Source organism: Cetorhinus maximus, chromosome 32 (genome assembly GCF_964194155.1).
Source record: "Cetorhinus maximus chromosome 32, sCetMax3.hap1.1, whole genome shotgun sequence".
In the NCBI taxonomy this organism is placed as follows: Eukaryota; Metazoa; Chordata; class Chondrichthyes; order Lamniformes; family Cetorhinidae; genus Cetorhinus; species Cetorhinus maximus.
The window spans coordinates 15,070,877-15,131,824 of NC_135910.1; the positions used below are offsets into that span (position 1 = coordinate 15,070,877).

The 60,948-nt window shown below is 48.8% G+C and overlaps 1 protein-coding gene across 3 annotated transcripts; it reads left to right on the forward strand.

The window, feature by feature from the left end:
* The first annotated feature begins 13,668 nt into the window (after positions 1 to 13,668).
* LOC144671433 (transcription factor p65-like) lies at positions 13,669 to 57,003 on the forward strand. Of its 3 annotated transcripts, XM_078533340.1 has the most exons (13): positions 13,726 to 13,830; positions 19,727 to 19,970; positions 24,668 to 24,703; positions 27,344 to 28,095; positions 33,076 to 33,227; positions 34,774 to 34,865; positions 40,239 to 40,364; positions 41,257 to 41,361; positions 42,696 to 42,911; positions 45,796 to 45,861; positions 47,975 to 48,034; positions 50,261 to 50,302; positions 53,037 to 57,003. In XM_078533340.1, the coding sequence occupies exons 4-13, from the start codon at positions 27,457 to 27,459 to the stop codon at positions 53,492 to 53,494; spliced, it is 1,956 nt and encodes a 651-aa protein (XP_078389466.1). In that variant the 5' UTR covers positions 13,726 to 13,830; positions 19,727 to 19,970; positions 24,668 to 24,703; positions 27,344 to 27,456; the 3' UTR covers positions 53,495 to 57,003. The 3 variants fall into 3 exon arrangements, with proteins under 3 accessions (XP_078389464.1, XP_078389465.1, XP_078389466.1); XM_078533338.1 differs by lacking the exon at positions 19,727 to 19,970 and having other exon boundaries at positions 13,669 to 13,830; XM_078533339.1 differs by lacking the exons at positions 19,727 to 19,970; positions 47,975 to 48,034 and having other exon boundaries at positions 13,669 to 13,830.
* Positions 57,004 to 60,948: the final 3,945 nt, after the last annotated feature.

Consider the following 60,948-nt stretch of genomic DNA (forward strand, 5'->3'; position numbering starts at 1 on the left):
TTTTAAAATCTCTAAAGGCCTTAGTGGACTAATTACTTCTGAATTCAGTGCACACATCTTCTCATAATAAATACAAATTGCAAAACCACTGGGATAGTGTGGCCAAGTTTCCCTTGTGGATTTGGTCCACCTGGCACACATCATCTGCCACGTCATAACACTTGACACCAACCAGGACAAAGCAGTCCGCTTGATTGGAACCCCATCCACAAACATTCACTCCCTCCATAACCGACGCACAGTGGCAGCAGTGTGTACCATCTAGAAGATGCACTGCAGGAACTCACCTCCTTAGACAGCACCTTCCACACCCACGATCACTACCACCTAGAAGGACAAGGGGAGCGGACATATGGGAACACCACCGCCTGGAAGTTCCCCTCCAAGTCACTCACCATCCTGACTTGGAAATATATCGGCCATTCCTTCACTGTCACTGGGTCAAAATCCTGGAACTCCCTCCCTAACAGCACTGGGGGTGTACCTACACCACACGGACTGCAGCGGTTCAAGAAGGCAGCTCACCACCACCTTCTCAAGGGGCAATTAGGGATGGGCAACAAATGCTGGCCTGGTCAGCGACGCCCACATCCCGCGAGTGATTAAAAAACACGATGGGGGAGCAAGATTTGGTGAGGGTCCAAAAAAATGAATTTGCCAACAAGTTTGGGATCTTGTTCTCCTGACTTTCATGGCAGGTTAAAGGTGGGTCGAGTGTCCTGCAGGGCTATGTGTCGGGAATCCCATTTGAATCATGCGAATGCTAATTAAAGGCCAGCATTCTGGAATCTAGTCCCTCCTCCAAATTGGAAAGCACCCAGCGCGCCAAGCGGGAATTTGGAATGTTCTGTTTCACGACTGCCCGAAAGTGGCGTCCAGTTGGCGCGGTCGGCTTCTTCCTGGATTTTGAGGGCTTTCGCCCTCCTTTCACTACCATCAATGAGAGACATTGTCCGCCTGTAGCACAGGCTGCGCCCAGGCTGGGCACAGGGGAGGGGGTGGTGAGACAGAGGCAGGGCTAGCCGGTGGTGGTGGGGGGAGGGGGAGGGGGGGAGGGGGAGGGGGGGAGGGGGAGGGTGCGAGGGAGTCAAGGGGCAGAATGGAAGAGTGAATGGCCGTCCGGGTGCCCTTTAAAGATGGCGCCTGGACGCTGGAGCCTATGAGGTAGCGAAGGGTCGGGCCACTTCCTGCCTGACCAGCCAAATGAGGTTCGACTCGCTCCTCGCGGGTGCCTAATTGATGAGCTGAACAGTGCAAGATCTCGCCTGTTCAGCCTCCCCCCTCTGCCACGCTCTCCAGGGGAAGTCACTCCGACTTCTACTCCCGCCATCGGACTTCGTCTCCAGAACGGAGGATTCCGCCCCAGTGCAACTAAGGATAGAATCTGAGTCTCGGCAGGGGGAGAGACTAGGACCCGAGGGCACAGCCTCAGAGTAAAGGGAAGACCTTTTAGAACAGAGATGAGGAGAAACTTCTTTAGCCAGAGAGCGGTGAATCTATGGAATTCATTGCCACAGAAGGCTGTGGAGGCCAGGTCATTGAGTGTATTTAAGAGCGAGATAGATAGGTTCTTGATTGGTAAGGGGGTCAAAGGTTACGGGGAGAAGGCGGGAGGATGGGGTTGAGAAACTTATCAGCCATGATTGAATGGCGGAGCAGACGCGATGGGCCGAATGGCCTAATTTCTGCTCCTATGTCTTATGGTCTTATGGGACGTGGGTTTAAGGTTTTGGGCAAGAGATGTGAGGTGTCCAACTCTTATGAAATAGTGAGAGCAAAATACCGCGGATGCTGGAAATCTGAAACAAAAATAAAAATAGCTGGAAAAGCTCAGCAGGTCTGACAGCATCTGCAGAGAGAGAGATACAGTTAACGTTTCGAGTCTGTTCATCAGAACTGAGGAAATATAGAAATGAGGTGAAATATAAGCTGGTTGAGGGGGTGGGGTGGGACAGGTAGAGCTGGATAGAGGGCCAGTGATAGGTGGAGGCGAAGAAGAGATTGCCAAAGGTGTCACAGACAAAAGGACAAAGGGGTGTACGCTGAGTTTTTCCAGGTATTTTTATTTCTTATGAAATAATATAAGGCACGCATCGACCTGCGGAGGGGGAGGTGTGGGGTGGGTTCTGCCAGGGCTGTGAGAGCTTGGGGTGGGGGGTGTGGGGGGGAAGGGGCTGGAGGAGGTGGGGGGGTGGGTTGGCAAGTTTTTGAGGGTGGGGGAGGGGTGCTGTCAGAGCACGCAGACAGGGGGTGTAGTGGGGTATAAATACTCCACACCAGGTCTTCGGTTCAACACTCAAGCTGTGTCTATTTGCATCAGGGGGAGAGACAGCCTTCTACTGGTCACGCCAGGAGTCTTCTCCAACGATACAGAGTTTCAAGCAGTTTATATGCTATTCTGATTGCATTACCATCACAGTGCCGCCTACAACAGAACTGATACTATTAAAAGGACTGGAATTTAGTAGATCAGAACAATGACGCAGGATAACCACCATCATGTAATCTCATTAAGAAATGGAAGAGGCCATTGTCACAACCAAATGGCCCCCAGACAGTGTCCATTCACCCCTGTCACAGAAGGAGAGAAATCTTTTCCATAAAGATCAGCTTTGGAGCCAGGGACGGCACACCTTGGTGGGATCCATTGTTTCCAGTTGTGGAAATAACATCAGCTCTGAGCAGGTCTGTCCAGGACAGACTTGCTGGGTCAAAGTGGGTGCTAAGCACCAATCACCCAACAAGATGTCCTCAGGAGATGTGTTTGTGATACTCTGTATAATTTAGTACCCGGGAACTATTTTAACCCCATAATTGCTGTAGAGTTTGAAAGCCCCACTTCAGGAAGGCAGCACATGCATGAGATTTAAAGGACCAGATTACAGGAACTCTGTGTCCCTGACCCAGAACATGGGATAGTGGCCTCAAAAACGGGACAAACCCATCTGGATGTGAGGAAGAACTTCTCTTACACAGCAAGTGGTAATGACTGTTGCAAGATACTGGGTGTAGTTTGGTCGGTCTTATTAAGGTGTACGTAATCTTAGATAATTCAGCAGTAAGTATTTATTAAGTACGAGAAATGATATACATAGGTACAATAAAGGTCCAAGCCAGGAGTTGTCTCAGTGCTTGCTTCTACACACGGCTCTGTCCAACACCGCATTGACCCCTAGGTGCGGGTCATGTATTCTCTTACATCACTGTGTGGACAGTACTGTACACAGCCCCACGTTAACCCTTTATGTGCCAGAACCTTGTACCACATCTCCCCTCCGTTCTTTATCCAACGTATTTACAAGTTCTCCCAGTTTACCCCAAGTTATTATATCATTAATACTACCCCATCTCCCCCCACCCCTCAAGTCTCTGAGTTCATAGGTTCAGGCATTTTGGAGGCCTTATAACCCTTCCAATATCTTGTTCTCACTCCTGTCGGAGTAGACTCTCTAGCTGCAGGTAAACTTTGTTGAACCAGAGGTTGTTTTGGCATCTGGGTGTCTTCCTCAGTTTCTCTCCACTGTGCAGTGGGAGGGGCCCCTCGAGGGATGAGGACGAGGCTCCTCCTGCTTCTCTCTGAGGTGCCAAACAGGTATGGCCGGGGACGGTCACCGTCTTTCCAGGTGATAGTGCCCTCTCGCTCACGAGGTCTTTAATCCAGACCTTGTCGTCCTTTTGCAGCTGTGGCAAGTGTCTGGTGTGGTACCTTCTGTTGTAGGCCAAAGCCTGCTTCTGCCTGTGGGACTGCTCTTTGTCTTGGACGTCCTGGTAATCCTCGGCTACCAGCTCTGATATTAGCTTCTTCAGCAGGATTGGGAGTTGTCTACAGAGTTTTCTGTCCATCAGGAGTTTGAATGGGACTAAGGCGCATTGTAGTGCGGTGGGCCTGTAGGTCAACAGTGCTGTTTCGAAGCCTTTGTTCTGTTTTAGGAGGGCTTTTATAGTGCAGACCCCTCTTTCCCCATTTGACTGGTGGGTATCTTGGGGAGCTGGTTATGGTGGTGGAAGCTGGATGGTAAATCGGGCAAAGTACTTGTTTGGAAACTGTGGGCCGTTTTCGGACACAATCTCGTCCGGGATGCTACGGCTTGTGCACACGTCTTTCAGCGCTTTAACTACTGTGGCTGTAGTTGTCACCTCTCCCATGTCCCACTGCTTCCCTTGGCCTGGAGTGACCCTGTTTCCGTGCTGCATCACTAATTGGACAGTGGGGTTTACTTTATACCACGGTTTGCTTTCTCCCCTTAATATGCTGCAAACGGATTTCAGATTGCCTGACAAGGGTTAGATCTTTCTTCGCTTGAAACATGTCTGAGAGTCGTCCGCCACTCCGACCTCTGATTAACTCAGATCTCAGGCCACCATAATCACAGCCTTCAGCCATTGTGCACAGCTCATTAATGAAGGACACAGGTTCTCCCGGCGGCTAGACACATATATTTAAGTTCAGCCCTTTCAAGGATTTTGTTACTTCAGAGGTTAAAACAAGGGTTGAATGATTTTAAAACATCATCAAATTTTTCAGATGATTCATTGATTCCTTGTCTAGCTATTACATCGTTAGCCATTGGGCCTACCGAATAAAGCAGTGTGTTAACTTGTTTGGCTTCTGTCTTTTTATCCGGGCCTGAAGCAATCATGTATATCAGGAATCTCTTCCCCCAAAGTCCCTAATGTTGTGATTGCTCTGGGCCTCGGATAAATCCAAATTGATCTGGAAGGGTGGATTTCTGATCCATGGTTAATTTTTTTTAAATTGCAGGTTCAGCTTTAAGAGGTTTCCAGGAATCTAAGATGGGTGCCGCTGTACGCTTCTGCACAAAGGGTTTTCCTGTGCGTGCCAGGCTCCCGCAGTAATGACGTTCGCAATCTCAGCATTTAAAGCTTTTCAAATATGGCTGCCTGAATCGAGTGGTTTAGCGCAATGTCCTCATTGGACAGGCACTCGAGGGAAATAAACTTGCAGGGCTACAGGGATAGGGCTGGGGAATGATTGGATTGATCTACAGAGAGCTGGCATGGGCTTAACGGGCCAAATGGCCTCCTTCCTGTATTCTAATGGCCCCTGTGATACCCACATCCCAAGAACTAAAAAAAAAGTTTCTTTCTTGTTTTTCTTAAACGCTTAAACGTGACCGACGCAAGATGGCCAGTCAATGGCGGGCGTGTCTGGGCGAGAGGGCTGGAAGGAAGAAGCTCATGTAATGAAGCCTCCAGGGGTCCCAGGTGCCAACCCTAGTGGGGTGGGCTTGTGTGGTGGAGCATTTAAGGGGGAAGGGACAAGCTCTGAGAATGTTCCTTGTGGGTGAGTCCAGGACCAGGGGGGCACTGTTTTAAAATGAGGGGTCGCCCTTTTAGGACAGAGATGAGGAGAATTTCCTTCTCTCAGAGGGCTGTGAAACTTTGGAACTCTCTGCCTCAGAAGGCAGTGGAGGCGGGGTCATTGAATACTTTTAAGGCGGAGGTAGGTAGATTCTTGTTAGGCAAGGGAATCAAAGGTTATCGGGAATGTGGAATTCGAAACACCAACAGATCAGCCCTTTCAAGGATTTTGTTACTTCAGAGGTTAAAGTAAGGGTTGAATGATTTTAAAACATCATCAAATTTTTCAGGTGATTCATTGATTCCTTGTCTAGCTATTACATCGTTAGCTATTGGGCCTACCGAATAAAGCAGTGTGTTAACTTGTTTGGCTTCTGTCTTTTTATCCGGGCCTGAAGCAATCATGTATATCAGGAATCTCTTCCCTCAAAGTACTGAATGGCGGAGCAGGCTCGAGGGGGCCGAATGGCCTACTCCTGCTACTATTTCATATGTCCGTCTGCTCCCAGAGCTCTCCGTGATCCCTGCCTAGAAAGAGCCATCAGCTGCAGTCTCCACTCAGTTGCATTCACTGTGTTCCTCGGAGCAATTTGGCTGCGACTGGAACAAAAGGTTGTGAATGTTAACCGCAATTTCCATTTGGCTCACCTTGGGTTTCCACGATCTTTGCCGCTCACTTTAAAAATCACCGCGCTGGAGACGGGATAAGCCCTACACCCCCTCCCCGTCAGTGTGAACTACCCACCACTGGGAGTTTCTGCTAATTACACCGCTTGGCCGGATGGCTTCAACAATTAAAAATCGGTTCTTTCGTGCACAACGGAACAACGAGGAGGTTTTAAAAGCTTTTAAAAGCTGCTTTAGTTTTAAGTTTCTAAAAAGCTGACTAAGTTAACCCAGTCTCACTAGAAAAGAGTTTTCCAGGCCTTTTAAAAGTGGATTTCGATAATTTAAAATATATGGAATGGGCTGGTGGGTGAAAATTGACAGAAACCAGTAGCTGTTGCCCTCCGGCAACGACAAAACACAAGGTAGACATTCCACACAAACTACCAAGACCATTTGTTACCAAGGCAGAGTCACAACAAGGTCCTGCAAGCAGAATTTATGGAGCTAGGAAACAGATTAAAAAACAGAGCCTCAAAGGTAGTAATCTCTGGATTACTTCCAGCGCCACGCGCTAGTGAGTATAGAAATAGGAGGTTAGTCCAGATGAATGCATGGCTGGAGAGATGGTGCAGGAGGGAGGGCTTTAGATTTCTGGGACATTAGGACCGTTTCTGGGGGCGGTGGGACCTGTACAAGGCGGACGGGTTGCACCTGAACCGGAATGGGACCAACATCCTTGCGGGGTGGTTTGCTAGTGCTGTTGGGGAGGGTTTAAATTAACTTGCCAAGGGGGATGGGATCCTAAGAGGAGGTTCAGCAGGGGGAGATACACAGCCAAAATTAGAAGAGAGAGCAAGTGAGTCTGGAAGGCTTAGAAATTATAGGCCAGTTAAGGCACAAGGGAGTTTGGCAAAGTTGGATGGTATTTATTTTAATGCAAGGAACCTGACAAATAAGACAGATGAGTTGAGGGCACAAATTAACACATGGAAGTATGATATCATTACTGTCACAGAGACATGGTTGAGAGAGGGGCAGGATTGGCAGCTCAATATTCCAGGATATAGGGTCTTCAGGCGAGACAGGGAAGGAGGTAAAAGAGGAGGGGGTGTCACAATATTGATCAAGGAATCAATTACAGCAGTAAGGAGAGATCACATCTTAGAAGGCTCCTCAAATGAAGCCATATGGGTAGAACTTAAAAACAGAAAAGGAGCAATCAGATTGCTGGGAGTGTACTATAGGCCCCCAAACAGTCAGAGAGAAATAGAAGAGCAGATATGTAGGCAAATTTCAGGGAAGTGTAAAAATAATAGGGTAGTAATAGTGGGGAATTTCAACTTCCCCAACATTAACTAGGTTAGTCATAGTGCGATAGGTTTAGAGGGAGTAGAATTCTTAAAATGCATCCAGGAGAGCTTTTTAAGCCAATACGTAGAAGATCCTACAAGAGAGGGGGTGGTCCTAGACTTAATTTTAAGGAATGAAGCCTGGCATGTGGTAGAGGTACCAGTGGGGGTGCATTTTGCAGATAGTGATCATAACTCCGTTAGATTCAAGGTTGTTATGGAAAAGGACAAGGATGGGCCAGAAATCAGAGTTCTAAATTGGGGGAAGGCCAATTTTAATAAGATCAGATATAATTTGGCCAGAGTGGACTGGGAGCAGCTACGTTTAGGCAAATCTGCGTCAGAGCAGTGGGACTCATTCAAGAAGGAAATAGGGAGAGTACAGGGCCAACATATTCCAGTAAAGACAAAGGGCTGGACCAACAAATCCAGGGAACCCTGGATGTCGAGGGATATATAGGATTGGATAAAGAGAAAAAGGGAGGCTTATGGCAGATACCGAGGGCTCAAAACAGCGGAAGCCCTAGAGGAATATAGAATGTGTAGGGGGGAACCTAAAAAGGAAATTAGGAGAGCAAAAAGGGGGCATGAAAAAACATTGGAAGGTGAAATAAAGGAAAATCCAAAGCTATTTTACAAGTACATTAACAGTAAGAGGATAACTAAGGAAAGATTAGGGACCATTAAGGACCATAGTGGCAATTTGTGTGTGGAGCCGGAAAATGTAAGTAGGGTTCTAAATTAATACTTTGTGTCGGTGTTCACAAGTGAGAGGGATGACGTGGGTATGGAAATCAGGCAGAAGGACTGTGATATAATTAAAGAAATTAGCATAGAAAGGGAGGAGGTTCTAAGTGGTCTGGCAGGCTTAGAAGTAGATAAATCTCCAGGCCCGGATGAAATGTATCCCAGGCTGTTGAGTGAGGCAAGGGAGGAGATAGCAGGGGCGTTGGCAATAATTTTCAATATCTCTCTGGCCACAGGAGAGGTGCCAGAGGACTGGAGGTAGTGTTATTCAAGAAGGGAAGAAGGGATAAACCAGGGAACTACAGGCCAGTCAGTCTAACCTCAGTGGTGGGGAAACTATTGGAAGCAATTCTGAGGGACTGAATTTATCTACACTTGGAGAGGCAGGGATTAACCAAGGACAGTCAGCATGGTTTTGTTAAAGGGAGGTCATGTCTGAGCAATTTGATTGAATTTTTCGAAGAGGTGACCAGGTGTCTGGATGAGGGCAATGTATTTGACGTAGTCTACTTGGACTTCAGCAAGGCTTTTGATAAGGTCCTGCATGGGAGACTGATAACAAAGGTAAGAGCCCATGGGATCCAAGGCAATTTGGCAAATTGGATCCAGAATTGGCTGAGTGGCAGGAAGCAGAGGGTGATGGTCGAGGGGTGTCTTTGTGACTGGATGCCTGTGTCCAGTGGGGTTCCACATGGACTGGTGTTGGGTCCCTTGCTGTTTGTGGTATATATAAACAATTTGGACTTGAATGTAGGAGAGTTGATCAGTAAGTTCGCGGATGACACAAAAATTGGTGGGGTGGTAAATAGTGAGGAAGATAGTCTTAGATTACAGGAGGATATAGATGGGCTGGTCAGATGGGCTGATCAGTGGCAAATGTAATTTAATCCGGATAAGTGTGAGGTGATGCACTTGGGCAGGACAAACAAGGCACGGGAATACACGAAGAATGGTAGGACCCTGGGAAGTACCGAGGATCAGAGGGACCTTGGTGTGCATGTCCACCACTCCCTTAAGGTAGCGGGACAGGTAGATAAGGTGGTTAAGAAGGCATATGGGATATTTGCCTTTATTAGCCGAGGCATAGAATATAAGAGCAGGGAGGTTATGCTGGAACTGTATAAAACACTGGTTAGGCCACAGCTAGAGTATTGCGGGCAGTTCTGGAATCCGCATTATAGAAAGGATGTGATTGCACTAGAGAGAGTGCAGAGGAGATTTACCAGGATGTTGCCTGGGCTGGAGAGTTTTAGTTAGGAGGAGAGATTGGATAGACTGGGGTTATTTTCCCTGGAGCAGAGGAGATTGAGGGGTGACGTGATTGAGGTGTATAAAATTATGAGGGGCATAGATAGGGTAGACAGGAAGGAACCTTTCCCCTTGGTGGAGGGATCAATAACCAGGGGGCATAGATTTAAGGTAAGGGGCAGGAGGTTTAGAGGGGATGTGAGGAAGAATTTTTTCACCCAGAGGGTGGTGGGAATCTGGAACTCACTACCTGAAAGGGTAGTAGAGGCAGAAACCCTCATAACATTTAAGAAGTATTTGGATGTGCACTTGCGATGCCATGGCATACAAGGCTATGGGCCTAGTGCTGGAAAATGGGATTAGAATAGTTGGGTACTTGTTTGACTGGCGCAGACACGATGGGCCTTTTTCTGTGCTGTAGACCTCGATGACTGCGATCTTTCTTCCCCAAAGGGGGTAGTCACAACTTGAAATCTTTAAGACCCATCTTTAGGTTATTTCTATTTATCCTCCTCCTCCAGATCCCGGGCCCTGAGAGGGCATTGGCAACCATGGACTTCCATTGGATTGGTCCATGATTATGCTTGGCACAGTACAGCAGTAGTTTGCCGTTGCCTTCGACAGTATGGCTGACCAGGAAGCGATCCTATCAGGCGTATTGGAAGGTATTTACAGGCTGATAATCCACCTGTTTGGCTGTGTTACACCTTCCATGTCCATCAAGTCCTGAAGTGGGACTTGACTGGAGCTTCTGGCCCAGAGGTAGGGACGCTACCCACTGCGCCACAAGACAGCCCTATTTCCATTTGTAAGTTTTCATTATCAGGACTACCATCTCAGGAGGTCATGACTGGTTTAGCTTGTGTTCTGTGTGGGATGTCTTGTGGTGCAGTGGTAGCTCCAACTCCAGGACTTGATGGTCAAAGGAGGTGCATTCATAACGCAGCCAAACAGGTTGAATATCAACCTGCAAATCCTTCCAACACAGGCCAATGGCGGGCGGTAAGAGTGGGAGCAAAGACAAAAAAATGCTGGAATAACTCAGCAGGCCTGACAGCATCTGCAGAGAGGAAGACAAGAGTTAACATTTCGAGTCCCTATGACTCTTCTTCAGACTCTTCTTTGAGTCATACGGAGTCGAAACATTAACTCTTGTCTTTCTCTCCACAGATGCTGTCAGACCTGCTGAGTGTTTCCAGCACTTTCTGTTTTTGTTTCAGATTTCCAGCATCTGCAGCATTTTGCCTTTATCTTAGGTGAGAGAGGGAGAGTCTCCTGATCAGCCAGAATCGTGCCGTAGTTGCAGTGCGAGAGCCCCTCCATGTTAAAAGACTCCACACGCATATTCTTGCCATTCTTGGGATGTACTCGATGGTGAGTGTCCTCCTCATTTCGAGAGAGAGAGAGAGAGAGAGATGGTGCTATCCATATAAATGATGGCGGAATGTGGATATTAATCTGTGAGGCCGACACAACTAAAGCAGAAGATGTCACATAGATATGCTATTTAAAACCGCTTGTTTTTTGAGATAAACTTATTTTCCTTTGTTTTAAACAAAACTCACCAAATTGCCACTTTGAAACATATGGAGGGAAATTCTGAAAGCCAAATTTAAGACAAAAAGTGTATATTTTAAGCTGCTGCCTGGTGGCAGTAAATAATGGCAGGGTTTGCATTTGGCGATTAGCACTGAGCATGAGGGGAAACTCAGGGAGACAAAGCACTTTTCAAAATGGGAGAAATGTTTGGTGCAAATTGTACCGAAAGCGGAAAACATACCTCAGCAGAGACGGGAGATAAAGAGCTTTGAACAACAGTAACAGTTGACCAGAAACGTAACTGGACCAGCCACATAAACACTGTGACCACTAGGGCAGGTCAGAGGCTGAGAATTCTGCAGAGAGTAACTCACCTCCTGACTCCCCAAAGCCTGTCCATCATCTACAAGGCACAAGGCAGGAGTGTGATGGAATACTCTCCACTTGCCTGGGTGAGTGCAGCTCCCAACAGCACTCAAGAAGCTCGACACCATCCAGGACGAAGCAGCCCTGCTTGATCGGCACCCCCTCCAACACCGACACACAGTGGCAGCAGTGTGCACCGCCTGCAAGGTATACCTCCTAAACAGAATCAGAGAACTGTTGCAGCACAGAAGGCAGCCATTTGGCCCGTTGTGTCTGTGCTGGCTCTCCAAAGGAGCAATCCTAGTGCCATTCCTCCATTTCCCCCCATAACCCTGTACATTCTTCCTTTTCAGATAACAGTCTAATTCCCTCTTGAAAGCATCGATTGAACCTGCCTCCACCACACTCTCAGGCAGCGTTTTCCAGATCCTAACCACTCGCTGCGTGAAAAAGTTTCTCCTCCTGTCGCCACTGCTTTTTTCGCCAATTACCTTAAACCTGTGTCTACTCTGACCAGACCCCTCCTGATTTTAAACACCTCTATCAAATCTCCTCTCAACCTTCTCTCCTCCAAGGAAAACAGTTCCAACCTCTCCTGTGACCTCCACCAGCTAGAACGACAAGGGCAGCAGATGCATGGGAACACCACCACCTGCAAGTTCCACACACCCTCCTGACTTGAACTATATCGCTGTTCCTTCACTGTCACTGGGTCAAAATCCTGGAACTCCCTGACTAACCACACTGCAGGTCCCAGAGAGCTATAGATGAGTAAAAATGAAAGATGATCAGTTGCATATACATAACCATCCCTCTGTCAAGGGGGTCTTTTCATCCTACAAACTGTATAACACAGCAATGGAGAGAATCCCTAATGCGTCACTTTTAGTTGTGATATTATTCATCATTTCACAGAGAGTACTGTTGTTTGAGAGAGGGAACCGATACCGAAGCCTGGTGGAGTTCTGGGTTTCGGTTTGGTGTGATTGTTTTTTTTCCCCCGTGATGTGGATAGTTTTGCGCTGTCGGGGTCCAAGTAGGAACCTCCTGTCGACAGGCTTGGTCTGAGGCCCGCTACCTGTTCCTGAACAGCGGTGGAACCAGGCTGACAGGGGGCAGCTGATGGGGCAGCCTGACAATCCATCGGGAAGGACTGTGGTAGCTTCACGTGCATTTATTTAGTGCCTTTCACAATCTCAGAACGTCCTGAGGCGCTTTACAGTCAATCTTTGAAGTGCAGTCGGTGTTGCAATGTATGAATCATGGCTGCCAATTTGCACACAGCAAGCTGTTACATTGATGACATTTATAAGATTATTATATTTTGCTCTGTCGATTTAAATTGGGGGTAAATGAAGGGGGTCATATGACCTATTCTGCCATCTGCCTAGCAGTCAGCCTGGTTGTGAGAGATCAAAGGAAGGATTAGATTGTTTTTCTTAGAAGAAGGTGCAAGGTATTTAGGCTCGGAGTCAATGGCAGCAGCCTCTGAGTTTACAATGAGTAGACTGAGTCCACCAAAGTCCCAGAAAAGTGTTGTAGGTACTGGGCTGTAAACAGTTGTGCTGTAAATAGTCCATTTACTCTACGATGGAAGAGAGTTGGAGTCAGGGATAGCTAATTATCATTTCTACTTGGATGCAAGGGTAATGGGTTTCATATTGCCGTGGGGAAGAGGGCAGAGGAAGCCATTTTTGAGATCAGGTTACAGGCTTCCCTGCATATCAGTGAATATCACAGGCAGGTAGCAGTTCTGTGTCGTCATCAGGGAGAAGAGGCTGCTTGGCTTTGCAATTCACCACAGCCAGATGTGGGAGGGAGGCAGTTCTAGTTAAAGGGGTGCATCCGGCAACCATCAAAGGATTTGTCCTGGCAAGGCCAGGGGGGGGAAGGAGAACCAAATGTGCAACGCTTTACAGACTGTGGTGGATTTAAGAAACTCTCTGCAAACTGAGGAATGCAAATTGAGGAGACGATCACTCAAAGTCACTACTCAGCGAAACAGGGACACGGGAACCCACTGGAAGTTGGGAGCAACTGTGGATTGTTGGCTATAAGGACTGTAATTCTGTGGAGAGTGCCATGGGTGATGAGTATAAAAGGGAGATGTTCCTCTTTGTAGTTTAAAATATAGGTTGCCTACAACAAAAGTTATTCAGTAGTGTTTTTTTTTTAGGCATTTGTTACAGTGCGACGGGCGTGGGCCAGTCTGATTAACCCTTTCGCCGCCGCAGCCACAGCTTGTGGCTGGGGGTGGATCCGGATCTTGGCTCCTGATCCACTCCGGGCTTTTGCTTTTGCTTCGATCCGCCTCCTGAGTGAGGATCCAGCCCCGGCTTCTGCAGCGGGCTCATGGCCGGAGCTCTCTCGCGCGGTCGCGTCACTCGGGCCGCGTCACGTGCTCGGCCCCGCGCTGAAGCTGGTGCTGGTGCCGGGAGGGGGTTCCCCTCCCTCCCCACGGCGCGCGCGCGGGCGCTGCGGCCCAATCAGAGCGCGAGCTCCGCCTGGGAATTTCCAGAGAAGTAACAAAAAAAAAGAGAAACTGAAATAAACAGAGAGGCGCGGCGGACGGAGCCACAGACACCAGCACAGGCAGCAGCAATGAAGGGCAAAGAGCAGGAGCAGTTCCCGGGGCGACAAGGCTCCACAGGTGGGTGTCCCCCCCCCCCCCCAACCCCATCCTGTTTATCGGTCACTGTCTTTCTCACCCTGTCTGTCTGCCTGTGCCCCACCCTGTGTCAGTCTGCAACTCCCCCACCCCCCCACTGTGTGTCTGTCTGTCACTCCCCCCCCCCCCCCCACTGTGTGTCTGTCTGTCACTCCCCCCCGCCCCCCCCCACTGTGTGTCTGTCACTCCCCCACCCCCCTTGGCTGTCTGTCACTCCCCCCCCCCCCCGTGTGTCTGTCTGTCACTCCCCCCCCCCCCCTGTGTGTCTGTCTGTCACTTCCCCCCCCCCACCGTGTGTCTGTCTGTCACTCCCCCACCCCCACCCTGTGTCAGTCTGCACCTCTCCCACCCCCCCCACTGTGGGTCTGTCTGTCACTCCCCCCCGCCCCCCCCCCCTCCCCCCCCCGTGTGTCTGTCTGTCACTCCCCCCCCCCCCCACTGTGTGTCTGTCTGTCACTCCCCCCCGCCCCCCCCCCCACTGTGTGTCTGTCTGTCACTCCCCCCCACCCCCCCCTGTGTGTCTGTCTGTCACTCCCCACCCCCCGTGTGTCTGTCTGTCACTCCCCCACCCCCCCCCCCCCCCCCGTGTGTCTGTCTGTCACTCCACCACCCCCCTTGGCTGTCTGTCACTTCCCCCACCCCCCCCGTGTGTCTGTCTGTCACTTCCCCCCCCCCCCCCCGTGTGTCTGTCTGTCACTCCCCCACCCCCCCCCCCGTGTGTCAGTCTGCAACTCCCCCACCCCCCACCGTGTCTGTCTGTCACTCCCCCCCCCTCCCCCTGCCGTGTGTCAGTCTGCAACTCCCCCACCCCCCCCTGTGTGTCTGTCTGTCACTCCCCCACCCCCCCGTGTGTCAGTCTGCAACACTCCCCCACCCCCTGTGTGTCAGTCTGCAAGTCCCCCCACCGTGTGTCTGTCTGTCACTCCCCCCCACCCCCTGTGTGTCTGTCTGTCACTCCACCACCCCCCTGTGTGTCTGTCTGTCACTCCACCACCCCCCTGTGTGTCTGTCTGTCACTCCACCACCCCCCTGTGTGTCTGTCTGTCACGGTCCCCCAGCCCCCTGTGTGTCTGCCTGTCACGGTCCCCCAGCCCCCTGTGTGTCTGCCTGTCACGGTCCCCCAGCCCCCTGTGTGTCTGCCTGTCACGGTCCCCCAGCCCCCTGTGTGTCTGCCTGTCACGGTCCCCCAGCCCCCTGTGTGTCTGCCTGTCACGGTCCCCCAGCCCCCTGTGTGTCTGCCTGTCACGGTCCCCCAGCCCCGTGTGTGTCTGCCTGTCACGGTCCCCCAGCCCCCTGTGTGTCTGCCTGTCACGGTCCCCCAGCCCCCTGTGTGTCTGCCTGTCACGGTCCCCCAGCCCCCTGTGTGTCTGCCTGTCACGGTCCCCCAGCCCCCTGTGTGTCTGCCTGTCACGGTCCCCCAGCCCCCTGTGTGTCTGCCTGTCACGGTCCCCCAGCCCCCTGTGTGTCTGCCTGTCACGGTCCCCCAGCCCCCTCCCCAGGCCCCTGTGTGTCTGCCTGTCACGGTCCCCCAGCCCCCTCCCCAGGCCCCTGTGTGTCTGCCTGTCACGGTCCCCCAGCCCCCTCCCCAGGCCCCTGTGTGTCTGCCTGTCACGGTCCCCCAGCCCCCTCCCCAGGCCCCTGTGTGTCTGCCTGTCACGGTCCCCCAGCCCCCTCCCCAGGCCCCTGTGTGTCTGCCTGTCACGGTCCCCCAGCCCCCTCCCCAGGCCCCTGTGTGTCTGCCTGTCACGGTCCCCCAGCCCCCTCCCCAGGCCCCTGTGTGTCTGCCTGTCACGGTCCCCCAGCCCCCTCCCCAGGCCCCTGTGTGTCTGCCTGTCACGGTCCCCCAGCCCCCTCCCCAGGCCCCTGTGTGTCTGCCTGTCACGGTCCCCCAGCCCCCTCCCCAGGCCCCTGTGTGTCTGCCTGTCACGGTCCCCCAGCCCCCTCCCCAGGCCCCTGTGTGTCTGCCTGTCACGGTCCCCCAGCCCCCTCCCCAGGCCCCTGTGTGTCTGCCTGTCACAGTCCCCCAGCCCCCTCCCCAGGCCCCTGTGTGTCTCTTCCCTCCCACTACATGTTGGCTGAGTTTGATGTTTGTTACTGACTGATCTGCCCTCTGGTATTGGTCCTTTCCAGGTGGATCTCTTCTCTTTCCCAACCCTCCCTTGCTCATCCCATTCCCCCCTCACCCATCCTGTAGCAACGAGACAGGGGCTGGAATTCCACAGAAGGGATGAGTCCTGGGATGGTCAGTGGAGACTGGGTGTTGTGTGTGTCAGGAGGGAGATTTACAAACAGACAGTAGTGCAGCCTGCAAGCTACTTAAAAGACAGAAGGCTGTAGTTTGCATGTGTTTTGAAATTGAGGCACCGATGTAAGGGAGTGGAGCACTGACACTGTACGAAAGATCAACCTGAGGTCACCGTCCCTAGAATATAAGATCATCACTGATATTAATTCAGGAGAAACCTCTTTTACCCAGAGAGTGGTGAGAATGTGGAACTTGCTCCCGTGTGGAGTGTTTGAGGCTTATCGTGTAGACGCGTTTATGGGAAGCTAGAGAAGCACACGAGCGAGAAAGAACTAACAGGATATGCTGTTGACGTGAGATGAATAGTGGGAGGAGGCCCCATGTGTGACATAAACAACAGCATGGAGCGATTGTGCAGAATGGCCTGTTTCTGTGCTGTAAATGCAACAGAAATGGGTGACAATTGGCTTTTGCTGTTGAAGGCATCGCTTTTACTAGGTAAATGTGAACTGCTATTACCTGCAAAACTGCTGAAGTCAGTCAGAGGGCAGCTGTAACAATTTTGGGGCGAGGGCTTGCTCTCTGACAGAAAAACTCTTCTGAGTAGCAGCAAAATAGGACACGTAGAAAGTCGGTATCTGGGCTGGTGACGTCTGACGTGTGGTTCCTGGACATGTGCCGAACACAAGAATTTTATTTATACGTCGATAGACCTCCCGTGATGTCTCACTCGTGGGCGAACTTGAGCCTGCTGAACGGCTGTGCTTTGATGCTGCCAGGTTGGCATGTGCCTTTTAGAGCCTTTGCTCTGAGGGGCAGAACCAGCCCAGGGATGAGCACAGAATCGTTGCAGCGCTTGAGGAGGCCATTCAGCCCATGTCTGCGCCCGCTCTCCGCAGGAGCAATTCACTCTAATGCCATTTTCCTGCAAGTCCTGCATGTTTTTCCTTTTCGGATGATAATCCAATTCTCCCCCCCCCTCTCCGATGCCCTGCTCGAATCTGCCTCCACCACCCTTTCGGGGAGCCCCGCATTCCAGATCCCAACCGCTCGCTGCGTGATAAAAGTTTCTCCTCCTGTCCCTGTTGCTTTTTTTTCTTTTTGCCAATTATCTTAAATCGGTGCCCTCTCTCTTTTCTCTGTCCTTCCACCGATGGGGAACGGTTTCTCCCTATCTACCCTGTCCGGGCTCCTCCTGATTCCACCAAATCTCCTCTCAAACTTCTCTGCGCCAAGGAGAACAGTCCCAACTTCTACCCATCTGCCAAAGTAACAACGGAGAGCGGGAATGTATCCTGGAAGTGATTTTTTTTTTCCCCCCTCCCTCCCTCTGGTTTCCTGTTCACCCTCTCTGCGCAAAGCATTGAAGTTTTTGTTTTGAATGGCGAGGGCGACAGTGGGATCAGAGTTTTCATGTTTCAACGGGGCGGTTATTTTTCCCCTGCTTGCCAGTGTGGCGCTCAGAGGCCCGTTCAAGAGATTGTAAAAGGCAGAGCGCAGAATATCGGGATAACGTCAGAGGTGGGATGATGGGCGAACGTAGCGCTCAGAGACGCTGCGTCAGTCTTGACCGATTCACTGTGGGGCAAGCACCGATTTAAAGGGGAGACGCACGTCTGCTTGGAGTTGCCGAAGTTTTCTGAAGCATTATCGCGCCGTGGAGAAATTTTATAGTATAAGCTGCTCCTTCGCGTTCTGGTCAACCTTTTAAATGGTTTCTGGAGGTGGCTCGGCAAAGCTGCTGGACCCTTGGCGATGTTTCACTGTTTGGGAACAAACGTGTTTGTCATCTTTGCCCGATTGATTTCTTGATTCCTTTGCGGTCGATGTACTAACTTAATCGGGTCTCTCTCTCTCTCTCAAAAGCCGAAGTGAGTCACAGGATGGTGAGACCCGCCTCCTGCTGTTATTTTTAGACCAGGGAGAGCCTTTAGAGCAAGCCACCTCAACTACTGAAAGCTGAGAGAAAAGATGACAGCATCTTGGCCTATTAGTCAAACCTGATCGAAATCTCTCTCGGTCCAACCTCTTGTCTAACGTAGGAAGTAGGTGCAGGAGAAGGCCATTCAGCCCTTCGGAGCCTGCTCTGCCATTCGGTAAGGTCATGGCTGATATGACTGTGGCCTCAGTTCCTCTTTCCTGACTGTCCCCCCCCCATAACCCCTTGACTCCCTTATCAATCAAAAACCTGCCTAACTCAGCCTTGAATATATTTAATGACCCAGCCTCCCACTGCTCTCTGGAGGACAGAATTCCACAGACTAACAACCCTCTGAGAGAAGAAATTCCTCCTCATCTCCATCTTACATGTAAGATCCCTTAATTTGAGACTGTGCTGCCCAGTTCTAGATTCCCCCACGAGGGGAAAGATCCTCTCAGCATCTACTCTATCAAGCCCCCTCAGAATCTTGTACGTTTCAATAATTGATTTTTTCTCTTGCAGATCTTTTTTTGTCCGCACTGTCATGATCCTATTCCTCCTTTGCAAATCCACTGATCTTTGGGTGACTGTGTTTCTCTCCACGCACCTCCTCTCCTCTTACCCTAGCAGTACTGACTCCTTGCTTTAGCCTGGTTCCACAGACTGCCACCACTGTTCTACTAGGGGGTCCACCTTGGCGTCCTGGTCAATACTGATCAAAACCACGCCAAGCTCCATTCACACACCACCCCCCTGTGCTTGCTGACCTACACTAACTCCTGATCTGGCAATGCTTTGCTTTTTAAAATTCTCATCCTCGCTCTCAGATCCATCCATGGCCCCTTCCCCTCTGTACTGCTGTAATCTTCTCCGGCCCTACAAACTTGACCGAATCTCTGCGCTCCTCTAATTCTGGCTCCTTCAGCATCCTAGCTATCAGTGCTCCACCACTGGAGGCCGTACCTTCGGCAGCCTGGGCCCTAAGTGTGGGAATTCCATCCCCTAAGCCTTTCGGCCCGTCTCCCTCTCTCTGTCCCTTCTCCTTTAAGACACTCCTTAAAGCCCATCTCTTTGAGCCAAGCTTTTGGTCATCTGTCCTAACATCTCCTTACGTGGCTCAGTATCAAATTTTGTCTGCTAATGCTCCTGAGGGACACTTTCTATGTTAAAGGCGCCATATAAATGTGAATAGTTATTAACCAATCATTCTCCTTTTTCATGCTTATGTGCAAAATGGCTCCTCTGCCCCTTAATGCTGATCACACTCAACCAGCCCATTCTTGAAAACCCGGAACAAAATGTCTACTGTTAGATGTGATTCTGCGATTGGGCAGCACTTGCTGAACAATCCTGAGTGTGCTAATAGCTACACTAACAACCAATTAAATATAATCAGTCAAGTTCATAACATGGCTCATTTACACTTGCTAGAAGGGACATACACTCATATGCAGGGACCCATTCTCTGCAAACAAAAGGAATATGTTCAAGCCTTGCACCTTTTTTGAATTACCCGGGAGCCTGGGGAGCCTATCATTCCCTGTTGCTTTCTCCATGGCAACACCGTGGCCAACTGGAATTGACTTGCCAACCAATCAGCACCCTTCTCTCCTATAGTTTAAGTTGCTGCGATTGTTTGAAATTTTGCATTCTTGCGTTTGTCCTGGTGAGTGCAAGATGAAAAACTATAGCAACGTGTCTCTCTTTTTCAGCAAGATTCAAGTTCTGCACTTAAGTTGAAACATTCCGACTCTTGCACTTCTGTTAAGGTTGCCAACCCTCCAGGATTATGCTGGAGCCTCCAGGAATGAAAGATTAATCTCCTCGGAAACTAAGCTCTGGTTAGGCCACAACTAGAGAACTGCATCCAGTTCTGATCGTCACGCTTTAGGAGGGATCCGAGGGTCCCTGAGTGGGTGCAGAATGGTCCCGAGGATGAGGGATTTTACCTACAAGGTTAGGCAGGAGAAGCTGAGGGTTGTACTCACTGAGATTTGAGAGAGGTGTACAAGGTGATGAGAGGTCTGGAAAAGGTAGACAAACTGTTCCTGTTCACTGGTGGTACGAGGATGAGGGGGCTGCAGCTTTAAGGTTTTGGGCAAGAGGTACAGGCTGGAGGGAGAGAGGGAGGGGTGGCGGGGGTGGGTTGGGTGAAGAAGGAACTTTTTTATGCAATGCTTGGTAATGGCCTGGAACTCTCTGCCCACGAGGGTGCTGGAAGCAGAGACATTGAATGATTTCAAAAGGAAATTGGATGGACCCTTGAAGGGAATGAACTTCCAGAGCTAAGGGGAACAGGGCAAGGGAATGGGGTTGATTGGGGTTGCTCTACAGAGAGCCGGCATGGACTCGATGGGCTGACAGTACTCATTCTACGTCCTTATGACTATGCTGCCAACGATTCGGGAGAAAAACCACAGGACCGTTTACAGAAAAATAAGAGCTTTTTTTCTCTCATTGAACGCTTTTTTGTTTATTAGCTATAAAAACTAAGAGGAAGAGGGGGGCGGCAGTGTTGCTTGTGTGGTATTTGGAGGTGATTGGTCATATGACGAAACCTTTGTGAGTTTGTCTAAAAACACTTGGCAGCTTCAGGTACTTAGTTAAGTTACTTGCTGGTCCAATTAGCAGCCACTCGTTCCTTTTTGTTCTCCCTCCCGCAAGGGATAGGAGCTGGAGTAGGCCATTTGGCCCCTTGAAAATGCTCTGCTATATATTCAATAGGATTGATCTTCTGAAATTTTTGCCTCTTGTCAGCTGTGCTCTCAATCAATATTTACCCCTCCCTCAACGTCACTTGGACGATAAGCAAAGGTCTGCAGAGGAAAGTAGAGGCCGTGGATTATGAGGAACCTGCTTAAAATTCCATGTGCAGACAATGAGACAAATGAAGGGGTGCTTGAAATAGCAAGTGCAGAAAGAACTCTTTTTTTTTCAAAAAGAAAAGTGACATCCAGAAAAGGAAACGTCAGTATTTCAGCCATTTGATCAGAGGTGTAAAGCTGAAGAGATCTCTTGTGGAGGGCAGCGGGAAGAGGGGTCGACTTAGGCGTAGTTGGATGACGGAGGTCACAGGGAGGTCGCAGACGAGCTACAGTGGGTGTGTGTGAGAGGACGGCGTAGGACGGATGAGCGAGACCCGCCCTGACGGCGGCCCTCTCGCTGGGAGTAGCTACAGGCAGCCGCAACGTTGCTAAGGAATGACGAATTGGGTCATTTACCGCCTTGTCGTTTGTAGGAGCTGCCTGTGCGCAAATTGGCTGCTGCCTTAACAGCGGCTCTGCTTCAATGATTGGATGGCAGGCAGCCTTCCAAATCCTGATTGGATAACGCTGTCCACGAGTCAAACAGCCTTTGTAATCCTATCTTAAATCCAACCATTTTATAATTAATAAGTCTTCAAAGAAAATGGGGGGAAATAATTACAGGGTTTTTTTTAACCACCCTATGAGTATGTTGTTGTTCTCTCTCTCCTGGGCTGTGCTAGCATCTTGGAAAATCACTTTTTAATTCCTGAAGAGTTCTGGTCAATACTGGAGGGTTGGTAACTTCATTGGACAGTGATCGTGGTGAGAGTCCCTTCCTACCCTTCTCTTCCCTAATGCCAATTCTACCATCTGGGGAGACGGTGGCGTAGAGGGAATGTCACTGGGCCAGTAATCCAGAGGCCCAGGCGAATGCCCTGGGGATACGGGTTCAAATCCCACCACGGCAGCTGCTAGAATTTAACTTCAGTGAATAGAATCTGGAATTGGAAGCTAGCCTCAGTCATGGCGACCATCGTTGACTGGTGTAAAAACCCATCTGGTTCACTAGTGCCCTTTAGGGAAGGAAATCTGCCGTCCTTACCCGGTCGGGCTTACATGTGACTCCGGACCTGCAGCAATGTGGTTGAGTCTTAACTGCCCTCTGAAGAAGGGCCACTCAAGCCACTCAGTTCAAGGGCAATTAGGGATGGGCAACAAATGCTGGCCTTGCCAGCGACGCCCACATCCCATGAAAGAATAAAGAAAAACAAAGTTGCCTTGGAAGGAGGTTTACAAGCTTGAAGGGATTGCCTTACAAGGAAAGGTTGAGCAGGTTGGGCCTGTACCCATTGGAGTTTAGAAGAATGAGAGGTGATCTTATTGAAACATAAGATTCTGAGGGGGCTCGACAGGATAGCTGCTGAGAGGACATCTCCCCTCGTGGGAGAATCTAGAAGGAGGGGACAAAGTTTCAAAATAAGGGGTCTCCCATTTAAGACTGAGATGAGGAGGAATTTCTTCTCCCGGGGTCGTTGGAATTCTCTTCCCTAGAGAGCAGTGGAGGCTGGGTTATTGAGTTTTTTTTTCTCACGGCCGATTTCAACAGATTTTTGATCGACAAGGGAGTCAAGGGTTATTGGGGGGGGGGGGGGATAGGCAGGAGAGTGGAGTTGAGGCCACAATCCAATCAGCTGTGATCTTATTGAATGGTGGCGCAGGCTCGACGGGCTGAATGGCCTCCTCCTGCTCCGATTTCTTCTGATTCTTACGATCGAATTCGGCAGCAGGCAGGGTTTGATGTGGCTCTGAACGGTGCCCTTTTGCCATTGGGGAAAGTTGGAGACTACTCGGTAGCATGACTTGACGTTGCCCTACTCTTTCCCCTAACCCCCCCCCTCCAACCCCCCACCTTCTCTGCTGGAAGCCCCACTCAGCAGAGATTGTGGCTTCTTGACCTTCAAGTGGGTCCCGGCCCCTGCCCGATGACGTTGACATCGACGACTGACAAAGACCGTTCAAAGACGTCATGGTATCAGTTGCTTCTGACTCAGGAAGCCATTTGTACACCACTTCTCCCTGACTTTGTGACTTGGGGAGGAAGCTAGCCAGATGGTCCTGGCAGAAAATGTGTGTCGGAGCACTTCCTTTTTCTGAGGAAGCTTGCACACACCAGCTCGCCACCAAGAAGTGGTGGGGGGGCGGTGGGAGGGAGGTGGGGTCGGCCTGTGATGGAGGGTGGGGGTGAAAGAGGGGAATTATTGGCTCCAGTTTCTGCTAGCGGGGGGAATTACTCTGCTCTTAAGCTTGGCGTGGGTTGCAGCACATTCCCGAGTTTCTCTTCCTGTTCCTGTGGTGTTTTAACGAGGTCCACAGCCTGGCTGGTTCAGTCCCTGACTGAGCAAGACTGTGGGACAGAGCAGCCTAGCCTGCTGGAGGCTCCACACACAAGGGGGCATTTCTGTGTGAAGACGATTCCCTCCCCCCGCTTCGAGTGCTTTGCGGTGCGAGGCCTGGCTTCCTCTGATGCTCGCTGACCTGTCTGCGTGTGGCTGTGCGGGGTGAGAATTTGGGTAAAATACAGTTTAATTTGTGTGCGGTTGGGGTCAAGGAGAGAACAGAGTCCAAGAATGAACGGTGATTCCAAGCGTCAGGAATTATAATCTCGAGCAAAGAGTAAGGAAGTCGAGTTTTGTTTTGTCTTGGAAAAGGGACATCGTTTACACGCTTTTTTAAAAAAAAATATTCATGGGATGTGAGCATTTCTGGCTAGACCCAGCGTTTATTGCCCATTACTAATTGCCCCTTGAGAAGGTGGTGGTGAGCTGCCTTCTTGAACCGCTGCAGTCCATGTGGTGTAGGTACACCCACAGTGCTGTTAGGAAGGGTGTTCCAGGATTTTGACCCAGCGACAGTGAAGGAACGGCCGATATATTTCCAAGTCAGGTTGGTAAATGTTTTGGAGGAGAACTTCCAGGTGATGGTGCTCCCATGTATCTGCTGTCCTTGTCCTTCTAGGTGGTAGTGGTCATGGATTTGGAAGGTGCTGTCTAAGGAGACTTGGTGAGTTCCTGCAGTGCATCTTGTAGATGGTACACACACTGCTGCTACTGTGCGTCAATGGTGGAGGGAGTGAATGTTTGTGATGGGGTGCCAATCAAGCGGGCTACTTTGTCCTAGATAGTGTCAAGCTTCTTGTGTTGTGGGAGCTGCACTCACCCAGGCAAGTGGGGAGTATTCCACCACACTCCTAACTTGTGCCTTACAAATGCTGGACGGGCTTCGGGTAGTCTGGAAGTGAGTTACTCGTCGCACTATTCCTAGCCTCTGACCTGCTCTTGTAGCCACAGTGTTTATATGGCTGGTCTAGTTCAGTTTCTGGTCAACGGTAGCCCCCAGGATGTTGATAGTGGGGGATTAATACTTCAAGACTGTATACGTGAGTTGACTTGGAGTATAATCCAAGCAAATGGTTGACTGGTGAAGGATTGAAATAGCAGGTGAAACAGGTTAAATCTTAATCAATTTACATGGAACTGAGGGCAGAAAATCCAGCTATTTGGTCCGATTGGTCAATGTTGGGTGTTTCCACTCCGTGTGAAATCAGGCCAGCAAGGAATGTCCTATGGAACAATACAGCTGTGTAAACCTGTTGTGGTGTGATAATGGAGACTGTCTGAGACAATTAGACGCATTTCTGGAAGAAACGTGGGACTGTTTTATTTTTTTATCCCTGGTGAGGGAGGGTGAGGGCAATCTGTAGAAAATGTTCCTATAAGGCCCAACGTTCTGCTGTCTCCAGAACCCTCCTGTTGTGATCAATGGCAGAGACTCCCCTATCTCAGCTGTCATGGTGTGGATGACTTTATATCATTAATTTATCCTGTTTCTTTTTCCTCTCTCTCCCAGGTGCCAGTGGATCAATACAGCAGGACCAGAATTTCGGTGAGTACCCATACATCTGGAGGAATTCCTCATTAGATCTGGAAGAACAGTTATTTTCCACACACGGTCCAGCTGTTAAGTCAGTGAGTCGTAGAGTCAGTCAGAATTCTGAGGCGGGTAACTCACCTCCTGACTCCCCAAAGCCTGTCCAACATCCACCTGACCCAAGTCAGGAGTGTGATGGAACCCTCTCCACTCCCCTGGGTGAGTGTGAAATACTCAAGAAGCTGGACACCATCCACAAAAAAGCAGCCCGCTTGATTGGCACCCCATCCACAAACATTCACTCCCTCCACCACCGATGCACAGTAGCAGCAGTGTGTGTACCATCTACAAGATGCACTGCAGCAACTCACCAAGACTTCTTCGACAGCACCTTCCAAACCCACAGACTCCACCATCTAGAAGGACAAGGACAGCAGACACATGGGAACATCACCACCTGGAAGTTCCCCTCCAAGTCACTCACCGTCCGTTAGAAATATATCGGCCGTTCCTTCACTGTCGTTGGGTCAAAATCCTGGGACTCCCTCCCTAACAGCACTGCGGGTGTGCCTACACATGGACAGCAGCGGTTCAAGAAGGCAGCTCACCACCACCTTCTCAAGGGTAATTAGGGATGGGCAATAATTGCTGGCCCAGCCAGTGATGCTCACATCCCAAAAGAGAATTAAAAAGAATAAGTCCAAAAAATCTCATGTTCCGTCCTTTTTCCCGTCCCTACGCCCCCAGCCTAACTGTATCATGTTAGCAGATCCCAGCAGAAGTTGGGAATATGGGTGTCTGGCTGGTGTCCGCAATCCCCCCCCACCCCAGTGAGAATAGTTGTAACGTTCCTCCAGTCGGAATAGTTCCGGGGTTAATGATGTGCATAGAGTGGAGTAACTGGGGGTTGTTCTCCTTTGGTTCATAGAAGGCTAAGAGGAGATTTGATGGAAACGTTTAAAATCATGAAGGGTTTCAGTAAATAGAAACTGTTTACAACGGCTGAAGAGAACCAGAAGGCACTGATTTAAGGTGATTGGCCAGAGGTGACATGATGCCAAAGTTTTTTTTACACAGTGAGTGGTTAGGATTTGGAATGAATTGTGGTGGAGGAAGGTTCAATCTTAGCCTTCAATAGGAAATTTGATTGATTTGGGGAAAAAAAGAAATTGCAGGGATAGGGGGAAAGAGCCAAAGAATGTGACTAACTGATTGCTCTACAAAAGAGTAGACTTGGTGGGCCGAATGGCCTCCCTCTGTGTGGTACTATTCTATGATTGCACGTTTTTTATTTAAAAAAAAATGTTTTCATTGGATGTGGGTTTCATTGGCAAGGCCAACATTTGTTGCCCATCCCTAATTACCTTTGAGGGCAGTTAAGAGTCAACCACATTGCTGTGGGTCTGGAGTCACATGTAGGCCAGACCGGGTAAGGATGACAGATTTCCTTCCCCTAAAGGGCCTTAGTGAACCAGATGGATTTTTTATCACAATCGATGATTGATAGTTTCATGGTCACCATCACCAAGACTAGCTCAATATTCCAGAGTTTTTTAATTAAATGAATTTATTAATTAATTGAATTTCAATTCTACCAATTTAATTGATGGTGGTTGGATTCTACAATGACCCTCGAAGATGGTCTGCCTGCTTTCCGGGTAACCCCTCCTTATTTTCCTCGACTCCCCGCCCCTACCCGATCCATGCAGAGTAGAAATAGTTCCAGGATCATCCATTGACTGCAGAGGCATCCAGGGGGCTCTGGTTGAGCTACTTATATAAGAACTAGGAGCAGGAGTAGGCCATTCGGCCTCTCGAGCCTGCTCCGTCATTCAGTTAGATCATGGCTGATCTGATTGTGGCCTCAACTCCACTTTTCCTGCCTGTCCCTAGAACCATTCACTCCTTGTCGATCAATCTGTCTAACTCAGCCTTGAATATATTCAATGACCTAGCCCCCACTGCTTTCTGGGGAAGAGAATTCCACAGACTAACGACCCTCTGAGAGAGAGAAATTCTCCTCATCCCCGTCTTAAATGGGAGACCCCTTATTTTTAAACTGTGTCCCCTAGTTTTAGATTTTCCCACAAGGGGAAAACATCCTCTCTGCATCCAACCTGTTAGACCATAAGACGTGGGAGCAGCAGTAGGCCATTCGGCCCATCGAGTCTGCTCTGCCATTCAATGAGATCATGGCTGATCTGATAATCCTCAACTCCACTTTCCTGCCTTTTCCCCATAACCCTTGATTCCCTTACTGATTAAAAATCTGTCTATCTCAGCCTTGAATATACTTAATGACCCAGCCTCAACAGCCCTCTGCGGTAAAGAATTCCACAGATTCGCTACCCTCAGAGAGAAGAAATTCCTACTCATCTCTGTCTTAAACAGGCGACCCCTTACTCTGAGATTATGCCCTCTGGTCCTAGACTCTCCCACAAGGGGAAACAGCCTCTCAGCATCTATCCTGTCAAGCCCCCTAAGAATCTTATATGTTTCAATAAGGTCACCTCTCATTCTTCTCAACTCCAATGAGTACATGCCCAACCTACTCAACCTCTCCTCAGAAGAAAATCCTTTCTTCTCAGGAATTAATCGAGTGAACCTTCTCTGAACTGCTTCCAATGCAATTATGTTGTTTTTTTTTCCCCCCAGATCTGAACGTATTGAATGACTTTATCCTGAAGGACCTGGAAGAGGGGGAAAGCAGGAACCCGCAACCCTGTGATTTCACCGATCCTCAGATCGGAAAGATCAAGAACCAACTTATGAACCAGACCCCTGGATGGGCTGTGTCTCTGCCGGAGCTGATACCGATGAGCACGGGGCCGCCTCAGCTGGTCAGCAGGGGCACGGGGCCGCCTCAACTGGTCAGCAGGGCCACGGGGCAGCCTCAGCTGGTCAGCAGGGGCACAGGGCCGCCTCAGCCGGTCAGCAGGGGCGCGGGGCCGCCTCAGCCGGTCGGCAGGGGCACGGGGCCGCCTCAGCTGGTCGGCAGGGGCACGGGGCCGCCTCAGCCAGTTGGCAGGGGCGCGGGGCTGCCTCAGCTGGTCAGCAGGGGCACGGGGCCGCCTCAGCCGGTCAGCAGGGGCACGGGGCCGCCTCAGCCGGTCGGCAGGGGCGCGGGGCCGCCTCAGCCGGTCGGCAGGGACGACAGGGTGCAGGACACGAAGAGGAAAGTCGCCAGCCGCGGCGGGAGGAGGGCCGAGGCATCCCGGGTGGGCTCCAGGCTCTTCCCCCACCCGCACCCCAACGTTTTTGTGAAGGAGGAGATGCCCAAATTGGCTATCGTGGAGCAACCAAAGCAGCGGGGCATGAGGTTCCGCTACGAGTGTGAGGGCCGTTCAGCGGGCAGCATCCCTGGAGAGAACACGACGGAACAAAGCAAAACCCTGCCCACCATCCAGGTGAGTCTCTATGTCGTGCCTTCAGGTAATAGCTGCCCTGTGTTGCGCTGTCGCTAAACCTGAGCTGGCTGGCGGAGGTGGCTCTCGCAAGGAGCCCCCTGAAGAATTCGGCCTCTGTAACCCTCCCGACTTGACTATTCCAATAGGCTTCTGGCCGGCCTCCTACATTCTAACCTCAGTAAACTTGAGGTCATGCAAAGCTATGTTGCCTGTGTCCTTACTCGTTCCAAGTCCCGTTCACCCATCACCCGCTGTGCTCACTTGACCGACTCTGGTTCCCAGTTAAGCAACACCTCGATTTTTTTTTTTTTAACACAATTCTCATCCTCGTGTCAAATCCCTCCACGGCCTCGCCCCTCCCTATCTCTGTAAATTCAATGTCCTCCGAGCATTAGCCTGGTCCCCTGGATTACTCGTCCAGTGGCTTAACCACCGTCTCCCAATTGGGGTGCAAGTGGTAGTTCATAAGGAGATAGTAGGACAAAAAAAAAATGTTCATTCTTTCATGGGATGTGGGCGTCGCTGGCATTGGTTGCCGCGTCCCTAACTACCCTTGAACTGAGAGACTTGCTCAGCCATTTCAGAGGGGCAGTTAAGAGTCAACCACATTGCTGCGGGTCTGGAGTCACGTGTAGGCCAGACTGGGTAAGGATGCTGTTGTTGAATTAGTGGCACCTGCAGCACAGAAACAGGCCATTTGGCCCAAGAGGTCTGTACTGGCTTTGGTTCATATGGAGTGCCAATGTGTTAACAGTGTCAACCAAAAAGGAAGATAGTTCATTGAAGATAAATCACTTGTCGCCGCTAAGTAACAGTGCCCTTGCTGTGCACAGTTCTGACCTTCTGATTGTAAAATAGGATATAGAGGCACTGGAAATAGGGTTGCCAACTGTGATTTAAATATATTCCTGGAGGCTCCATCACATGACTCGCCCCCACGCTCCAGCCATTAGTCGGCCAACACGTCCATCCTTGTGACGTACGGCCTTCCTACGCCAATCGGAAAGCAAAAAGACTCATTACCAAATTGGATGATGTTTGACTGTCGGCCAAACAGCCTTTTCCTCCATTTTCAATGTTTTTATATCTGGAAAAGAGAAACGTTCAAAGAAAATTACAAAAAAATCCCACTTTTTTTTTTCAAATGTCGCAATGATTTTTCTCCAGGGTTGCACACAGCAGTGTCCTGGAGATTGATCTTCAATTCCTGGAGACTCCAGGTCAATCCTGGAGGGTTGGCAACCCTACCTGGAGAAGGTGCAAAAAAGAGATTGACAAGAACGCACTGGGAGTTTATACCCGTCAGAAAAGATTGAGCTGGCTGGGGCTCTTTTCCCAGGAAAGAGAAAACTAAGGCTAGATAAAGTTGAAATTATGAAGGGGATTTGATAGCGCAGATGTCTCACTTATGGGAGAACCTAAAACTAGTGGCCATCAGTATAAGATAGTCCACCGATAAATCCACAGGGAATTCAGGAGAAACTTCTTGACCCAGAGAGTGGTGAGAATGTGGAGCTCACTACCCCAGGGAGTGGTCGAGGCCAATGGCATAGGTGCATTTGTAGGGAAGCTGGATAAACGCACGTGAGAGAAAGGAATAGAAAGGTATGCTGATAGGGTGAGATGGAGAGTGGTGGGAGGAGGCCCATGTGCAGCGTAAACACCAGCATGGACCAGTTGGGCCGAATGAATTACGTAGAATTTACAGAAAGAAGCCAGTCTTAATCATTTCAGCAAACTGTCAGCCAGGTTGTGTTTTACACCTAACTGTATGGTGCAATTCCCTCATCAAGACGTGAGAAACAGGTGGTTTTTTTGAATTAATATTCTACTCGCTTCACATGTTTACATTTCATAGAATCATCAGCGCAGAAGGAGGCCGTTCGCCCATCGCGCCTATGCCGGCTGTATTTAAGACCGAGATAGATAGGTTCTTGATTGGTAAGGGGATCAAAGGTTACGGGGAGAAGGCGGGAGAATGGGGTTGAGAAACTTATCAGCCGTGATTGAATGGCGGAGCAGACTCGATGGGCCGAATGGCCTAATTTCTGCTCCTACGTCTTATGGCTCTTTGAAAGTTGTCCAATTAGCCTCACTCCTCCGGCTCTTTCCCCAAAGCCCTGCAAGTTTTTTCTTTTTCAAGTATTTATCCAATTCCCTTTTGATAGTTACTATTAAATCTGATTTCATCATCAGCACATTTCAGATCATCATAGCTTGAGGATTTTTTAAAAAAAAAACATCTCTCCTCTGGCTCTTAATCCTCCTGACAGGGGAAAGGTTTCCATTTGTTAGCGTTAACCACAGCACGGGGTTAGATACAGCTAAAACTCCTTCTAAACTGTCCCCATCAAACACTCCCAGGGCAGGTACAGCACGGGGTTAGATACAGAGTAAAGCTCCCTCTACACTGTCCCCATCAAACACTCCCAGGACAGGTACAGCACGGGGTTAGATACAGAGTAAAGCTCCCTCTACACTGTCCCCATCAAACACTCCCAGGACAGGTACAGCACGGGGTTAGATACAGAGTAAAGCTCCCTCTACACTGTCCCCATCAAACACTCCCAGGACAGGTACAGCACGGGGTCAGATACAGAGTAAAGCTCCCTCTACACTGTCCCCATCAAACGCTCCCAGGACAGGTACAGCACGGGGTTAGATACAGAGTAAAGCTCCCTCTACACTGTCCCCATCAAACACTCCCAGGACAGGTACAGCACGGGGTTAGATACAGAGTAAAGCTCCCTCTACACTGTCCCCATCAAACACTCCCAGGACAGGTACAGCACGGGGTTAGATACAGAGTAAAGCTCCCTCTACACTGTCCCCATCAAACACTCCCAGGACAGGTACAGCACGGGGTTAGATACAGCTCAAACTCCCTCTAAACTGTCCCCATCAAACACTCCCAGGGCAGGTACAGCACGGGGTTAGATAATGATTTATTTCTGATTACAGTAAAGACCAAATTTTAAATGCAAAGAGTGTTGAGCTGCTTGCTGTTCAGTTTTGTCATTCCAGGCAGCGTGTAAAAAGCAACAATAGGTTCTTGCTGGCGAAGGACCAGGTAAATCTCTGAAACGTTTTGGGTAACCAACGCACCAATTTTCGAAATAATAGATTCTCCGTTGGTTTTGTTTCTTTTTAGGCTTTATTTGCACTGGAATATTCGGGGGAATTTTAGCTGGGAGTTTGGGGCACGTTACTGGGTGAATTCCCATGGTCACTGGGTGGGGCTCAGATAGGGAGATTTTGCGGGGGATTCCATTATACCTGCCCGTGGTTTATTTGTTAAATGCATTTTGAATTACCCGTCAACCGCTTACAGGACAGTGTTAGCAAGAATGAACTGAAAGCTTGAAGGAAAGACTTACATTTATATAGCACCTTTCATGATCTCGGGATTTCCAAAGCGCTTTACAGCCAAGGCCATACTTTCCGAAGTGTAGTTGCTGTTGTAATTTAAGAAGCACAGAAGCCGGTTTGTGCACAGCAAGATCCCGCAAACAGAATTGGCCAGATAATCTTTTTTTTTAAAGTCGCGTTGGTTGAGGGATAAATATTTCCCAGGATCCTGGGGAGAGCTCTCCTGCTGCTCTTCAATATAGTCAGTGCCTTGGGATCTTTTTTACTTCTACCCAGGGCCCCAGTTTAACATCATCGTCTGAAAGATGGCACCGCTGACAGTGCAGCACTCCCTCAGTCCTGACACTGAGGTTTAGATCTTATGCTTTAATCTGTGGAATGAGGACTTGAACCCACACCTACCCATCCACTGGGTAAAGAAGTTTCTCCTGAATTTCCTATTGGATCCATTAGTGACTGTCTTTTATTTGTGGCCCCTAGTTTTGGTCTCTGTCTCAAGTGGAAAAGCCTCCTGCACATCTCCCCTATCAAACCTTCAATAGCCTCACCCCTCCCTCCCTCTAATTACCAGTTCTACAAACCTCTTGAGTTCTCTGCATTCCTCTAATTCTGGCCTTTTGAGTATCCCTGATTTTAATCGCTGCACCATTGGCAGCCATGCCTTCAGTTGCCTGGGCTCCAAACCCTGGAAACCCCTCCCTAAACATCTCTGGCTCTCTACCTTGCTTTTGTCCTTTAAGACGCTCCTTAACATCTCTTTGACCAAGCTTTTGGTCACCTGCCCTAATATCTCCTTTTGTGGCTTTAGTGTCTAATTTTGTCTTGAGCACCTTGGGACATTTTAATATGTTAAAGGCACAATATAAATGTATTTTAGAATCTCTTCCTCCAATTGGTGTGATCAAACTGTGCCAGGGTAGTATTTTTAAATGTATTCATTCGTGGGGTCGCTGGCTAGGCTGGCATTTGCTGCCCTTGAGAAGGTGGTGATGAGCTGCCTTCTTGAGCCGCTGCAGTCCCTGTGGTGTAGGTACACCCACAGTGCTGTTAGGGAGGGAGTTCCAGGATTTTGACCCAGCGACAGTGAAGGAACAGCGATATATTTCCAAGTCAGGATGGTGAGTGACTTGGAGGGGAATTTGCAGGTGGTGGTGTTCCCATGTGTCTGCTGCCCTTGTCCTTCTTGGTGGTAGAGGTCACGGGTTTGGAAGGTGCTGTCGAAGGAGGCTTGGTGAGTTGCTGCAGTGCATCTTGTAGATGGTACACACTGCTGCCACTGTGCGTCGGTGGTGGAGGCAGTGAATGTTTGTGGATGGGGTGCTGATCAAGTGGGGCTGCTTTGTCCTGGATAGTGTTCAGCTTCTTGAGTGTTGGAGCTGCACTCATCCAGGCAAGTGGAGAGTGTTCCATCACACACCTGACTTGTGCCTTGTAGATGGTGGACAGGCATTGGGGAGTCAGGAGGTGAGTTACTTGCTGCAGAATTCCCAGCCTCTGACCTGCTCTTGTAGCCACAGTATTTATATGGCTGGTCCAGTTCAGTTTCTGGTCGGCGTTAACCCCCAGGATGTTGATAGTTGCTGAATTGGTGCGTTGTTCTCTTCTGTCCAGATCCAGAACTGGCAAGGTGAGGTCAAGGTGGTCGTTTCCTTGGTAACCAAAGATGAACCATACAAGCCACACCCCCACAGTCTTGTGGGTAAAGACTGCCAAAATGGCATCTGCGAAGTGACTGTTAGTCCCAAGTGCAACATGAAAGCCAGGTAAGGGACGGAGTTCCTGTAGTCAAGAATGTGCTGTTTCATGATTAAAGGATACTTTGCACTTGCAAATACAGAATGACTCACCAAACCACAGCCGCTTTATTGCTGGGTGCGAGATTGCAAGGATTTTTTTTAAAAACCCTGGCCGTTTCTCTTGCCATTACTTCCTCTCTTCCTCTGCCCCTCGGTGGCCAAGTGCGTGCTCCCTCCAGCCTCCTCCGCCATTCAATAAGATCACGGCTGATTTCTTCAATTCCACTTTCCTGCACTCTCCCCACGTTCCTTAAAAAGTCCCTTCAGCATTGAAAAATCTTATCGTCCTCTGTCTTCGATACACTCGACAACTGAGCATCCACAGCTCTCTGGGCAGAGGGGGGGTCAAAGATTCACAACCCCTCATCTCAGTCCTAAATACCGATCCCTTATCCTGAGACTGTCACTCCTGAGTTCTAGGTTCCCAGCCAGGGAAAACATTTTTTCAGCATCTGCTCTGTCAAAGACCCTTCAAACTTTTATACGTTTCAATGAGATTATCCCTCATTCTTCTAAACTCCGAGGAATGTAGGTCTGCTCTACTTATCTTCTCCTATGAGGAGAGATGATATAGTTTAGTCCTCGATCTGTGCTGGGTTAGCGCTGATCTCAGTGCACAAGGTGGGAGGAAAGCCCTTTGGCCACATTGCTGCATCTGACGAATCCCAGGTTATGTTTTATCCGGAAGTCACTTCCATAATCTCCCGACCTGGAATGCGCTGCCTGAAAGGAAGGTGGAAGCAGTGCCAGTCGTAACTTTCAAAAGGGAATTGGATGGATACTTGCAGGGGAAAGTTCGCAGCGCAATGAAGAGACGGTTGGGGGAAAATGTGTGACTAATTGGGATAGCGCTACCAAAGAGCTGGCGCAGAGCCAATGGGCCGAATGTCCTCCATTGCGCTGTATCACTCTTAAGATTCTCTCTCGAAGGGCGCCGACACTCTCTGGGGTATTATTTAATGGTCACTGGCCACTCTCTGGTATCTTGGCCATTTATGGATGAGTCAAGACAGTTAATGTGGACAGGATATTTGACCCTGGGAGGCATCATGACTTTAAAAAAAACTTAATTTTAGAGGCTGCGCTGTGGGAATGTGAGTGTTATTCATGATTATTATTCAGCATTATGGAAGTCGCCAGCTGCTTCACCAAGCCTGGCTTCCACTTGTGACTGGGACCCTTTTAATCGCTAACAAGCGAGCTCTCCTCTCGTTAGGCCTTTGAGAGTCAATCGTGGATTATGGGGCTGGACCCGATTTTAAAAGTGACCTGTTTCTCTCTCACGAAGGATACTGGTGCACCATTTTAGGATTCTTTTACTCTCGTGAACGTTTTCCGTGTGACTCGCAAGATTTGTTGAATTTGTACGCCGCCGAATTTGTGACGACCTGGGTCAATGGTCCAGCCCTATGACCCGCTTGTGTTGCTGGCTGCTGGCCCTACCCGCAGTTGCGATCGTTCTGCGGGAGCCTCGCACTCGCTGTTCACGGCGCTCCCTCTTTCTCCCTTTCAGTTTTGCTAACCTCGGCATCCAGTGCATGAAGAAGAAAGAAATCGGGAAAGCCCTTGATCACCGACTGAAACTCGGGATTGATCCTTTCAATGGTAAGCCAGTGTTCCTGAGGCGCGTTAGAAAAATACCCGGTTTTGGTGAATCTACTTCCGTCCCCCGCAATTAAAGGTTACTGCAGAAACAGAGACGCGGGCACAGAAATCTTTTAAGGGGACAGGACAAGTTGAGAGATCGCTTTTTTTTTCCCCCTTCCAAAAGAAAGCATACCAGATCCTTGGATTTGTTATTTGAGTTATGTTAAACCTGTATAAAGTCCGCTGGAATATTCTGCGCACTGTACTTCAGGAAGGATGGCAAAGCTTGGAGAGGGTGCAGAGAAGATTTACCAATATCACGAGGCGGGGGAGATGTCGAAGCTTTTCGTCTTGCACTTGTCACAACACTTTGCAAGAATGCTAACGTACAGTATAAATTGTTTTTTTTCCCTTTATGTGAAGAGAGTGCTGATTGATTAGCAGTTAACTGTCAGTCACCATCGCTGGTGCATTCTCCATGGCAACACCTCTACCAATCAGAGTCCACTTGCCAACCAATCAGCACTCTCTTCACGTACAGTATAAATTGTTGTTTTCCTCTTATATTGGTATTCTTGTGAGGTGTCCTGATGAGTGCAAGATGAAAAGATTTGACATGTCTCTTTTCTTTCAGCAATACTCAAGTTCTGTACCACCAATTCCTTGGTACCAGGGATAATGGACTTCCATTACAGGTAGAGGCTGGAGAAACTGAGGCTGCTGTCCTCAGAGCAGAGGAGATGAGATTTGATTAATGTCTTCAGAATCGTTGATGGTTTTGATAGAGTAAATAGGGGAAAAAAACAGTTTCCACTGGCAAGAAGGGTTAGAAACCAGGGAGGACACAGATTTAAGGTGATTGGCAAAAGAACCAAAAGCGACATGAGGCAAAACAATGTACCTGGCGAGTTATGAAGTGGAATGCTGCCTGAAAGGGCAGTAGAAGCAGATTTAATCATAACATTCAAAAGGGAATTGGATAGGCACTTGCCAGGGAAGATGTCCATAGGGCTATGTGGAAACGGTGGGGGGGAGTGTGACTAATTGGGATAGCACAAGCCCGATGGGCCAAATGTCCTCCATCTGCACTGTGATGCTCTTCTGAAGGGCAGCGACTCTGGGGTGTCATTTCAGTAGTCACTGTCTGGTTACCTTGCCCAATAATGGTGGGAGGTGGTGGCATAGTGGTATTGTCACTGGACTAGCATAATGCTGTGGGGACCCATCACCAGCAGATGGTGAAATTTGAATTCAGTCAAAATCTGGAATTAAAAGTGGTGATGACCACAAAATTATTGCTGACTGTTGTACAAAAAGGACCCATCTGGTTCAGTAATGTCCTTGAGGGAAGGAAATCTGCCATCCTTACATGGGACCCCAGACCCATAGCAATGTGGTTGGTTCTTAAAAGCCCTCGAACAAGGGCAATAAATGCTGGCCTAGCTAGTGACGCCCACATCCCATGAACAAATGAAAAATAGATGAGCCAAGTTTGTTAATGTGGGCAAGATATTTGACCCTGGAGGGCATCACAACCTTCAATCCTGTCCTCCAATGAAGGAGTCAGTTGCCATCTCTTGTTGGATATATTCTTAGGATAGAAAAATTCTGGATTCAATAGGAGGACCGTTGAACAAACGCTAGTGTCCTTCCTGAAGCCAGCTCCACAAACGTTCAGACAAAACTCCTGCAAAATCAACTACGATGGACTGGCCACTATGTCCAGATGTCCACCAGCTGTCTCCCCCGCCAGGCCCTGGTTTCTCAACTCTCAAATGGCCAGCGCTCCAGGGGAGGACAAAGAAAACGCTTCAAAGACGCCCTGAAGCTCTCCTTGAAGTGCAGCAGCATTGACATTAGTGACTGGGAGGGGCTCACTACTAGCCATCCAAAATGGCGGCAACTTGTCCGTCAAGCTGCATCACCCTTCGAGTCCCAACCCCTTAACGATGAGGCGGAGAGGGAACGAGAAAGAATCCTGCAGGCTGGATCCCAATAACTCGTGGCCATCCTGCCCCACGCACCCAAGGCTCTGCAGGTCGAGAGTTGGCCTGTCGCGTCACGAGGCGGTTAATGCACGTCCCTCGAATCGAGGGACATCAGGTGTAATCCTGGAGGTGTCGTCGCCGTGGAAGCTGTACCCCCGAAGAGGGAGCAGAAATCGAAGACCAATTTCATCCTCTCTTTCCCCCATCCACCCTGTACGCTTTTCCCCTCTACCCAGATGTGCTGAGGGCCCACCTGTTTGAGTTCAGCCCATTCAGCACAGTGACGAATTGAAATCTGGGATGGCTCAGCACCGCCTTCATTTAAAAAAAATTCATTCATTGGATGTGGGCGTCGCTGGAAAGACCAGCATTTGTTGCCCACCCCTATTTGCCCCTTGAGAAGGTGCTGTTGAGCCATCACCTTGAACCATCACAGTGGGTGTGCTGTAGGTGCACCCACAGCGCTGTCAGGGAGGGAGTTCCAGGATTTTGACCCAGCAACAGTGAAGGAACTTTGGGGACATGGGGCAGGTCGTCCACCGGTTAATGGGATCCCGACTGCAGGATGGTGCGTGACCTCGAGGGCTATTTGCAGGCGGTGGTGCTCCCATGCACCTGCTGCCCTTGTCCTTCTAGGTGGTAGAGGTCACAGGTTTGGAAGGTGCTGTCGAAGGGAGGCTTGGAGAGTCGCTGCAGGGCATCTTGTAGATGGTACACACACTGCTGCCACTGTGCGTCGAAGGTGGAGGGAGTGAATGTTTAAGGTGGGGGATGGAGTGCCGATCAAGAATTCTGCATTTCAGGGCGAGAATGGTGTACGTGTGAAATAAGCAATGCTCAGGAGCCAGACTCCCTGGGTTTTTCCAGTCATCACCAAGGGTCCCTGTGTACAGTTGAACCTTGCTTAAATTCAGCAAGCAATGCAAATGCCCTTGCAACTTGGAGCCAGGTGGTTTAGCTTGCTATTAGTTTCTAACGGTTATTGTTGCTATGTGACAAAGATAGAGAGTTAAATTTAACGGCTAAGAGACCACAGAGGCTCTCCCATAGGCTGTGGCTCCAAGCCAAAACCCCAGGAACAGAGAGACAGAGCAGAGCCAGCACAAACAGGAAGCTTCACTGTTCACAGATTGCAGTTGACTGCTGCTGTCCTGTCCTATTAAAGTAGCCTCGACTCTGTCAAGAGAAATTCCCCAAGACACAAGATGAATGTTTTGCAAAACCGTAGCCACTTTACCACTGGAGAGATTGGCTCGCTGAGTATGAGAGGTTGCTAGGGTTAAAAGAACCCCTGGCCTCCCTTTGCGCGCCCCCACTCACTTCTCTGCCCCTCAGTGAGGCCAGGTTCCCCAGTCTGCCTGCTAGTCAGCCACATGAACCCTGCAGTCCAGTCCTTGGTCTGCGCTGGTTTAGTGCGAATCTCTTGTGCGCAAGGCTTGGGGCCCGGAGTCAGGGAGGGAAGCCCTCCGCGGCTCAGCGGGTAACAGACTTGCTTCTTGAGTCAGAAGGGCGCAGGTTCGAGTCCTGCTCCAGTGACTCAAGCACAGAACAGTGAGGGAGTGCCGCACTGTCGGAGGTGCCGCCTTCCAGATGAGGCATTAAACTGAGGCCCCCCCCCCCTCCAACCCCCCAGTCTGCCCTTGCAGGCGGACGTAAAGGATTCCGTGGCCCCATGGGAGTGTTGATTGGGGGTTGCCTGCGATGCCCCAAGTGGCCGAATAGCCTACTGAAACGTGTTGTGGTAACCATCAGACAGCACTTCCGAGTTCAAAGCAAGGTTTTGTGTGCTCTCAAAATGAGAAAGCTCCCCAACGAACATGTTGCATGTTAGCTCTGACTGTCTAACTATCAGTGTCCAAAAATGAGTCAGGAGAGCAGCAAAACCCTGTCTGCTGTGCCAATACCAGAGACGCTGTAATTCAGGAGTGCGCGCACACAGTTGGGGGGAATCCCCAGCTCTCGAGAACCAGAATACCTCACCTAGCTCCGTGTTCTTGTTTCTGCCTTTGTTTAGCTTGATTTTTAAAAAAAAAAAATATTATTCTATTCACGGGGGTGTGGGCGTCCCTGGCTAGGCCAGCATTTGTTACCCATCCCCAATTTCCCTTGAGAAGGTGGTGGTGAGCCGCTGCCTTGAACCGCTGCAGTGGTGTTAACTCTCTTTGTTTTGTTTTTTTGACACGAACACAGTTTAATTACCCTGTACGATTGGAGGAAGGTTCCTCAAACACTACCACGAGCTACTCCAGCTCTGCAGAGAGGTAGTGAGGTGGGATCAGTGCAGCTGCTGTGCATCTTCTCTCACTCATTAGGAAGTTAAAGGCTGCACAGGCGTTTGGCGTATCCTGTATCTCCACAGCGATCCCCTTTGCTGAGTCCAAACAAATACACTCAGTTAACAAACCAAGGGACAGATTAAAAGGCAGTCCCTTAAAGGGGAACTGCAAAAACAAAAGACAAAATTTAAAGGGAAACTACAGTGGTGTAGGTACACCCCCAGTGAAGGCAGTTCTAGGGTTTTGATCCAGCATTTTAAACAGCACAAACACAGCAAAATTAGCTTTTGCTGCCTGTCCACTTCCCCTGTGATCCTGAGGCAGTGAAACACCTGGTGGAGTGGGGTGAGGCAGGAGGCTGCCCTGTGGTGCATGACGGTGTATAGCATGCTGCGTGGTGTAAATAGGCCAGTGAGTGAGGGACACCATGTTACATCCCTGTATCCCATACTGATATGTCCAAGAAACAACAGAGAGTAGGTCATTGACAGCTTGCATTTATATAGTGCCGTTAGTAGAATATCCCGAGGTGCTTCTCTGGAGTGTAATCGGGCAATATTATTTAACATTGAGCCACATATAATGATGCTAGGGCAGGTGACCCGAAAGCTTTCTCAAAGAGTAGGGTTTAGAGGTAATCTTAAAGGGGGAGAGTGTGGTTTAAAGATGGGGGCTCCAGAGCTTAGGGCCCAGGCAGCCGAAAAGGCACAGCCACCAACAAAAGTGGAGCAATGGGAAATCAGGGATGCCCGAGATGCCGGAATTGGAGGAGCACGGAGACCTCAAAGGGTTGTGGGGCTAGAGGAGGTAGCGGAGATAGAGAGGAGAGGGGGGCTAGGTCACGGAGATGTTGGAAAACTAAGATGGGGAGTTTTATAAACACCTGGCGTTATTGGACCACCACTTGGGAGGCTCACTGCTCCTCCGAGGGATGCAGTGCTGCTTCTTTACAGTATCGAGTTCCTGTCGAGACTGACTGAGTCAGTGCAGGCGGTGGGTAGAGTAAGTGCCCTGTCTTGCCGGGTGGGGTTGGGAAACCTCGTTGTTGAGCTCAGGAATGGGGCAGTCGTGGGAATTCTCAGCTGCGGCTGAACACTCAACAGTTTTTGTTTTTATTCCCTTCACAGTGGGCGACTCGGCAAGGTGCTCAGAAGATGTTGACATGAACGTGGTTCGGCTATGCTTCCAGGCCTTTATCCAAGATCCATCCATGGTTCTCACTCCCGTTCTATCGGAGCCTATCTATGACAAAAGTATGACAAACTAAATGGGATTTATCTCTTTTTTTTTTTCCCCCACACCTGTTGTTCAGTTGCTCTCTCACTCTGTCCCAAATCTCCACTCCCCCTCCTTGTTTATCTCCGTGTTTGTCACCGCCTTCACCCACTGCCCCGTCTATCTCTCTTCCTTCCCGCATCATCCTCTGTCCCCTGTCTTGTTTTCCGTTTTTGGAATATTGTTGAAAAGAGAGACCTGTCGCCGGAGCTTTCCATCTTGGCGATCATCGGGACAAATGCAAGAGTGCCAAATTTCAAAGGGGCCAACAATTTCTACTGCATGAGAAAAGGGTGCTGATTGGTTGGCAAGGCGACTCTGGTGGAGGCGTTGCCATGGCGAATGCGCCAGAAAGCTTTTGTCCCCCGTGCCAAGACATGTTCCTTTTTCCTGCAGAGGGCAGGCCCCTGTGTATCAATATATGTAGCTTCTAGCATGTATAAGTGAGCTACACTGTGATCCTGACTGATAATCTAGCAAGATGCTGCTGCGGAAATGATGACTTTCCTGGGTGACGGGGATTATGGGTTTACTTTCAAAAGCATTTCTGAACAATGACATCCGTTTATACAGCGTCTTTAACACAGTAAAGAATCCCAAGGCGCTTCATTAGAAGTGTTATCAAACAAAATTTGACACCAAGTCATATTAGGAGGTATTGGGTCAGGTGATTGGTCAAAGTGGTACATTTTAAGGAGCCTCTTAAAGGAGGAGAGAGGCTTAAAGAGGGAAACCCAGAGCTTAGGGTCCAGGCAGCTGAAAGCACGGCCGCCAATGGTGGAGCGATGGAAAACTGGACGTGCAAGAGAAGTGAATAGGTGGACACATTGATCACGACACTGCACTCATGGCTTGATCTTTCAATTCTAGAGGCAACGAATACTTCGGAGCTTAGAATCTGTCGGCTGAACAAAGACAATGGGATGTGCACAGGAGGTGAAGAGCTGTTTCTGCTGTGTGACAAGGTGCAGAAAGGTAGTTACACTTGATCACAGTTCTGATGAAAAGCCCATTGGCCTGAAACGTTAGCTCTGTTTCTCTCTCCACGGACGTTGTCAGGCCTGCTGAGTTTGTCCAGCATTTTCTGTTTTTACATCAGACTTCCAGCATCTGCAGTATTCTGCTTTTTTTTTGTGTTTTTCTATATCTTTATTTTAATTAGTGTTTTGGCATGAGACAATGTCAGTCACAATCAGGTTTTATGGTTCTGTGAATATTTGAAGTGCTTGACAACATCAATTTGTAGCTCGGGAGCCGGAAGCATTCTTACCATTCTTTTTGTTCTGTTCGTATCTGTGGCTGTACAGGGTCTGCACGTGCTGTTTCAGATATAACAACAACTTGTATTTATCTAGCACCTTTTAACATCATAAAATACCCCAAGGTGCTTCACAGGAGCATTATAAAACAAAATATGATAGTGAGCTACTGGAGATATTAGGACCAAAAGCTTGGTCAAAGAGGTAGGTTTTAAGGAGCATCTCCACGGAGGAAAACGAGTCGGGGAGGTTTAGGGAGGGAATTCTAGAGGTTAGGGCCCAGGAAGCTGAAGGTACAGCCACCGATTGTGCAGCAATTAAAATCGGGATTGCCCAAGAGGCTGGAATCAGAGGAGTGCAGATATCTCGGAGAGCTGTGGGGCTGGAGAAGATTACAGAGCTGGGAGGGGAGAGAGGACGTGGCGGGGTTTGAAAACAAAGATGAAAGTTTTAAAATTGACATGTCGCTTAACCGGGAGCCAAAGCAGGTCAGCGAGCGAGCGCAAGAGGGATAGGGGAATGAGACTTGGTACGAGTTAGGACGTGGGCAGCAGAGTTTTAAGTAGGTACGTTTCCTGGAGGAACATGAGGCCATTCAGCTCCCCGAACCTGTTCTGCCATTCAGTTAGACCAAGCAATAGCAAGAAAGTAGTTTGATCAAAACTTGAGTGTCCCTAAACGTTATTGTTTTTAATGCTGGGGAGAAGGTGAATTGGGAGCAGAAGAGAGCGAGAGAAGGCAAAATGGCATTTTAAATGTTGAGACTTGAGACGAGGAGAAATTTTTTTTCTCTGAGGGTTGTTAGTCTGTGGAATTTTCTTCCCCAGAGAAGAGTGGAGGCGGGGTCATTGAATATATTTAAGGCTGAGTTAAACATATTTTTGATAGACAAGGGAGTCGAGGGTTATGGTGGACGCACAGGAAAGTGAAGGTGAGATCGCACCAGATCAGCCATGATCTTATTGAATGGCAAAGTAGGCTCGGAGGGCTGAATGGCCTGCTCCTGCTCCTAAGTCCTGTGTTCCTAAATCTTCTGTTTCCCCCTTACAGAGGATATCGCCGTTGTCTTCTCAAAGGGCAACTGGGAAGCGAAGGGGGTCTTTTCCCAAACCGATGTTCATCGGCAGATTGCCATTGTCTTCAAAACACCGCCGTACTGCGACATCGACATCCAGGAGCAGGTCATCGTGAAGCTGCAATTATATCGCCCCTCCGACAAAGAATACAGCGACTCCTTCGAGTTCCGCTACCTCCCGAAAATAGAAGGTAACGTATCGAAACAGCTCGACAAAAGTCCAAGTCTTAACAAACGCGGGGTACGGGCGTGTAAATAAAAAAAAGAGGCTTGCGTTTACATAGCACCTTTCACGACCACCAGACGTCTCGAAGCTTCTTACAGCCAACTTAAAAAGTTTTTGAAGCACAATCACTATTGTCTCCCTAACAGCACTGTGGGCGTACCTACACCCACATGAACTGCAGGGTTCAAGAAGGTGGCTCCCCACCACCACCTAGAGGTAATTAGGGATGGGCAACAAATGCTGGTCTGGCCAGCGACGCCCACGTCTCATGAACGAATAAGAAAAAAAATTAGGAAATACGGCAGCCAATTTGTGCATAGCAAGTTTCCATAAACAGCAATGTGATAATGACCAGATAATGTTTTGGTGGTGTTGATCGAGGGATAAATATTGGTATTTCAGTAAACAACGTAAAGTGCAACAGACCCTCCAGGTTTTTTTGTTCAAAGTGTCCATTAATTTAGAGATTGACTTGTGCGCAGCCTGCAACAGGGAGTTTTGGATTACTGCGTGGTTGCACAGCCCGGAGGGAATATTGGTCATGTACTCCTTTAGGATGAGTCAAAGTGGGGTAGAGGTACAAAGTGATTCACAAATCATTGACGGTAGCAAGGCAGGTTAACAAAACCATAAAACTGCAAACAAAGCTGGACCGGCTAGAATGAAGGAACTGTGTGTGTGCTGTACATCCCATGAAAATCCAGCCTGGACTGACAGCATGAAAGTTGGTCTGTTGTCAGGGTCGTGGTAGGATTTTAATAATGGCCGAATGGCAGTGTAGCTTATGTCGAAAAGTTCATATGTCGACTAAGTAATCAGGTTAAAGATATGCAAACATGTAACAATCCTCTAGTAACAAAAATAGACAAACTAAAATTTGGATATTAGAAAAGGGTAATGTTGAATTAAAATTACAAATCAATACATTCCCACATTACAGGCACTGAAGTGCATATAAATTTCATAATTTAAGTCCTTCACTGTGGAGTCGAACTTTGTAAGGTATAGGACCAAATTGATACCTCTCTGTCCTGCATCTTATAGGGTTGAATCTAGTCGACCTTCTGAGTTGCCTTGATCGCTCTGGGTGTGGTGCAAGTTACCAGTTCTGAAATTGGGTAGATTGATTTTCTGAACTTTCTACAAACCAGGAGAGTGGATATTTGTAATGTTCCGAGTTTTGTGACATGAAGATCAATCACAGTCTGCGCTTCTGAATTCTTTCGATTCGAGAGATTTTTTTTTGCTGTTGTGAGAGACGTCCGGCACGGCATATTCGACCAAGGGATGGACGTAGCTGGTGTAGATCAACAACCGGTCGCGGACAGGGCGTCTAAAAAGGGATGAGGGGTTTCGGAGAATGAACACTTGTTTGTTTTGGGGCCAGTGACCGCTTGATTAACATGCCATGTCCACAAATGCATCCCTAAGCTAAATTTCCACCCATGTTCAGAGAGTTCATTGCAGGCTTGTTTGGGAAATGGTGGGAGTGGGTTGGGAAGTTAGATTCCTTGCTACTGCACCAATTTCAACGGGGAGGGGGCCTTTAGGGGGGAGCTTCACGTTGCATTGAGATTGACGTACCTGCCTTGGGAGTGCTTGACGCGCACGCTGGTTCACTGAAGTGGAGGGGGACCCGTTCCTCAGCACTGACTTCCCTCGTCTCAATGGGCACTGTAGCGATGTGGCTATTAGACTCGCCAACCCCCAAAGGCTCAGGGGTTCGAATCCCACTGGGACAACTTGCGACGCTGAATTCGCTTAATCTGGTAACTTGTGGGCTGTGGTCCGTGAAAGTTGGGTGGGTTGTTGTAAAGTCCCAGTATTGTCTGTCCATCCCATGTCCCAGGAGCAAAAGGCCAAAAAATAAAAACACAAAATCCGTCTCCTTTTAAAATACCATTGTTGCTGGGTCAATATTCTGGAATTTCTTACCCCACCACCACTGCATGTTTTGCATATCTTCAAGAACAAGGATCTTCACAGGGCAACTAGGGATGGGCAAAGAATGTTAGACTTATCAGGGCCACTGACTTCCCAAAGGGGAAAAAAATCTTCTTGCCCCGTTTAATTATTTTGGCCCCTCCCCCTCTGATCTCTCCGTTAATCTTGCTGATGTCCGTAGGTCTCTATAATTAGAGCGTGCAACCTCACGTTCAAAGTGTACTTGGCACAGGAACAATATCTAGTGTGCCAAAGTGGGAAAGAATCTTTGTCTTGCATCTTCACACGCGCACATTTCCCCTCCTGTTTGGGGATTGGCGGGGACGTCCTGGATTGGGACTTGAACCCGGACCCTCTGCCTTAGAGGCAGGGGCGCTGTCTGCTGACCCACAAGACCACCTAATGGGGTAAGAATGGAGTTACAGCACTTAACAGACTGTCAACATGAGCTTTGAGTGATGCCTATGCTCTGGATCCTTCTCATGGGTGGTGGAGAATAGGATTTGCAGTCCCTAACCACACTGGGCAAGCATGTCTGATAGAATCTTACAGCACTCAATGAGGCCATTCAGCCCCTTGTGCCCATGCTATCTCTCTTTTTTTTCCAAAGCTATCCAATTATTCCCACCACCCGCTGTCTCTTCCCTCTTCCTCCACAGCCCTGCAATTTTTTTATTTTTTAAGCATATGGAAGTTGTTATTGAATTTGCTTCCACCATCCTCTCGGGCAGTGTGTTCCAGATTGCAACAGCTCACTAGTCAGCCTTTGAGCTGAAGGACTTGGTGTAATCGCCTGGGATGGTCCAGCACTCTGTTTTTAAGGGGTGGGGTTGTGGTGTGCTGCGAACAGATTCTGTTTGATTGCCCTCTGCTGATTACTGACATATTTCTGTGTTTTGTGACAGATGCTTATGGGATTCGGTCCAAGTGCTTGAGGAATTTCAAGTTCCCTTCGATTAATAGCTTCATAGGTGAGTCCTGCGTTTGATGCTTGGCGAGATTTTAATTGTGCATGTGGGCTTTGGATCTCTCGAATCGATGGGTTTGGTTGGAATTGTTATGACATTGATCAGTGGTATCACATTGGATCCCGGGCCTTTAGCGCAGAGGAAGACCCCAGGAAGCTTAACAGAAGCGGAGAAAAGTAGCCAAGGGAAGAGCTGGCACCAAAGAAACTGGGTTTGAGCATTGCGGAGTGGGGAGGAAAGAGGTAGAAAGACAAACGGAGGGGACTAAAAATTCATCCCAAGAGGGTTGAAGGATCTTCTGCCAAAAGGGGAATGGGCAGACCATAAGACATAGGAGCAGAAATTAGGCCATTCGGCCCATCGTGTCTGCTCGCCATTCAATCATGGCTGATAAGTTTCTCAACCCCATTCTCCCGCCTTCTCCCCGTAACCTTTGATCCCCCATACCAATCAAGAACCTATCTATCGCGGTCTTAGATACACTCAATGACCTGGCCTCCTCGGCCTTCTGTGGCAATGAATTCCATAGATTCACCACTCTCTGGCTAAAGAAGTTTCTCCTCATCTCTGAGAAGTGAATACACAGTGCAGAGGAGTCTGTCCTGGGCAAAGACGGCACACATTGGGACATGTGGAGAAGGGCACAGGGATAGGGTGGGCTGAGCCTTAGAAGAATGAGGGGTGATCTTATTGAAACGTACAAGATTCTGAGGGGGTCTCGACATGGTAGATGTTGAGAAGATGTTTCCATTAGTGGGGGAATCTCGAACTCGGGGACATAGTCACAGAATAAGGGGACACTCATATTTAAAACTGGGATGCAAAGGAATTTCTACTCTCAGGGGGTAGTGAATGTCTGGAATTCTCTACCCCAGAGAGTTGTGGAGGCTAGATCGCTGAAGGTATTTAAAGAGGAGGTGGATAGGTTTTTGAAATCTCGGGGAGTTGAGGGCTATGAGGAGCTGGCACGAAAGAGGAGTTGAGGCCTGGGGCAGATCAGCCATGATCTTATTGAAAGGCGGGGCAGGCTTGAGGGGCCGAATGGCCTACTCCTGCTCCTATTTCTGATGAGCCTGTCTAAAACTAGGTCTAAGATTTTAGAGTCGGGGCTTTTCATTCAAACTTCATAAAATGAAAATTGCCAGGGAAGTTTTCTTTTAAAGAACAAAAAAAAAACAATTTTACAAACTTGTTTGCTCTAGTCTTATGCTAGCTAGAGAGTGGCAGCATAGTGGTTATGCTACCGGACCAGTGATCCAGAAACCAGGACGAACCGGGAGACACGAGTTCAAATCCCACCCGCGGCAGATGGAGGAATTTAAATTTTGGTTAATTAATTAATAAATCTGGAATAAAAGGCTAGCCTCAGTAATGGCGGTCATGAAATGATTGGATTGTTGTAAAAACTCGCTAGTTGTCCTTTCTAGGGAAAGAAATCTCCCGTCCTTACCCGTTCTGGCCTACATGTGACTCCAGACCCACAGCAATGTAGTCAACTTTTAACTGCCCATCAGAAGTGGCCTAGAAAGCCGCTGAATTGTATTTGAGAAGTTGGTTCACCAACACCTTCTCACAGGGCAATCGGGAATGGGCAACAAGTGCTGGTCTTGTCATCAGCGCCCACATCCCATGCTGGAATTTTTAAGGAAGGGAACTTTCGGAATCGAGGATTAATAAGCGACTGACTTGTTTCCAAAAACCTTTCTCGTCATGTCAAAAGTGCTTCACGTTGCAGCACCTGGTAAGTCTAAGCCAACAGCAGTTATTTTGCACGGGTCGAGATCAGGCGAGTGACCCTATTTTTGGCCGGTTTGACCGGAACAGAACATCAGGAGAACTCCCAGTTCTCCGCAAAGTAGCCCCGGGACCACGGCCACCTGAGACCGCAGCCAGCAAACCTGTCGGGTTTAACATTCCGCCCTCCCGAGGGACATCCCCAAGGATGCAGTCTGTGGTCCCTCAGAACAGCACTGACAGTGTCCCACTGAGCCTGGGCCCTCAAACCCTGAGCGACCTGAGCAAATAGCCTGCTGTTGAATAAACTTGTTTCCCCAGCAGAACTTTTTTTAAAAAAAAAGAACCTGCTGTTTAATTTATTTTCCTTTTGATTTGACAGGTTCCAATTTTACTCCGCCAGACCCAGTAACGCAGCTAAAGCAGCCAGTTGAAAACCGCGGTAATTTTGACTTGAATGGTGCTGAATGCGCGGCTCAGCAACACAACTTGCATTTATGTAGCGCCTGCCACATAATAAAACGTCCCAAGGTGCTTCGCAGGAGCATTATGAGGCCAAGTATGGCACCGAGCTACGTAAGGAGATATCAGGTCAGGTGACCAAAAGCTTGGTCAAGGGGGTAGGTTTTAAGGAGCGTCTGAAAGGAAGGAAAGAGAGGTGGTGAGGTTTAGGGAGGGAATTCCAGAGCTTAGGACCTAACTCTAATTAAAGGAATAAATTAAGCCGGAGCTGGTTGTCATTAGCAGGCAAGACTTCAGTTACCGGCTGAAATCTCCACTGGATGGATCTGATGTTTGTTGCTATGAATTTGATTGGCATGCAAGGGGAAAGTGGGGGTGGGGAGGGGAATGGGGGAGAAGTTGGTAGACCAGCAGAGTCACCACGATGATTTATTTTACCTCCCCACCCCCCTCGCCCTTTTTGCTGAAGGTCACCAGGATGTCTAGGGGAACTAGGCAGCAAATATTGACGTCAGGAGATGGGAACAGAATTAAGCTATTCAATCTGGATCAAGGCCGAACTTGTCCCTTAACTTAGTTTTCCCACCTTTTTCTCCATATCCTTTGACACCCTTATCCAAAAAAAAAATCCTACCCATCTTGGTCTTGAACATTACCATTGTCCTCCAGCACCCACAGCCTTTGGTGGGGGTGGAGGCAGTGCGTTTATCAGTCCCACCATGCTTTGTAGGCCATTTTCAAATAGGCCTAGCTTTAAATTTTGTAATTGTACCTCCTTGCTCTGGACTCTTTAGAGGAAATAGTTTATCTCTTTCTCTCTACCCTATTGAATCCTTTAAACACCTTGAGTTAGATCACACCTCAGTCTTCTAAATGCAAAGGAATACAAGCCACTACTCATAATTTAAGGCCTAGTGTAATTTTTAGCAGATCTGCACCATGCCCCTTCCAAGGCCTCTAACCTGCCTGAGGTGCGGTACCCAGAATTAAATAGGTTTCTCAACTAGGGGTCATCTCAGTCAAACCTACCCAGGCTGGTGACCCCACATTGTTCGCTTTCCCCCCCAAGTTGGGGTGGGTGTGGATGGAAGTTTCCTGACCTCCCAGGAGAGGTAGGAATGAAGTAAACTTTTAACAAGTGACCTTCCCTGTAATAAGGCTGCAACAAGGGCCGGATTTTCGAAGGGCTGCGGGTTTGGGGCCTGCTGTGGGCACTGTTTGAGAATTGCGGCCTCGGAGGTCGTCTGGGGATCCCAACGCCTACGGGACAGTCTTGAATTTTTTGGGGTGTTCATGGGGGTGGGATGGAACAGAAGTGGGAACCTATACACCGTCAAATAACAGCCCGTTGAGCTCCTTTGGGAGCTTCATCCGGGGCCTGTGCAGTCGGGAAAGCAGTTTGGAAATCTGATTCTGGTGATCCCAAATAGTCAGGGTCAGTGCAGGTCAAAAGAAAGTTTGTTTCTGTTTGTGTTTAAATGAAATTTGAGGGCGTCAACTAACATCGGGTCAAGCATTGTACCTCCACTTGGCACCCATGGCTACTTTGTACTGCCTTTATCCTCCTGGTCCACTGATGAGCTACCCTGTCTCCTCAGGAAGGCAACCAAACGTCAGCCTTCAACATGGCCTCCGTCTGCCTTTGCTGCCGGTGCCAGGCAGGGAGCCTCTGTCTCCTGGAGGCACTTGGCACCTAATTGGGCGACGAATCCGCCCCTTGCCCAATTAGCATTTAATTCAGGCACGGGGTCGGGACCCAGAATTCATCCGGGTCTCCGGTTCCCGACCCCCCCCACCCCGGCATTGGAAATCTGGCCCGGTAATTCCCGGTCACAGTGGAGATGATTGCAAAATTCACTCATCGATACCTGTTTTACATGGACTGGGATTGATTTTCCAGCTCATAATTTGGTATTGCATTACTATCCTCCACTGACTGCGTTCTGCTGCAAGATAATCCCGCTGGTATCGGGAGACTGTTTGCTGTGGTTTGGCTTATAAAATTGATACAAGACCCGCCCTCGCTTCCAACCCATTGGCTGACAGACTGCCACTGATCCCCAAGTCTCACCCCTTGCCTCTATCTCATTGGTTGACACAATAGCGTCAATGGTCACTCTGCATGAATAATTCTGGTTCCTGATCCTGACTTAAAAACTTGCTGTTCAATTTGTTTAACTGACACCTTCCGGTTTTACCTTGACAGACCCAGCAGCAGGGCGGCTAAAGCGGACGATCGAGAATCGAGGTAATTTAGATTTAAATGGTGCTTAATTCACGTCTAAAAGAATAAATTAAATGGCCGCTAGAGTTGGTTACCATGAGCAGGCATGCCCTCAGTTACCATGTTGCAATCTCCGCTGGACAGATAACCACTAAGATAAAAGCAAAATACTGCGGATGCTGGAAATCTGAAACAAAAACAAAAATAGCTGGAAAAACTCAGCAGGTCTGACAAGCATCTGCGGAGAGGAGCACAGTTAACGTTTCGAGTCCGTATGACCCTTCATCAGAACTAAGGAAAAATAAAAATGAGGTGAAATATAAGCTGGTTGAAGGGGGGGTAGGACAGGTGGAGCTGGATAGAGGGCCAGAGATAAGTGGAGGCAAAGAAGAGACTACCAAAGATGTCATAGACAAAAGGACAAAGGGGTGTTGACGGTGGTGATATAAACTAAGGAATGTGCTGATGGCGACACTAAGGGTAGAAAGCAGGACAAGCAAGTAACAGATAGCCCTAGTGGGGATGGGGTGACCATTGTTTTATCTCCACATTTTAGCCTATTTTGATCCCTTCCCCCCACCCCCCACCCCACCCCCACTAGGGCTACCTGTACTTTGCTCGTCCTGCTTTCCACCCTTAATGTCCCCATTAACACATTCCTGAGTTTATATCACCACCGTCAACACCCCTTTGTCCTTTTGTCTATGACACCTTTGGCAATCTCTTCTTTGCCTCCACCTACCACTGGTCCTGTATCCAGCTCCACCTGTCTCACCACCCCCCACAACTCAACCAGCTTATATTTCACCGCATTTCTCTATTTCCTTAGTTCTGTTGAAGAGTCATACGGACTCGAAACGTTAACTGTGTCCCTCTCCGCAGATGCTGTCAGACCTGCTGAGTTTTTTTTTCGCAGTTATTTTTGTTTTTGTTTCAGATAATTGCTAAGCTTGATTACTATGTAGCAAGTTGAAAGGGGGGGGGGGGGGGGGGGGGGAGGTGGGGAGGGAGGGAGGGGAGCGAGGGAGAATTTGGTAAAACGAGAAGAGTCACCAGTTTGATGTCGTTTTTACCAACCATCGCACCGCCCCACCCCACCCCCACTTTCACTGAAGCTGCTGACTTCTCGCTCAAACGTCTAGGAGACTAGGCAGCGGGTACTGATATAGTTAGACAACAGAATTAAGCCACTTTGGTTAGATCAGGGCAGATCTGCCCCACAACTCCACTTACCCACCACTGCTCTGTTTCCCTGGCCCAACCAACACCAGTCGACCACAGTCGTTTTGATTGTTCACCCAGCATCCACGGCCTTTTTGGGGGAGGGTGGGGAGTGACTTCATTCCCACCACCCTTTGTGTTGGGACAAATGCTTCTTGACGTCCTGAACAGCCTGGCTCTAATAATAAAGTTGTTTTTTTTTTCCATTTGGTGAACTGAAGGAGTAAACCACAAGAGACTGACTACCTGACTGTTTGTTTGATATCAAAATACAATTTTTTCCCATCGCCCTCCCTTTGCTGAAGGGAAGCCATCAGTCAATAGCAACCCTGGCTGGTTTCCTGCTGAGTTTCACCCCTTGCCCCCACCACCTTCTCCCCTGCCCATTGTCCAGGGGTACTGAGGCCAATTGCAGCACCCTTGCTATGTTGCTATGACTGAGAGCTAACCTTGGGTCCATATGGTTTTCATACCACAAGGACTGCAGCAGTTCAAGAAGGCAGCTCACCACCACCTTCTCAAGGGCAATTAGGGATGGGCAATAAATGTTGACCTTGCCAGTGGTGCTCACATCCCATAAACTCTCTAAGATCACAACTGGGCCGCTCATTGGAGTCCGGAATGCAAACATGATAATTGTTTTAAATTTGTGTCCTCTGGTTACTGAGCCTCCTACCAGTGAGAAAAAAAAACAAGAAAAAGAAAGTTACACATTTAAGAATGTGAGGAACAGGAGCAGGAGTAGACCATTCGGCCCATCAAGCCTGTTCCGCCATTCAATACAATCATGGCTGACCTTGGGCTTCCAACTCTTATCTTTTCCTGCCCGCTCCCCGTACAATTTCCTGAGACACCAAAAATCCATCTATCCCAGCCTTAAATGTATTCACCAATGGAGCATCCATAACCCTCTGGAATAGGAAATTCCAAAGATTCACAACTCTTTTTTGAGTGAAGAAATTTCTCCTCCTCTCAGTCCTAAATGGTCAGCCCCTCATCCTGAGTCTGTGCCCCCCGTATTTTAGATTCCCCGAGCAATGGAAATTTAAACACCCGCCTTTTTGTGACCATTGGGCCTCTCAAAGTGCTTTACAAGCAAGGAAGTACTTTTTGAAGGGTGGTCACTGTTGTAATGTAGAAAACGCGACAGCCGATTTGCGCACAGCAAGCTCCCACAAACAGCAGAAAACTTGTTTTGTGGGCACAGTTTCTCCCTATTTACTTTATCAAAACTCCTCGATGTTGAACATCTATTAAATCTCCTCCTGGCCTTCTCCGCTCTAAGAAGAATAACCCCAGCGTCTCCCGTGTCCCCACATGAACTGAAGCCTCTCATCCCTGGCCACCTATATGCTTCTGATCTTCTGTGCTTTTATGACACATTCTCATGTTAAAATCCACCATTTTAACTGATTTAATAACACCATTTAATATTAACTAGTTTAATAGCTTTGCTAAATTGCTAAAGATTTTTTTTTTTTTTTGCTGAGTTTCACCGAAAGGCTTTGACTGATTTAATCGATTTCTGCGTTTTCAGATTTCCAATTTTCGGAGGATGTTGCTTATAACTTCCCGACAGAGGAAGATGAGTTCTATTCGGTGAATCAAGGGACCAAACCCTGGACCTGCTACAGCCGGGAATATGCTGCCACTGCTACTGCTGCTGCCGCCTATTCTGACGGTTCCCTAGGAGAGTTTCAGGATGCCCCATACAACCAATGTTACATGAAGGATGAGCCCGCGGAGCTGACTGACTATGACTTCTACTGCTCGCCAGAGGAGCTCCGGATCTGTGCAGAGGCTGAGGCTTTGAATTCCACCTTTGACGCAAATTACAACATCCTGACCACCGTCAACGATCTGTCCGTGGCTCCGGCCGGTAGGGACATCAACAACTACCTGGGCATGGAATACAGCAGCGGGAGCGAGGCACTGTCCACCATTTTGGGCAGCAGCATCGCCATGCCAAGTGAGCAGGCGGGATCCAAGGGCTGAATGGTGACCCGCTGGCCAATGGATGGAAAGCCACAGGGGGTGGTTGGGGGAGGGGGGTGGGGGGGGAGGGGGTTTAGGTGGGGGGTGTGGTGTGGCGGGTGGGGGGGGTGGTTGGGATGCGAGGACCTCGATCCTGGTCTTGACGTGATGCCGTGTCTTGACCCCGCCCTGCCGCTAACACAGTGACCGACTGACTGACTGTTTCCGAGCCCGACGAGTATTGAGCCTCACCGGTTGGTTGACTGATTTGATTGCTGCCGGACAATCCTGAAACTCTGAAGGTGCGAGTAACTTGGCAACTTTTATCTAATAAGCTCCCCCCACTACCCAACCCCCGCCCCCCCCTCCACTTCCCCAAACCCTGTTAACCCAGCACTTTTCACTCTTCCTCAAGCCTCCCCCATCCCTCAGCGGGGGTTACATCTACACTAGAAAATGGCTAAATGCAGCGGGTGGGGGTGAAGGACACACATTCAAGGATGACATTTTGGTAATTGGAATTCCTGGCTGTTAAGCTTGTCTGCTGTATTCCCATAGAACGTCAATGGGGGGTCCCACGAGACAGGGAGAGGAGGTGGTGAAAGGCGATGCAGATATTGGGCACAAGACTTGCATGGAATTTACCTTCTTCATGAATATTTTACCAAAGTCCACCCCCTCCCTCCCCCGGCACAAACTTGTGAATTGTGATCCGGTTGCAGAAGTCTTACAGTTAAGGAGTCCTCGCATGTGTTCAGTGATGGTGGAGTTTTAGATCCCGACGTGGGGCCCTTCTCATTTCTAAATTTTGTTAAAAAATGTAATATTTGTAATATTTTTATAATGGAAGTGGAGAAAACATTTGTGAAATATATATTTAAAAATGTTCTTTTTTTCAAAAATGTGTTTCTATGTTTCCGTTCTACGTAATCTCCAGCTGATTGTATTGTCCGAGAATATTGTCCCGGTTTGTATGCACAATTTTTTTTCTTTAATTTGCCTAGCAATAGAGAGGGGTCGCTAAGACCCTGTCATTTCCTCTAGGATTTGGTGATTTTTGTCTGTGTGGTTGTGGAATTGAGAGCTGGCAGCGCCCTGTTTTTAGAAGGAAAGTTCCAGAAGGGTAGGAGACTCCCCAATTCGTCAGCAGAAAGAATTGTGGGTGTGAATCACTTTTGCGATCATTTGAGGTCTTGGCCCAGCCAACTTCTCCATTCTTTCAATTCTGCTCCATTCAGCAGTCATAGTCTCCTCGAAAGCTCTCTCTTCAGCCATTCCTTCTGTCAACTTGCTTATATCATTCAATGTATATTTCCAACCTATTCCCCTCCTTCTGGGATATTTTATTATGTTGCGTGCACAATGTAAGTACTGGATTCTAACCTCTGCTGAGCTCATCCAAAACTCTTGGTTCGAGTAAGGACACAGGACAAAGTTCTGTTCACCCATCACCTCTATTCACTGACCTGCACTGACTCTTGGTCAAACAGTGCCACCATTTTAAAATTCTCATCTTGTTTTCAGATACCTCCATATCCTTGCTCCTATCTCGCTAACCTCCTCCAGTTCCACAACCCTCCCTTGGAAATCTCTTCACCTAATTCTGGGCTCTGTAACATCCCTGATTTATTTGTTTCAGCATTGACGGTTGTGCCTTTAGCTGCCTGGGCCCTGAGCTCTGGAATTCCCTCCCTAAACCTTTCCATCTCTCTGAGTCTCTCTCCTTTAAGACGCTCCTTAAAACCTACCTCTTTGACCAAGCTATTAGTCATTTGCCCCAATGTTGTGGTTCGGAGTTTGATTTTGCTCTATCGCTCTCCTCCTTGGGACATTTTATTATATTAAATGTACTATATTTATATAGAAGTTGGTTGGACATACATGAATGACCAAAGGCTCCTCTGCCTATAGGATCACAATGCTGCCTTAAACAGATTGTGCAAGATTTCCATTGGCTCTTGTCAGTTGCTGGGTAGAATGTGGCCCTGTTTCTGTGTGGAATGTTCACTTTGCACACCTGACACTGCATAGTTGTATTCCCTAATACTGATGTATCCTGCCCACCCACCTATGTGATCTTTACAATAGATGAAGAGAGAATCTGGGTTGAGCTATGAGAAGCAATTAATCTTTCAGACAGGCGATGAAGTGACTTTTATGGAGTTTATATACAAAGGTGGTAAACGCTACAGAAAGGCTAAATCAGCAACACTACTTAAAACTCAACTGTGACAATAGAAGGGAGAGGGTGGCGGGGGTGGGGGGAAACATGACTTCAAAATGACCTGAAGGTAATTTTATGACTGAAATTCTTCAAACAAAGACTAAGCAATAGCCCAGAAGGACTTTCAGCTAGAGTAGGGTGAAGGTAGTGGAGACAAACAGCCTGGCATGAGCTGGTGTGCCTGAGGGGCTGTAGGTACCTCCTGAATGAGCAAAGGTGGCCACTTCATCTGTATCTCCCCTGTGGACAATCCAGGGGCCTCTTGACAGAGGCTGGGGCTGTGTGTGTTATCCAGGGCAGCACGAAGGTGGATTGTTTTGAGTACGAAACCAGCATTAGATTCCCACAATCCTTACAATGGGGATTTACCTGCGGGGAGCTGTATTATGTCCTGGAGCCAACCTTTAGCATTGGAATTAAAAGCTAATGCTTGCAGAGCAAGGCACCGATTTAAGTTTTAAAGGGTTAGAGAGATGCATCAGAAAGATGAGGTGAAGCCAATATTGTTTAAAACTCTCCATTTTTCTTTCCTCTGATTTCCTTGCCTTGAAAGCTTTAACTCTTTCTCGATGTTTATTACCACAGGCTCCGTCCAACGCCTTTCCCCGGGCAGCCATTGTTCACGTGAACCTAGACAGGGCCACACTGAGCCCGGGGCCTCCTGTTCCTTAGAAGGCCTGTATTGCTTTATTGTGGGGTGGGTGGTCACTGCATGATAGAATCCCTAATTAAACGTCTCCTCCTTGGCCTCAAGGGCTGGAGTGCCCGATGATCATCACCCATGAACAGAGATTGAGAAGACGAGGCCCTGGAGTTTAGAAGAATGCGAGGTGATCTCAACATTCTTGAGGGGCTTGAGAGGAAGGTGCTGAGAAAATATTTCCCCTGGTTGCAGGATCTAGAACACAGGGTCATGGTCTCAGAATAAGAATGTGTTTTAACGTAAATGCACAGGCCCCAAATCAAGCCTGGGACTCTCCTAGTCTATACAGTTTGATGATTCACTACCTTAATTAGCTGACCTAATGGGAGCCTGAGCATCAGTTTGAAATATCTGTGGGAAAGAGAGGAGATCCGCATTGACAGTTGTGATAAATTACAAATCAGAGTAGCAGATTATGAGGCTGGATTATGAAGGTAAAATTCTTTGTATATCATGTATGTAATGTAAATAATTAACTTAACTACAGATGGGAGCTTAATTCCGATCGGTAATTCCGGTGGTAAACATCAGTTACTTTCCCCTCATGGCTGCTTGAAACAAGAATGTGAACATAAAAACTGAATAAAATGGTGTTTGTCAATATCTGTATAGTAACATCACTTGGGGTGGGAGCTATATAGTCTTGTAGTTGGATATGGAGGAAGAGTGGGTGGTGGGAAAAGGGGCCTGTGCAACTGAAATCCACCTTTCCCCACACACCAATAATTCATGATCTTAGCCAAGATGGATGGGTGGTTTTGGAGGATAAGAACCAACAAAATAGGGGCTGGGGGAGGCCATTTGGGTCTTAAGAGCCTGCTCTGCCATTCAATAAGATTATGGCTGATCTTCTGCCTTAACTCCACCTACCCGCACTATCCTCAAATCCCTTAATGTACCCAAAAATCTATCGGCTTCTATGTTCAATAGACTCAACGACTGAGCATTCACACCTCCCTGGGCTAGAGAATTCCAAAGATTCACAACCCTCTTGAGTGGAGAAATTTCTCCCCCTCTACCTCAATCTTTCTATTAACCATTGATGGGGCCTGAGGGGAGTTCACTTAGGTTTGGGAATTGTGTTTACCTGACTTGCTGCTTCTTTTTGCTTGATGACGCTGCTGTGAAGTGCACTGGGACGTCCTACTATTTAAAAGGTGCTATAGAAATGCAAGTCCAAAAACATTAGCGCCTTAAAGGAGGGAGAGAAAGCACATGAGAGAAAGAAAAGGAATGCAACTGTTTGGTAAATTGAATTAGTACAGCATTCGATGGGATTGAACCTGTGAATCAAGGAACTCCAAACTATGATGGCTCTGAGCTCACTCCACACTACAAACTAACTCTCAAACCTTTATCTATTTCCATCAACTCAGGCCTCCTTGAAGCTGCTAATTTTAAGATCTTATGGTGTAACATAGGCAATAAAACTGATGACTGTGCATAATCTCCAGATTAGATTCGCCTCACTACCCCCTGCCGCCCCCTCCCTCAGAAGATTTAATCAGTTTTCCCAATTTGTACCGTGTGGAATAATTTGATCAACACCCATCAGTAGCAGCCTATTGGTTACATCAGCTTGGCCCACGACATGTCACAGAGCCAATATTAGAGCATGTCATTACAAACCGCTCGATGTTAAAGGTTACAACAGGGTCAGCATAGTGTGGTTACATTAGATTATATACAGAACACAGAAACAGGAGGCGGCCATTTAGCCCCTCGAGCCTGTCACTCAACGAGGTCACAACTGATCTGTGACCTGACTCCGTCCACCTGCCTTTGCCCCATATCCTTAGGCTAACAAAAGTCTATCAATATTAGTTTTAAAATTAATAGCTGATCAATTGATGTTTAAGGAAGAGAGCTGCAACTTCTACCACCCTTGCTGTATAGAAATGTTTGCGAATTTCATTTGCAAAAGGTCTGGTTCTAAATTTTAGACTCTGCCCCCTAGCCCCAGGCTCCCCAAACGGCAGAAATAGTCCCCCTTAATATCTTGAAAGCCTCAATCAAATCGCCCCTTGACTTTCTAAATTCCAGGGAATCCTAGTTTGCGCAATCACTCCTTGTGATTTAACCCTTGGAGTCCAGGCCTCGTTCTGGTAAACCTACACTGCACTCCCTCCACATCAAACAGATCCTTCCTAAGGTGTGGTGCCCAGAACTTATCACAGTGACTCCAGGTGTGGTCTAACCAGGGCTTTGTACAGCTGAATCGTGGGTTGGGATTTTACGTTTGCAAATGGGGACTGCTGCCAATCCCGTGGGTGTGTAAAATCCGGTGTGATGATGCCAGGTCACTGCGCATTCGGGTGCACCTCCCCTGATGCCAACATGCTGGTTCCCCATAATACCGCAATTGGCAGCCCACCTGCCATTTTTAAACATTCAGTAACGGGCAATTGAGTTTATGAACAAGCCAACTGACCGGAATATTACGCTGCCCATGGCATAGTGCAGTTGGTGTGGGCAGGAGGGCGAGAGTGGGGAGTCCAATTTTTCCATCATCTGAGGTGGGAAAGCGGGAAGAAAAGGGGGTTACATCCTTTGGGGGGGGGGGGGGGGGGGAGGGAGGTGCACTGTGCACCCAAGATGGTACCCAGCCCCCCCTCCCTTTATGCCACCTCGCCTGGCCTCCAAAATCCAGCCCCCTCCCCCAGGGTACCCCAATCCCTCCCCACCCAAAAAGCTCGGACTTGCCTGAGTCTGGGACCTCCGCTGCCCATTGCGGTCTTCCTCCTGGGGCCTGTTTGCAGTCCAGGCCCGAGCTCAGGCACTGCTGGGGCTGCTAGGGTTGCCGGGGAGGGGAGCAATATACCCCCACCCACCCACCCAGCCACCCACCCACCCACCACTGTAAAATTGATTCTAATCTTCTCTCTATATTTCCATTAGTGTTTATGATTATTTACTCACTGCCTTCCTCCTACACACGCCATTACAAAACGCAAAACACAACCCATACCTCCTGCACTGATTTCCCACTCTCTCCAAATTCCCAGCTTTTACATTCTGTTTACAACCGCTCTATTTTGTCTTTTGCAACAGTGCTGAGTTCCATTGGATTGTACATTAGAGAGTATGTGACAGCAATATTTGAATCTTTAATGTCATATTGTCGGAGCAGCGTAGAGGGAGGCGAAATGCGGATTTAAACACCTGTGCGGCCATGTTGGGAGCTTTTGATGGGCGCTGAGGTGGGAAAGTGCTCCGTTTCTCAACACGGATGCTCCTCGCCTTGATAAACGTGGGATATTTTCAAAATAGTTACTGCTTTGTGCCAGCGCTTCAGGTGAATAAATCATCGCTGTGGCAACACAGCTGCTGTTCCAAGCTGTATTCACACCTCACGATGTACATGAGGCTTGGTCGTCACTTCCTGCCACTCTTTTGCGGTGGAGTATTTTTAACTTTCCCTCGGCACTGAACAACAAAAGGCTGATAAATAACACAAGCTCCCTATCAAGGGATAACAGAATGAGAAAGGGTTTCCACAGGCGCTCTATGCCAGAAACTCAAAAGGAAAGACTTGCGTGTGTGTGGGGCACCTTTACACAATCTCAAAAGTCCCAAAGCACCTTACTGCCAGTGAATATTTTCGGAACTGTAGTCACTGTCGTAAGAAACGCAGCTGCCAATTGCCGCACAGAAAGATCCCACCAACTGCAATGTTACAATGACCAGATTGTCTGTTTTAAGGTGTTGGTTGAGGGGTAAATATTGACCAGGACACTGGGGAGCATCCCCCGCTTGTCTTTGGAATAACGCAATGGGATCTCTTATGTCCACGTGACGGGACCTTGGTTTAGCATCTCATGTAGCACTCCTTCAGTGTTATGCCGGAGAGTCAGCCTGAATTATCTGCTCAAGCCGCTGGCATCACAGATGCATTTAAGGAAGAAGCTAGATAGGTACACGAGGAAGAAAGGAATCGGGGGTATGCTGCTAGGGTTAGGTGAAGTCGTGTGGGAGAAGAGAGGTGGAGAGGCAGCGAGGTTTTAGGGAGATTCCAGAGCTTGGGGTCCAGGCAGCTGAAAACACGGCTGCCAGTGGTAGAGAGATTAAAATCGGGGATGTGCAAGAGGCCAGAATTGGAGGAGCGCAGAGATCTTGGAGGTTGGCGGAGCTGGAGAAGGCTACAGAGAAAGGGAGTGGTTTGAAAACAAAGATGACAATTTTAAAATTGCTGGGTCAGAAGTCGGCAAGTAGAGGGCTGATGGGTGAATGGGACTTGGCACGAGTTAGGATACAAAGAGTGGAATTTTGGCTAAGTTGTGGAGGGAAAGGTGCATGCACACTGGGCTGATGCCCTAGTGGCAGTGATGCTGAGTCACACAGAGGATAAGGTACCTTCGATCCCCATTTTGTGCGAAATAGCTGGACTCAGTTGGGACAGCAGTTAGTGGATGTTCCAACTGAGCACAGCAACGCCAACCAGCGCTCCCCACTCCTGGTCTCTCATCCAACACAGAGGAATCGGTCCGTGCGGCGATGCCCTCTCCAGTCGAACAGCCCACCCTGCACGAGAGTGGGCGAGGGGATGGA

Bases quoted from the DNA above. Each gene is read 5' to 3' on its own strand.
- LOC144671433 (XM_078533338.1), top strand. From the start codon at position 13,782: ATGAAGGGCAAAGAGCAGGAGCAGTTCCCGGGGCGACAAGGCTCCACA. The intron at 24,704-27,343 runs GTGAGTACCCAT...TTTTCCCCCCAG, and splicing joins ACAGCAGGACCAGAATTTCG to ATCTGAACGTATTGAATGAC. The intron at 45,862-47,974 runs GTGAGTCCTGCG...TTGATTTGACAG, and splicing joins TTCGATTAATAGCTTCATAG to GTTCCAATTTTACTCCGCCA.